Genomic DNA, 72,089 nt, shown 5'->3' with positions numbered 1-72,089 from the left:
GGGCTTAAGCTCATGCCAGCTCTATGTGTGAAGCCAGCTGAGGACAAGGCCACCAAACCCAATGCAGGGGTGGGGACCCCGAGGTAGTGCAGATGGTTTGCTGTCAACTCTAGCTGGATTGAGGTGATATTTACAATGGCAATGGTACAGTAGTTAGATGTGAAATTCCAGAACTTGCCTACCATAAGCTGGCTATTTTTGAACCAGTCTTTATTCTTGAGCCCAAGCCCCGGCTATTTCTCCTCCCTTAGATGGCACGCCCAGTAATATCAGCATCCATGACTGGTTTCCTTATCTCCCAAGCAGGTATTGGTGACATCGCCACTAGCACTAGCATCCAAACTCTGATTCAAACAGGTAAGTCCTGAGTCACTAAGCCAGAGCAGAAGCTGTGCCTGGCCGTCAGGACTAACTTTTGAGAACCACATGAGCCACATTTATGTAGCTAAAACCTGTCTACAACAGGCAGATGAGAAGTTAAGAAAGGATGGGATCATTAAACGGCCTCATTGGAAACACGATTCCACTTTTTCAGGCAGAAAACCTAGGATGCCTAGCGGGGGGACCTCCACCAAAGTCCTTCAGGACCTGACGCACAGGCTCAGCACCTTAACACCAAAGTCTTGAGTCAAAAATCTAGGAGGAAGACAAGAAAGATCTAGTCTGGGACCCAACAGCCGACAATTCTTCCCGATTATCAGAACTGGTTATGAAGTGTCTCTTGAGAATAGTAAGACTACTCCCTACACCATCAACAGTATTAACCTGGGCAAGATTCTCTAGATGTTCACTTGAAGGTCTCCTCCAAAGGGAAACTAGAGCAGTGCCTCTGTGGGAACAAAACCCTAAGGACCGTGCTAACACTCTAGGCAATAAAAGAGCCCAAGATCCTGGGCCCCCGAAAGGCACTGCCAACAAGGAAGAGCCAGAGACCCACCTCTGCTTGACGGGGAAGCAGTGTGCAGACCACCCTGGTCTGGAGACAGAAACGCGAGCATCTCAAACAGATGGAAAATCACAGGCTGGGGTTTTAAAACGGAAACTGGCTCCACAGAACACACCAAGGAGGACCTGCAGAACCGCTTCGATTTCAGTAGAAATAATCACGTGCCAATAGGAGAACGAACCCTCTCTCACTCACAGTATGAACTCACCTCTGCAGACACTTGGTAAGTGGCTGAAGCCTGCTCTTATAATTTCACTGTATTGCACAAGTATGCCTTTATCATCTTTGGTCCTTAGGTGTGATATCAGTTTCTTCCATTTTTCTATGTGTTACATAAAAATCTTTTTCCCGCTTGATATCAATAACCACCAAAGTGCAGTATAAATATTGGGTTATACATATAAAATACCAACATCTCCCATACACTTTCTATTAGGCAACAAAAGAGCTTATAACAATTATCTTAAAATGTTAACAATATAATTTTAAGGCCAAGGAAGATACAGTAAAGCCTAAGTATTATATTTTAAGGGAAAAACCTAGACCAATATTTAAAATTTAAATATACATTAAATTTTATCTAATCATCAAAAAACAACCTCATAGCTAAGTAAATTAACTTAAAAATGAAACAATATCTAAATGGATTAACTTAATCATGCTGTTTATGTAGCTATAAAGAATCATTTGAAAGCTAAGCCTAGTAACAATGACAGAATAATTTATCAGTGAGCTGTGATTTAAAGAAACTGCCCTCCCCACCCCACCCCCCCAAAATAATAGACTTCATAATACAAGTTTCAAATGTTATAAAAAAAAAAAAAACCCTCTGGCCTGACTTGTGGTGACTGACATACTGTCCAATATTGACAACATTGCCTTCTGACGCTTCCCCTTGCTCTTCAAAAGTGGTTTAGCAATTACACAGATAGTACACGTGCTTCTGCCCGGGCTCGGGTACCACGCAGTCGCCGCCTTCCGCAACACCTGCTCCCTAGAGTCTTTAAGCATTAAGTGGTTCGGTGAGGGCCTCTGCCCTAACAGTGGCCTCAGGTTTTCTCTTCTGGGACTCCTGTCGTTTCTCATACGCCATAATGCCAAAGTCAGCCAGGAACATAAAACTTGCTAGAAATCCAAACACCTGAGGAGGAAAAAGTGGCAAAAATTAGATGAGGAATTTTATAATATACTCTCACATTGCCTACTTGGCTTTGAGAGAGTTTCATACGAGCAAGATGACTTCATCAACTTTATCTTAACTTCAGTGGTAAAGAAATGTTTAAGGTCACCAAAAAATGGAAAGAAGTTACCAAAAAAATAAAATAAAATTCCAGAATAATAGCTATTAGTCAAAACCTCACAAATGCCCTGTCTTATAAAGTACATGTTCACTTGTGGGGTGCCAATCTATGAAACTAAGGTTAATAGATGAAAAACAAAATCCTATAAAATGATACAAACACAGGATTATCAGTAATAGTTAAATGGACCCACAGATGAGATAAGGGACATAAGTGAGTAGGCAGCTGAGACAGTAAAAATGGAAAAAATTATTAATGACAAAAAAACCCAGAAATTCTATTTTGAAGAAATAGAATTATCTACAAAATCTATTTTCCAGTTAATTGTCACACTCTAATGACACAGCAACATGACGCCACTATTTACTTCCTCTTCCTTAAACCACTTCCTCATTATTGTACTTCTCGGATCGACATTCCGAGAATTCTGTCAAGAGACAGAAGACCTGGTTCAAATTTAGCTCTTCACTAGCAAAACGACGAGGGAAATGGGAGCCAAGTGCTCTATGAGAACGAGAAATTGGCATAGGTAATGGCTAACGTCCCTTCCAACCCTAGCACCCCGTCTCCATGTGCTCTTCTCGCCTGATGGCATCTGCCCCCTCACTGGACTGGCTGATGCAGGACTAAAGGTAGACAGATGTCACTTTGTCTGTGAGGCCATCCCTGATCCCGGAGAGCTCCCGTCCATGCAGGGCCCTCTATGCCATAGCATCCAGGTAGGTGACCTTCCAGCTCTTTTGCTGACATAATTCACACACACAAAATTTTTAATGGATTCCCTCACTCATTTAATTCTACAAAATGTTTCAGAATTTAAATAGTGCAAAAGGTAATTTTCAGCACATTATAAATAATAAGCTTTTAAACTGCCAGTCACTCTTAATCCAATGAAATCTAAATAATGTAACAATCTGACATATCATCTAATTTAAATAAATAAGCTCATTTTTAATAGCTGGGAATTTTATGCCATGCTTTCTCCCCCTAAACTCAACTTTTCCTCAACTTCCATTTCATTTCCTCCACAGGATTTTTAGTAACACTAGAGGCCTGTTGCACGAACAGATTCGTGCAATAGGCCTTCCCTTCCCTTGGCTGCTGGCACCAGTTTTCCTCTGGCACCCGGGACCCAGGCCTTCACTCTGGCTGGGCTCCGGCCAGAGCCTCCCCCCCACTGCCAGCCGTCAGGCCTCGCAACTCCACTTGGCGCCAGGGCCATGAGGCCTCGCGGCTCCACTGATCCCGGGGCCATGAGGCCTCGCGGCTCCACTGATCCCGGGGCCGTGAGGCCTCGCTGCTCAGCTGGCTTCGGGCTGTTTGGTTTCGCTCCACTGCTTGGAGCCTATGTATGCAAATTAACCGCCATCTTTGTTGGTGGTTAATTTGCATATAGCCCTGATTAGCCAATGGGAAGCGTAGCAAAGGTACGGTCAATTACCCTTTTTGTCTTTTATTAGATAGGATAGGATATTTCTGTCCTTGAAAATATTTTCTTGACCATCCTATCATCTTCCTCCCCTAAAAAAATATGTATATAAACTGAAATTGGCCATAAGGTTCTATTAAAACGTTTGGTTTTCTCTTTAATTGGTTCATGTCTTCATGGATAAATATTATTACTGCTAGAATGAGTCACAATGCTGCAAGAATTTTGTTTTGTTTTTACCCATGTAAAGTGCTAAGAAACCGTGAATAGGTAGATATAGCCATGCAATTCTTGAACTCCTTTTAGTTATTCTATCATAAAAAGTAGTTTTAATTATCTATTAGCTGACTACTCAATTACAATTTCAGTTTTTTCATGAACGAAGTATTAATTGGAAACTGTTCACATTCAGAGCTCTGGTACCAATTCAGGTCCATGATTCTTGAGCTGCAATTCTGAAATTCAAAAACAAAGCTCAACGTTTTCATGATTTGCTCGGCTCAAGATTAACACGGTGTAGAACTATTTATGATCTTTACCTGTTCCTTTTACTGTGAATATTCACATGCTTCAGAAATATTAACATGCTGGATTACAGGATATGTCTCAGGTCCTCTGAAGGTATTGTGGAATAAAGTTTATGTACAGCAATCTCTTTCTAAAGTCCAAAATATTCTGAATTCTAAAAAAAAAAATCTGCTTCCCCCTGCCAAGGATTTCATATAAAAATCTTATCTCTTTTATTAGACTCAACTTTTGGATCATTTCTCCTGTGCAGTCTCTACACCTGGCATGCAGTGTTTTTGTTGAACCAAAAAGTGGAGAATAAGATAATAAAGTCGATTCTACCACTTGCATTAGCAGTAACATACATATGTGGAGTAAATGGGTTTTTTATTAACAAAACTCAAGTTCTAAAGACAGGTTCTAGGGCTCTTCAGGCTGTCATAGTTAAAGTTATCATTATTTACTGTTAGGTCTCCTATTCAAAATTACAATAAAAAATAAGTTAAAAGACAAACTACTCTCCCATATTGTATAACTTGTCAAGTACCTTCCAGATCCCATATTTCTAATGAAATGAAAATAAGCAAAGATATAAATACAAGGTACTTACAATTGCAGCAATTTCAGCTGAGGTTTGGTCATGCGTGGAAACGAAAATGATGGACGCCAACAAAAACACACATCCTATCCCCAAAGTAATGTAAAAATCCTGTACATATAATAAAACACATAAGGAATACAGTAAGGTTAGGTGGATAGAATCAAGTATTTTAGTTTTTTACTCTCAAAAAAATTTAGAGATTTATTTTCCTTCACACAACCCAAATTTACATACTTTGAGATTTCTAACTATTCAATAAACACCCTGTAAAGGAACATCATGTATGCTTTGGACAGGGCATATTCAGAGAATAATTACAAAATAATCTTTTTATGAAACAGTTCCCCAAAGGAGGGGTGTGTGTGTGTGTGTGTGTCCCTGAGTTTTACCTTGACGCCCCCGTAGGGATCGTGCAGGAGGCAGCCAATGGATGTTTCTCTCTCATCCATGGTTCTCTCTATTCCTTCCCTTCCTCTCTCTTTAAAATCAATTTTAAAAATTTATCAAAACCAAAGGACTTATTAAATCCTATATCTTACTTCCAGCAAAAGAAAGCATTTTTCTTTCCTTTCAACGTATTATGTGCTAGGACGGCCTGAGAGGACTTTGGTGCTTTGAAAGCACTTTGGAAAAGAGAGACTCAAAAGAACTACCCATCGTTAACTAAAATCATGTCAATAGTAGGTTTTTTAGCCACTTAAACTTTCTGTAATAACATATTGTTTTCCATTATTCCAAGTGGGTAGGTAATCCAAAAGGAGCTTGTATGATGGACTACCCACTACCTTAAAAGCTTCCATATCTCATCACAATGAAGCTTACAACAATGGGGTTCTTCATGGATTTCCAAGTGCTCTCTCAGCATCACCTCATAAGGCTCTCTCTCTCTCATATGCCAACGGAAAACTGCTTGACATACATACTTGATTCAGAGAAGAAATATAAATGATAACCACTCCAAAGTGCTTAAGTCTGATACTTTGATTTTTCGAAAAGGCAATCTCCACTAAACCTAATATCGATAAAACTATTCAACAAAGAATTCCGATACCACTGTCAATTTGTTCACTTAACATTTATAAAAAATTAAAGAGGTTTTCTCTTCTAAAAGAGGTGTTTTTCTGGGGCAGGGGGTAGAGGTGGGAACTAAGGGGTCAATGGGAGAAAAAGGGGGACATATGTAATACTTTAAACAATAAAGTACTTTTAAAATACTTTTAAAAATAAGAGGTGTTTTTCTGCAGTTCTTTGTTATTTCTATCCCCTTGAATATTATTTCAAATCTACAAACATATATAAAACCCTATTCACTAATATTTGAATTACACTCAAGGAGGTATTTAAACAAGACAGTCATTTTGAGACAGAATAATGAACTATTCAATAAGCATGGGTTCTAGAGCCAGACTATCTAAGGTCAAATCCCAGTTACACTGCTTCTCAGCTATATGGCTTTGAATTAGTTACTTAACATCTGTGTGCCTTTGTTTTTTCATCTGCAAATGGAGGAAGTGACAGTATCTTCTTCAGTAGATGATTCTAAAGATTAGTGTTAATTCACTGGAAGTGCTTAGATCAGTGCCAGGCACAGAGTCAATGTCCCATAGAAGCTGGCTATTGTTATTCTCCATAGAATCTGACCCACAATAGCATGGGACACAAAAAATTCTTTCTTGGTAAAAGATTACCCTTCCGCCCTAGACACCACCACCACCCACTCAAAACGTTTTCTCTAGAACAGAAAACCTCCCTTACATAAAAATATATTTAAAGCCCTGACCGGTTTGGCTCAGTGGCTAGAGCGTCGGCCTGTGGACTGAAGGGTCCCAGGTTCGATTCCGGTCGGGGGCATGTGCCTTGGTTGCGGGCATGTCCCCAGTGGGGGGTGTACAGGGGGCAGTTGATGGATGTTTCTAACTCTCTATCCCTCTCCCTTCCTCTCTGTAAAAAATCAATAAAATATATTTTTAAAAATAAAAAATATATATTTAAAATTTAAGTACATTAGTATGCATACAGTAAAAGTGATTTTTAAACCATCGAAGCAAACATGAAATCCTTACATAGTTAGGTAAAAATCAGAATGTAACTTAATGATTACCTATTAAATTTTGGAAAAGAGAGAATCAAAAGAACTACCCATCATTAACTAAATAATCATGTCAAGAGTAAGTTTTTTAGCCACTTAAACTTTCTGTAATAACGTATTTTAAATTTTAAAAATCACCTATTAAAAGAAACAAAAGACCCAAAAGATAGTAAAATATTTACAAAAGCTGTTTTAAGATAAAACAATTGAATTTTTTATTCCCTAGTATTAAGTCAGTATTTACTAGAAAATAATTTTTATAATCAAGTTTGATGTAATAAATATTTTACATTTAGTTTAGTTAGATCATTACACTAAATGGAAAACATACTATTGTTTCTTGTCAAAAAGATTAATGTTCTTAAATACTACTGATACAGCACTAAAGTAAAAACTGACATTTCTAAAAAGATTCTCATGGATAGTGATACTGTTTTGCTGTTGAGAGATAAGAAATGAAAAAGATGTGGGGTGTGTGTTTATGTTTTTATTGATTATAGAGAGGAAGGGAAAGGGAGAGAGATAAAAACATCAATAATGAGAGAGAATCATTGATCAGCTGCCTCCTGCACGCCCCCTACTGGGGATCGAGCTTGCAATGGGTCAGGGCACTTGACCGGGAATTGAACAGTGACCTCCTGGTTCATAGGTTGACACTCAACCACTGGGCTACACTGGTTGGGTGATGTTTTAATCTTTAATGTTTAAAATATAGATTTATACAAACAGCAAACCAATCAGCTAAGATATTAGTGAACTTTTCTCTTGTCCAACTCTCATATCTGTACTAAACATATCATAAACAAAAATTCTAAGGTATTCTCTGCATCCTCTTTTTAATATGTATTTCATGAAATGAATGGTGCCATTGTCATTGTTATATAGAAACTCCTGTGGTGATATCTGCCCTGACAGCATCTAAAGTTCCTAGAGCCACCCTGGACGGATAGTTCAGCTGGTTAGAGCACCTTCCCAATCCACCAAGGTGTGGGTTCTATCCCTAGTCAGAGTACACACAAGAATTAACCAATGAATTCATGAATAAGAGGAGCAAAAAATCAACATTTCTCTCTCTCCCTCAAAAAAAGTCAAAAGAAAAGTCTCATTAAAAAAAAAAGTTGCTATGCTAGGTAGGGCCTTGGTTCTAGTAAAATTCTGCTTAGGCCACATAATGGAATGCAGAGTGTGAGAGCTTTACTGGGGTCAAATCTCAATTTATTTCTACTGTATCTATGTAATTTTGGTCAAGTTACTAAACCACCTGCACCTACTACTAAGTTTCTTCAAAGCAAAATGGAGCATTAAGGTGTGAGGACTCTAAACCACATAGCATAGAAAGTGCCTGGCACTGACAGCAGCTACTATCAGGTAAGATGACAAAACAATCATAGACTGGCCATACCAAGAACTTTGTGTAGGCGCTCATCAAAGACTTGCTGGATTTGACTCAGACTCTACCTGTAGTTTTTCAAAGTTATTTTTTAACTGTTTGGTACAACTTTCTAAAATAAATTAAATCTAAAATAATTATTTGAAAAAAAGGTAATAGACTCCTACGGTACAAAATATGAGGTACAAAAAGGTATATAGAAAAAGACTAAATATCGTAGGTGTATAATCAACATATGACCCAATGCTTGCTTCTCATTAATTTAAATAAAAACATAATCATACTGCTTTGTATTTATTCTGTTATCTCTTATCTTTAATAGTTACAAATTTATCCTAATTTTTATTTCTCTCAGAGATGTGAATTCTTTCATATGTACAATTAATTCTCAACGAACCACTACTGATGATTCAAATGCTACTGCAGAAGTAAATTACTCAATTCTTTCTTTCTTTAATGCAGTACCTATGAGAATTAGCTCATCTGTCATCTCACAAATCCTTATATTATACCCAAATAAAAACACAGAGGTACATGCCCTTGACAGGAATCGAACCTGGGACCTTTCAGTCCGCAGGCCGACGCTCTATCCACTGAGCCAAACCAGTCAGGGCACAATTAATTCTTAATGAATCACTACTGATGATTCAAATGCTACTGCAGAAGTAAATTACTCAATTCTTTCTTTCTTTAATGCAGTACCTATGAGAATTAGCTCATCTGTCATTTCACAAATCCTTATATTATACCCAAATAAAAACACAGGGTCAGCAGACTAAGTCTTTAGAAAGTTCTGCATCTCTAATAAAAACCTTCTTAATTCACTTACAGACTTTTCCCCATAATAAAATCAAAAGAGCCCGGCGAGTGTGTCTCAGTGGTTGAGCGTTGACCCATGAACCAGGAGGTCACAGTTTGATTCTCAGTCAAGGCACATGCCCAGGTTGTGGGCTCGATCCCGAGTAAGGAGCGTGCAAGAGGCAGCTGATCAATTCTCCAATTCTCTTTCATCATTGTTATTTCTTTCTCTTTCTCTTTCTCTTTCTCTTTCTCTTTCTCTTCTCTCTCTCTCCCTGAAATCAATAAAAATATTAATTATATATATATGTGTGTGTGTGTGTGTGTGTGTGTGTGTGTGTGTGTGTGTGTGTGTGTGTATATAATGTGAATTAGGTTAAACCACCAGTCATTGTAAACTATGGGTAGTGTTTGTCACTTTCATTCTAATTTCACTTTCCCCTCCTATCATCCCATTTGGCAGGAAAACTGAGTTCTCATGTTACTGAGTTTTGGAAGCGTTACTACTTTGTAAAATAAAACTATACCAAGATTCCAAAACAGCTATGTTGTTAGTACAGAGATTATATGTTTCATGCTTACCGAGGACTTGACTTTTCCAGCATCGACTCTGTCATAAACTGGAGTGCAGTACACTATCAGCATAAGGAGACAAAGGAGAAAGGCACTGCTGCTTACAAATTCAAAAAAGTAAAGTCCTCCGCACAAAGTGCACTGTGATACAACTTCTTCACAGATAAAGGCCAGCAAAGACAGCAACTGCAAAAGAAACACATTTCACTTTAGGCAGTGGTTCTCAACCTTCCTAATGCCGCGACCCTTTAATACAGTTCCTCATGTTGTGGTGACCCCCAACCATAAAATTATTTTCGTTGCTACTTCATAACTGTAATTTTGCTACTGTTATGAATCGTCATGTAAATATCTGATATGCAGGATGTATTTTCATTGTTCACGACCCACAGGTTGAGAACCGCTGCTAGTCTTTTCAGAGAAACCTTCAGTGTTCAGAAAACACCATCTGTTCACTCAAATATTTATCAAGTGGAGACCATGGCAAACAAGCTTACTGAATGGATGATCTACACAGAACTTAGTCTGGTTGCTTTGAAGGGAAGATAGGTACACAAATGATTAATCAATTACCACGTGCTACAGAATATGGGAAATATAGGGTGTTGCTATAAAAACACACAGAAGTCCAGCCCAGGTGGCTGAGTGTCACCCTGTGCACCGAAAGGTTGCTGGTTCAATTCCCAGTCAGGGCACATACCTGGGATTGATCCCTAGTCAGGGCACCTACGCCAAGACAATGGATCAATGTTTCTTTCTCACATGGATGTTTCTCTCTCCCTTCCTCTCCCTTCCATGTCCTCCAGTGAGGATTTAAAAAAAAAAATTAAAGCACACAGAAGAGCCATTAAACTTGGGAGGCCAGCAAAGGCTTCCTGAAGGAAAGCTGAGACCTGAAGGGCAGTTGAGTCCATTTGAGGGGTTAAAGATAGCAGAGAAGTTCCAGGCAGAGAAGCAAGACATACAAAGACTTAAGAGGTGAGAGAGCATGGCACCCTCCTTCCCCAATGCACACACACATATCCCACCAACCACAACTCCACTGTGAAAGCGAGTTGAGTCACCATGACTAAAGTGTCCAGTTTGAAGGAAGAAGATAGCAGCACAAAAATGATTACATGAGACAAGAGGTAAGCAGAGGCCAGATCTAAATGTCCTCTTTAGTTTAAGGGATTTAAAGCAACGGATAACATGATCAGATTCTTGCTTTTAGTAGTTCTCACTAGCTGCAATATGGAGATGGGACTGGAGACAGGACAAAATTTGGGCAGACATCTAGTCAGGAAACTCATGTGTGACATTCAGGAAAAGAGAGCACCCAGGGTAGCTAGCAGTAGTAATGGAGAAGAAGAATGGCTAATTACTGGAAAATGCAGTAGAAGCCCTTATTAAACAGGATGAATAACAAGAGAGTAGGAAACAAGATCATACTGAAACATATGTACTGAAACATTTGAACTTAATACAAAACAGCACATTTATTCACCGATCATTTGAAGTGGGCCTTGTCTCTGAGCATGAGCCTACAAAATTGGAATTCCACATCATGTTTTTTGCATTAATCCCTTTCATCATTTATGACTACCACTCCCAGACTGATGGTATTTGAAGTGGAGCAAGATCTTGGACATTGATAATCAGAGTATAGAATCTTTCCAGAGTTGGACCAGCCTTTCACAGTTGTCTTGCTCTTAATTCCACAGCAAATATTTTAGTAACTTATTTTTCTGTCTTTCCAAAACATACTTTAAAATATACTTTTATTGATTTCAGAGAGAAAGGGAGAGAGAGAGAGAGAGAAACATCAGTGATGAGAATCATTGATCAGCTGTCTCCTACTGGGGATCGAGACCGCAACCTGGGCATGTGCCCCTGACCAGAATTGAACCCAGGACACTTCAGTCTGACCATAAAAATTATAAGCAGTACAAACCATTATGGGAATAACATTAAGTCAACTGATGGCAGAGGTTAAGAGTAAAGAGAGCCCCAGCCAATGTGGCTCAGCTGGTTGGGCATCGTCCGTGCACTGAAAGGTTGCCAGTTTGATTCCATCAGGCCGCATGCCGGGGTTGCGGGCTCCATACTCAGTTGGGGTGCATACAGGAGGCAGGTGATCAATGTTTCTCTCTCCCTCTCTCTTCCTCTCCCTAAACAAAATTTTTTAAAAATAATTAACACAGAGTGAAGAGTGATCCAGATGGGCTTACTGGCCATGGCTGTCCAGGATAGACAGGCATGGGTCATAATGATTTCTTGCACTGAATGACGAATGGTTAACTCTGGTTGATTTGGCAACTCAATTAAATGGCAGTGGGTTTTAACAGTGCTCCCACTGTTGTACATTAGTATTAACATACTGATGCTTTCACTGCAGGAAGAAGAGTTTTGTTTTTCTTTTTAAGAGGCAAGGCTGTTGGGAAGAGAATAAATTCCATTTTAATTATGCTGTGTATGAGGGCTCTGTACAAGAGCTAGGATATATAGCTCAGAGGAGAGGTGTGAGGTGGAGATAAAGATGTGGGGCCTTGGCCAGTAGCTGAGTTGGTTAGAGTATCGTCCCAATACGCCAATGTTAAGGGCTCCATCCCTAGTCAGGGTACACATAAGAAGCAACCAATAATACCTAAATAAGGGAAACAACAAATTGATCTCTCTCTCTTTTTCTCACTCTCAAAAAAAAAGTAAGATGTGGGAGTCAGCCAGTGAGATCACCTAGAATTAGGAGAACTCTGAAGAACCCAAAGATTTAAGGGATATGCAGAGGGGGAGACACCAATAAAGCAGGAGGAGTCCAAGAGGTAGTAGACCAAGAAAAAAGTATTTCTTTGAAGAGAAAGGAATCCAGAGGGCTGAATGCTACTTAGGAGTCAGGTAAGAACAAAACTGAAACACTTACATTAGACTGAGCTGCAAGAAGGTTGCTGATGACATCAGCAAGACAACTTCAGTGTAGTCATACGGGAAGCTTAGACTGCAGTACTGCATAGTGGGAGTAAGGGGAAGTCAAGGCTGGAATACAGACAGCACAGGCAAGATGTGTGGTTTCAAGAGTGGCCAGATAGGGCAGTAGTAGATGAGGTCAAAGGGAAGGGAATTACAAGATGGGAGAGAACTGGGTGTGTTTAAATGCTTCTTCAGAAGAAATCAGTAAGATTGGTGTGTCTAAAGACAAGAAGAAAAGAGGCTCTTCAAAGGTAGGATTCAGAGCTCAGGTGTGGGACTAGCTCCTCTCCAGAAATAAGAGGGAAGAAAGTGAAGGGAGTTTTACTTGGGCTGTTTGTGTGGGTTTTGAGGAAGCTGAGGGAGTTTCCTCCTGAGCGTTAAAACTATCAAAATAACTGATGACCCAAGTAGATGCCTATTGGGAAATGCCATCTCACCCAAGTCAGGCCAATAGAAGCAACCAGATGTATTAAGGGCAACAAAACTGCTACCAGAGTCAACAGATACATTTCATAGTGTATAATAAAAATTTTACCCTATAAAACATTTCCATACAAAAGAAGTCAATGGTACAGCTACTCTGGAAAACAGTTTAGCAGTTTCTTTAAAAAACGAAGCATGCAACTGCCATGAACCCAGCAACTGTATTTCTGCATTCTGCATCCAACCAAGAGAAATGAAAACTTATGTTCGTGCAAAAATTGATACATGAAGGTTCATAACAATTTTATTCACAATAGCTCCAAACTAGAAACAATCCAGATGTCCTTCAATGGTTAAGCAAACTGTGGTAGGTACATCCACACTACAGAATACTACTTAGCAACAAAAAGGAACAAGTTTGACATATGCCACAACCTAGATCAGTGGTCAGCAAACTCATTAGTCAACAGAGCCAAATATCAATAGTAAAACGATTGAAATTTCTTTTGAGAGTCAAATATTTTAAACTTAAACTATATAGGTAGGTACACTGTTATTAACTTATTTAGGGTACTCCTAAGGTTTAGGAAGAGCCACACTCAAGGGGCCAAAGAGCCGCATGTGGCTCACGAGCCGCAGTTTGCCGACCATGGACCTAGATGAATCTCCAGAGAATTATGCAAAGTGAAAAAAAATCCAATTTCAAAAGGTTATAGACTGCATGATTCTGTTTATAGCATTCCTCAAAAAACAAAGATTATAGAGATGGAGAACAAATTAGTGGTGCCCAGGGAAGAGAAGGGTGGTGTGGCTAAAGCAGAAGCATGAGGGAACCCCGTGGTGACGGGCAGTTCTGGATCTTGATTGCAGCAGTGCTTACAGGAAGCTACACACGAGATAAAACTGCATGAGAGTAACGCGCGCACACACACGCACAAATACAGGAACTCCCTGTACATTTTTGGCAAGTTCCTGTGAATCTATAGTTACTTCAAAATAAAAGTTTTTTTAAAAAAGGTCAAATCTAAATTGGTATCTAAGCATCTAAGGCAGCGGTTCTCAACCTGTGGGTCGCGACCCCTTTGGCGGTCGAACGACCCTTTCACAGGGGTCGCCTAAGACCATCCTGCATATCAGATATTTACATTACGATTCATAACAGTAGCAACATTACAGTTATGAAGTAGCAACGAAAATAATTTTATGGTTGGGTCACAACATGAGGAACTGTATTTAAAGGGCCAGAAGGTTGAGAACCACTGGTCTAAGGGATTTCCCCCTTCTACTGAGCAATACAAAATTCATCTATCCCCACAACTTCAAAGAATCTATAGAAAGACAAAAATAGATCCTACTGCTATATTTCCTGTTGTGAAGCATAAAACCATCCAGTATATCCCAAACAACTTCCTTCGTACAGACGTTAAGTAAGGTATTTCCAATCACTAAACCACAGGATATAAAGGCCACACCAAGACAAACACCAGAAGGTCATTGTGTAAAGGTACTTCCTTAGTCTACTGTAATTAGTTACAGGATGAGTCTTTACATGTCTAGAGTATAATAAAATACTAATATTTTATGCCCTACTCTTGCCTCTATCTTAGGAGTTTTAGGAGTTTCTCTATGAGGAGTTTGCAAAATACACCTCAGTTGTATAAAAGCCAATTAATTATGAGAAGATAGCCTAAAACTCTAATTGGGGTTTTAGAATAGTTGAAGCATGTTTATTACAATAACTAGATTATCAGGAACACTCATCTGTGCAGGCTGACCAAAAAAGAAATCTTTTCTGTAGTATCAATACAGACTGCTGATCTAAGTCTTAGGAAGGAAAGAGCAGGATCCAGCTTGGCCAGAAGCAATCAGTGTCGAGTAATTACAAGTCCTGTTCCAAACTTATTATCAGAAGTCTTTCTTATTAACCTCAGAGCAGTATTAAGAGGCGGGTTCTGCATGGGTGTCCTAAGAGACTGAAGGGGTACAATATCAAGTTTGAGCGTTTACTAGTGCCGGTTCCCATGTGAAGGCCAAGGAATTAGCACTATGAGCTATATTCAGTTTGAAATTTACTCCTGACTCCCCATCTCTAATGCTATTAAGCTTCCTTGATATCCCCCACAGCACTATACAGTCTGTAGCACAAAATAAAATTATCATTTCACAATATGTACAAATAATGAATCATTATGTTGGACACCTGAAGCAAATATAATGTTACATTTCAATTATAGCTCAATAAAAATATTAAAAAAATAAAGTATATTTGAGTATTATGTATGCAGCACTATAATATGCATAGGAACATGTGATGACAGAGCAATCAGACCAATGTACAAGACAGTAAGAACACAATATATTTTGTATCTCACAACTGAGTGTTCATTATATCTAAGTTCAGGAAATATCAGGAAAATGTTCACCTGGACTAAGAGTAGTTCAAGAAGGTTGGGTAGAAAAGCAAGACTCAGACCAGAGCCAAGAGACACACAGGGTCCAGGAGGGGGATAAACAAGAACAGATTCAGGAAAGCAAGAATTTGCCCAGCCGGTGTGGCTCAGTGCTTGAGCATCGACCTAGGAACCAGGAGGTCATGGCTGATTCCCAGTCAGGGCACATGCCTGGGTTGTGGGCTCGATCCCCAGTAGGGGGAGTGCAGGAGGCAGCCAGCCGATCAATGATTCTCTCTCATCACCGATGTTTCTGTGTCTCACTCCCTCTCCCTTCCTCTCTGATATCAATAAAAAAAAAAAAATATATATATATATATATATATATATATATATATATATATATAAAAGAATTATCATGGCAAGCCCCAAAGGATAATAAGGCAACTGACCTAACTGGATGGGGAGTGTTGAGAAAAAAGGTTAAGGTGTTGGGTGTGGTTATGTGAAAATCATACCAGGGAGCATGAACTTCTAGATAAAGACAACTGGGGCTGCCTGCCTGGTTTAGCTGGATAGAAAACAAAAGGAACAGAGACTGGGTGGGGGCCTGAAGGAACACCAGACAAGCAAGTCAACAGGACATTTTGCACTTCTTAGGAAAACTCCTTTGAAAAGCAGTGATGCTGGGTGTTGTGAGAGTGTGAGGGGTGTAGTGTGGCTTGTTTTATTTTAGTCATATTTTTAGTTGGTGTTTTTTGTAAGCAGACAATTATTTTAATTTTTTTTAAAAAGTGAGAGTTAAGGGAAGGAAGAATTTCTAAAAGTGGGTCGTCACCAACACTAAATACCAAAGTGGTTAAGGACAGTAAAAAGAAATAAGGTCACTGAATTGGACAAGGAAATAGTGGTGAATGCAACCCATAAGTTAAAAGGCTCGATTAGTATTGTCTGGTGAATAGTTTTGCTCTGAACAAAGTATTGCTTACTACATAGGAAGCTAACCCCCTAATGACAGGACACTAATGCTGCTCCTTCTAATGACATAAAATTTTACCCAAATGTATTTAAGGGAATTATCAAGCTTTGGGAGTTGGGAGGGCCTTTGCAGAGCATGTAGTCTCCCACCCTCATGTTTACAAATGATGGAATTAATCTCTGACAGGTTAAGTTCCAAGTTAGCCAGGCACAGACCAGAACCCAGGTCTCCTGACTCCTACTCTGTGCTTGTTCCCCCCATAAAACACTATTAAGTTCATTTAACGACTAAGTATGTTTGTGTAGGTTTTCCCTGTAAGGTTGGTTTTTTGAGGTTACATAGTCTTATGTATTTCCCCTTTTGCTGTTAAATCACACATTAAAACCAACTTCCCAGGGTCAGCACATCTGGGAAGTCTTCGTGACTAAAATATGGCCTTACAGTTCTAGTGATTTAAACATTCAGATAATTACTACCCTGTGCCTCTCTCCATTTCAATTTCACTACCTTTCCTGAAACTTTAAGTCTTCCTTAAAATTAACAGTCATTGCATTAAGTATTCATTCTCCAGCACTTTGTTTAAAGTGGGTTACGAAAAAATTTCTTATAAAAAGAGCTTTTTAATGTTTGCCACTAATTATAAAACTCCCATGTACAAAATTATGTTAATTTGTGAATTAATGAACTTGTAGTCACATGGAAGGTTCAAGTAAACAAATCTGTCAGCCTGAAGTTAAGCTAGGCTTCCCTTGCCTTCGGCCAGGTGGGGAACCAGCCCGGGGCCACATTGGCTCTCGAAATCATTAGGTCTGGCCCTGCCAAGGCAACAGACAGTGGGACTCGAAATTCAATAAATCTAGGAGTTTTATGCATAGCAACATAAATTTGTATTACGTGAATTATATTAAGTGAATGATGTTAGAAATATCCAAATGGGCCCCAACTGGTTTGGCTCCGTGGATAGAGTGTCAGCCTGCGACTGAAAGGTCCCAGGTTCGATTCAGGTCAAGGGCATTTACCTTGGTTGCGGGCACATCCCCAGTAGGGAGTGTGCAGGAGGCAGCTGAATTGGTGTTTCTCTCTCATCAATGTTTCTAACTCTCTATCCCTCTCCCTTCCTCTCTGTAAAAAATCAATAAAATATATTTAAAAAAAAAGAAAAGAAAAGAAATATCCAAATGGCCCTTGGCAGAAAAAAGGTTCCCCACCCCTGCCTTACGCAAACATTTACTCTGACAAAGGTTCAAAGATAAAATTTGTTGACATTATGGATCTTCCTCAGGTAAAAATGGAGCATTTTAATTGAGTACATACCATTTTCACATTTAAATAATGAAAAAAGCACCAATATAAGATAAATTGCTTCTATTTAATAAGTTTAAATCACTGGTGAATTCCCAAACTGCTTGCTTGAAGAGTCATTATAATCACAGTACTGTACAGCCCTCAGGACATTCAACTGGTACCATAAACACAATGTCAGCTTGTTGCAGAGAGAATATTACACATATTTAGATCACTGCACCAGCTAGATAGACAGGAATTAGGTTGTCAAAGGCCAATTCACCCCTTAAAACAAAAACAAACTCCTTCAAAAGTAACAACAACCAAAAACCTCACAAAAAAATACTAGTACATGGGCATAAGGATCAATCTAAGGGTAGAATAAACTGGTAATAAACTGAATGCATAAATTTATGTCTGCAATGAGACCTTATATTGAATTCCTAGCTGAACCTTTATTCTTCCTTCAGCTCTGGAGGATGCTTATGTTTTGAACAAGCCTTTGAAAAAATTAAGGTCATACCTGAATGATAGACAAAGCTGTACAACTCCAACTCAGAGTTACATGCATATAACTCAAGAGCTGGTCACACTCTTCTGTCTCTGAACTCCCCTTTTGTGTTTGCAGGCTCCACTCTCTACCCCTTTGGGGTTCAGTTCTGTACCAGCATGCCCCACAGAGCCTCAGAAATTTGTAAAAAAAATCTTAAGGAGTGGAAAGAATCTCAAAGGAAATCCATTTCAATCTCCTAGGACTCTAATCTAGGATTCCTAAGTAAACAGGCTCTGGCTTTTAAGTTTTAAGCAAGGTTCCTTTCTCTTTGAGGTCTTTGAGAATCTGATAAGAAGTATGTTTCAGAATCACATGCCCAAACACAAAAATGCTCTACATTTTGACTAAAATGTCATGGGGCATGCAGGTCCCTTGTTAAAGTACCTCCTCTTCTGATTATGAATTTCTCCATTACAGTGCTTGGTTATTGGAACTCTGAAATTCTATTTCAATTTTTTTTTTTAAATCCTCACCCGAGGATATTTTTCCATTGATTTTTAGAGAGAGTGGAAGAGAGAGGGAGACAGAGAGAAACATCTATGTGAGAGAAACACATAGATTGGTTGCCTCCTGCACGTGTCCCCCCACCCCACTCCCAGCAGGGAAAGAGCCTGCAACTGAGGTACATGCCCTTGACTGGAATCGAACCTGGGACCCTTGGGTCCGTAGCCCGACGCTCTATCCACTGAGCCAAACTGGCTAGGGCATGAAATTCTATTTAATTTTTTAAAATAAATCATCCTATATAATAAAAGGCTCATATGCAAATTGTCCCCACGGGCGGGAGTTCCACCGACTGGGAGTTAGACCACCAGGGGGCGGCACGGAACATGGTGGGCGTCGGTGCAGCCCTGGCAGCGGGTGGCAGTGGAGGCGCTGCCAGCCCCGATGGGCGCCGACGAGAGTGGGACCACAGTGGGATGGTGGAGCAGGTGAGCGAGCAGCGCCGGGCCAAGGCAGGTGCGAGCGGGGGAGCTGATCGCCCTGTCCCACAGATTGGCCCTGATTGCCGGCCAGGCCTAGGGACCATACCTGTGCATGAATTCCATGCACTGGACCTCTAGTCTAAAATAAAACAACCTAAACACAGAATTTGAGTTAAGGCAAATAAGACTTTGCCTGCTGCCCCAGGCTGGATGACAGTTTTAATTTACTTGGGACTTTCTGTGTGACTCCTATAATATACTGTTGGGAAGAGATAAGACATTATTAAAACAAACAAAGCAGGAACAAAAAGACAACCATAAGAATGAAATTAAGAAATACTGTTTAAAATGTATATTAAAGAAAGCATTCTTACAATATTACAAGTTCCCCATAAACAGACTAATAGAGTTCTAAAGAGACCTTAGTTTTTATTCTTTTCCTCTTTCTCCTTATGGATAATGGAGAACACGCAGGAATAGTCTAACAACCTGGCAAGGCAAATTCATCTTCCCCTCTTCTGTTAAATCCAGGTTAAATCTATCACCAAAATTTCTAGCTGTATTCTATTCCGAAGATACACAACTATAGTTTGTTACACTATAAATACGGTAATGAAAAACTTTACTTGAGCTTTGTTATTTCTGATTAGGAAGGAAAAAAAAATAAAGGCAACTGAAAATAGATTTAATAATGGGCAACAGATGAGTATCGATGATGTCTTTTAAGCAGGAAGAATGCTTCAGATTATTATTAATTCTTTTCTGCTCTAAAGAGTTCTACTCAAGTAACTCTACTGCACAGAAACAGCTGAAATCTGAAAGTCATGTGAGAGCTGACAAGAGGAAAGCAGAAGGAAGCACTTCTGGGTAGGACTGAATAGCTGATGCAAGAAATAGGGAGCCCTGGGGCTTGAAGAACCTAAAAGGCCTACGAAGGAGGCTGGAGAGACAGCGCCAGAACTCTAGGGATCCATAGGCCAAGCTACCACTTGCCTCTAAGTCTACGTGATTTCCCAATTACTGTAGTGCCCATTTCCTGCTATTCTATTCAATAAAAATAGGTCACCTGACTTCTAAGAACATAAGCTCTGGTTATCTGCGTTCTAAGAATTTAAGTTCCTCCCAAAGAAACTAATGGCTATTTTTACTTCGGATGGTTTTAGGAAAAACAACCACACACAAACCAACCTGTAAACATTCTAAGCAGCCTGATGTTCTGTCCTGCAGAAAATGTTGCTCATCGTTGGTTAAAACAAGACACAGGAGCTCAAAGTATGTAAACGGAATTAAAATTTAAATCGCAAAGGTGTTTTGATATTTTCGCTAATAGGTTTAAGGTACCTTCGCTGCCTACAGTAAACTAAAATGCGATGAAATGGAAAACACGGTGCCCTAGTCCTGCTACCCGCCCTCAAACACAAAAAGCTGTCCTTTTGACTTTGTACTTCGTTCACACATGTCGCCCATGCAGAAGTCGTTCTTTCCCAATCAATACAAAACTTTTGGCAGGCAGCTTACGGAACACACACATCTCAGTGCCAGTGCGTGGCCACCACATTAAACTGACCCCATGGGCTCGCCCCAGGAAAACCGCAAGCACCAGGGAAAGATAAAAAAAGCACTTCGTAGTCTAAATACAGGTCCTTTGGGAGATAACGCAGAGGAACAACAGCGGGGAGGAGAGACGAAGGTGGCTACAGAGTAAATGAGATACGTCCAAGTCACGTCTATCACCAAAATTTCCAGCTGTATTCTATTCTGAACATTCACAACTATAGTTTGTTAAACTATAAGCAAGGTAATGAAAACTTTTACTTGAACTTTGTTATTTCTGATTAGGAAGAAAAAAAAAGGCAACTGAAAACAGATTTAATGGGCAGCAGATGAATATCGATGACGCCTTGTAAGCAGTGAGAACGCTTCCGATTAATATTAATTCTTCCCTGGATCCACCTAACTCGTTCAGCGGCCCTGCATCGCCGTCGGGGACCCACCTAGGGACCAGGGGCCGCCCAGCGGGGGGTGGGGGGGTGGCGGCCGAAGGAACCGGGGTGTGGAAACGGCCGCTTCCTGAACCACCAGGATGAGAGGCGGCCGGGCCTCCCCAGCCCACAGGCCGAGGGCCCCGGGCCGAGCCCCTCCCCGCCCGGCTCGCCCACCCCGGCCGGGACTTACCAGCTGCAAGCCCTTGAGCACGCGCCGCGGCAGCCGGAGCCGGCCCAGGTTGCAGCAGGCGGCGAGGCCGCTCCGGGCGCCCCTGGCCGGGCCCGGGTCCTCCTCGGTGGTGGGGCGGTACACGGCTCCGTTCTCCATCGCCCAAGCCGCGGAACACAGCGATCACAGCGGTGGCGGTGCGGACTTCACCGACTCCAGGCGGCCCCGGGCGGAACCGTCACTTCCTGGGCCTCCGCACATCCGGCGGGCTCCGCCCCGCCCCGCCCCGCCCCGGCCCCTTTCCCGAGCCCCGCCCCCGTCGCCGCTGGGCCTTTCCCACCGCATCAAGCGCCCGGTAAAGATCTGGGGATCCCCGGCTGGGTTGCTCAGCTGAGAGCATCGGCTCCACAGGCCAAGGTTGTGGGTTCGATCCCCAGCTGGGAATGTACAAGAATCAACCAATGAATGCATAAATAAGTGGAACAAATCAATGTTTCTTTCTGTCTCTCTCTAAAATCAATTTAAAAATACAAATAAAAGATCGGGGGAGAGAAATAAAAAGATCTTGGGAGAGGCTTTCACAGGAATAGCAGGTACACAGGTCCTAAGAACCAAATGAGCTTGGCTCATTCTGAAACCAAAGACTAAGCCAGGGAGAAGAGGAGATGAAATTGGAGATGTGGGCAAAGGCCAGATAATGTAGGGGCTATCGGGGAACCTAAAGGGCAAGTGAAGAAATTAAATTTGAGTTTAAGTGAAATGGGTTGTCTGGAAGGACTTTGAGGCATGTTACCTTCTGCATCTCTTAATTTATTTTAGGTTTATTCATCAACATCATTTAGTTTAATTTTTCTTGTTCAGCTGCTGCAGTCACATGTTAATTTTCTGTGAACTTATGGAAACTCATCAAGGAATGTAATTATATTTTAGCACCTGAAAGTGATTAAATTACATGAGAGGGACACATATTTTCTCCATGTTAATATAATGTAGGTACTATCATTACTTCCATTTTACGGATGAAACAAGTGAAGCCAAAAATCTGAGGATCACATCCCAGATCAAACATCCAGGGGCAGTGGGGATGAAAGCCTAGGTACTTGGAATCTTGTGGTTAACAATTAAGCCAGCAAACCTCAACTTCGAACCCATCCTTCCATTAGGGACTCGAAATCCATGGAAGAGGGGAGGGGTAACTGCTGCCACCTGCCTCCACATTTATCTTCTCTCCCAAACCTCCCTTTCTTCTTCCAGAAACAAAACAAAAGCTCTCATTCAAATGAAGAGAGACAAGTAGACATTACTTTGCAGGGGTTGTCTACAGCCAGCCAAAACTATCCTTCTGTCTTTGATTAAATGCATTCTAAATGTGCTGTGAGGCCAAGCAGTCACTGACTCTGTCCAATAAAATGAGGCCACTGTGTTTTCACCAAGGCTACAAGGATTCAGTCCTGTTGTTCTTCAAGTCATCACCATCCCGAATGAGACCCTACTGATATCTGAAATTTACAAAAAAAAATCAGATGGGTTGATGAATAGAGATAGATAAAAGGATAGACTTGTGGTAAAGCAATAGCTTTTCTGTGTGTTTGAACACTGTCAAAATAAAACATCGAAAGAAAGTTATAAAAAAAAGAACACTTTGAGACAGAAGAGAAGATAAGCAAAGTCTCTCAACCCTCTTGGTTTGTTTAAGGTACACTAGGGCAATTCTTATAGGGGTCTCTGCTTTTGTTTGAATTTAGAAGAGGATAAAAATTTAGCCTGTGATTCACAAACTTCAGGGTGTATAAGAATCATCGGGGAGTTTAAAAAGATTCTTAGAAATCCAGCCTGGCCATTGTGGTTCAGTGGTTGAGCGTTGACCTATGAACCAGGAGGTCACGGTTCGATACCCGGTCAGGGCACATGCCCAAGTTGCTGGCTCATTCCCCAGTGTGAGATGCAAAGGAGACAGCCAATCCATTATTTTCTCTCTCTCTCTCTCTCTCTCTCTCTCTCTCTCTCATCATTGATGCTTCTATCTCTCCCTCTTCCTTCCTCTCTGAAATGAGTAAAAATATATTTTAAAAAAGATAGAAAGAAACCCAATTCCAAAGGGTCTGAATTTGGGTAGGGCTTGAAACTCTTTTGTAACAAGCTCTCCAGATGATATTCGTGAGAAATCCATTCATATGGAGGAACACTCTATTTTAATGTGATCGGAATGAAAGCCAGTAGGTAGGAGACAGCAGATGTGCCATAACTTCCTTTGCCTTGATTGATTTGGGGTACCCAAAATTTAGACACTAATATCCCTCCCAGTTTAAAAAAAAAGTATGCATCACTTATTTTTTTTAATAAAATAAAAGGCCAAATAAAGAATGTAGGGCTTCACGAACAAACACTTGTATCAAGGAGCCCTTTTGATGGATGTGTCCATGCAGAAAACTAACATCTTCACTAATTAATAAACAACAATGAATAATTAAATGCTGGGACTTGCCACAGTGAAATGAGAAATCTTGTTTATAGAGAAAAGGTATATCAAATAGAAGAAAGATTCACTTAAGTTTTGAAGAACATTCATTTTTCTCCTTTAATATTAAATAACTAATAATGTTAAATGCGAGAAAGAAAAGTCACAAAAAGCTTAGGAAAATATATTATGGTGAGATTTTATACATTCAAAAAATAATTTGGTACTACTTTTTCAGTTGAGACTTTAATTTTTCAATAGCTCATACTCAAAAATTTCACTGGCTCTTAGCAATATTAGCACAGATAGGTAACAATGTGGATACAAAATTGGGTCCTAAAGACTGTCGTACAATGAGACCATAGAAACTTCCATAAAGGACTATGTCTCAAAATAGAAAGTGATAGGTACCATAAGAGAGATACCAACTAAATGTTTTGGGAATTCACTGCAGAGAGGAATGACTTAGGATAAGAGGATCAGCATGAGGGGGGAAGAGCTTCAAACTGGGAGTTAAGGAATGCTTTGGACATGCAGAAACAGGAAGGGGTATTACAGGCAGAGGGACAACATGAAGGAAGGTACTGAAAGTGCATATAGGCACAGATTATGGAGATTATTATTAAGGACAAGTAGGGAAGATCTGCTTAGGGTCAAACTTTGGAAGGCTTTCCTTTGCAGTTGAACAGGGAGATTTTTGTGTAGGAAAGTGAAATGGCCCAAGATCTTCCTTGGGGATATTTTCCAGCAGACTTGTGTAGACTGATTACAAAGAGCCAGGGTTGTAAAAATTCAGGAAAGGGGGCATAGGGGTTTAATTTAGGCTTTAGTCATGGAAACAGAGGGGATGGTTCCAAAAAAAGCTGTGGGTGATAAAATTAGTGAGATTAGACTAGTTTGTTTGATCTGAATCACATGGCAGGCCTGTGAAACCATAGATTTCTGGACCTCACCCCCCGAGTTTCTGACTCAATAGATCTCTGATGGAACCTGGAAAATTGCATTTCTAACAAGTTCCCAAGTGCTGCTGGGTTTGAGAACCACTGCTCTGGTATGACATAGGACATCGAAATAGCACTCAGTAATCCTTCACCTTAATCCCAGGTTTGAATCATGTCTTAATAAAAGGAAGATGCAGAACTAAGATTAGGACTCACTAAGGTTGCAGTGCCAGAGGGCTTCAAGGGGAGTCCTCGGTAAATAATTTGAAATATGCACCCGGAGCATTGGAGGAGATGAAGCATGTGGGCCATACAAACGTGAAAGGGATGAACTTACAGAAAGAGGACTTAGGCTAGAACTTTGTGGGTGTGGGTCAGAAGGTGAAGAGGGGACAGAGAAATAAGAGTGTTTAGAGGGCTGGAGAAGCAGCACACAAGGTAGTAGGCTTTTCAGTAGTCTACTAGTAATTACACTAATACATTTAGAGTAGATAACTGAGTATGTGGGGGGGGCGGGGGGGGGGAGTTCCATGGAAAGTAATCTCACAGGTAGATCTGATCATGAATTCCTAACTGGACAGGTCATGGTGGGTAGTCATGCCACAGGCATATAACCTTTTAGTAAAAGGTTTATCTTTGTCTTACCCAAACCATGCCCGTTGTATCTGTGCACCTGGGTTAACACATCTTTGAAACAACCACCCTCAAGAGAGCATATCATCTTAACTAACCTGTAATCCAATCCCCACCTTACTTTCTCCCACTTTCATGTCATCTTCGTTGTCCCCTCAATTTCAAATGCGTAACAGAAGCTGCAAAGTTGTTATTCTCCAGAGCATTTGAGATCTTGCTCCTGCCTATTTGGCCCAAATAAACTCATTTTCTCCACACTGGTTTGGATGTTGTTTTTTGTTTTTTAAAGGTTTTTTTAAAATTGATTTTTGAGAGAGAGAGGAAGGGAGAGGGAGAGAAACATCAATGGGCTGCCTCTTACAGGCCCCCTTATGGGGATAGGGAGAAGTAAGCCCAAAACCTGTGCATGTGCCCTGACCAGGAATCAAACCAGCAATCTTTCAAGTGCATGGGACTACACCAAACCACAGAAAACTAACTGAGCTACACCAGCCAGGGCAGGTTTGGACATTTTTTACATCGACAGAATGCCTGCCTCAATAATTTACTCATGGGACTAGTATTTAAATACTGGTATTGAAATTACCTGTATGTAAATTAAAATTCCTCCCCTGGCGGCAATAAACACATTTTTGTAACACTTTTCCATTTAGAAAGCACCCCCCATCCTCCATCTCATTTATGTTCACTTATAACTTCAGAGAGCTGAAGGAGAACACGGGATGTGTGATGTAAGGCAAAGAAAAAGTCTTGGTTTCTTTATCAACATTTCCAAACAACTCAGAGTGGACAAGGGTGCCAGAGAAACAAAGAGAACTTTGGATCAGAATTTTTCCAGGGGTTACAGTTTACCAAGGCTCCTCTCCTAACTAAATTAGCCTTGAGGATAAGCAAACAAAATTATCCATCTCATTTCATTTATACCACCAGAGGGCCACAATGGCAAAGGAATGTTCATAAGGCCTTTTGTTCTAGGGTTTCTGCACTCGAGGCGCGATCATTCCTGAGTAGTATTTGGGAGTAGGGAAAGACTATGAATCACTTAGTCTCCTTGCTTCTATGTTAGTTGTCCTTTAGTCCAGTCTCATTATGTGTGAGAGATGTAATGAAGAAAGGTGGGATCTTCTGATTTCTTGGGGAAGTGAGGGTGGGGCCCAGTTTGGTATCTGGATGACAGGGAATCCTGTCACCAGGCAACCCTAACACAAAGCCTTGTCATTTCTATATATAGAAAACAGTCTTCAATTTTCCCTCAGTTGATTAAATATTATTTTTTGAAATGTGAAACACTGACAAAAGTTCCAAAAGTGAAAAAACATACAAAGAGGTACACACAAAGAAAACTTAACTTACCTACGGCTTTGGACAGTGGTTGGTTGGTGGGTGAGAGTTCTGATGAGGCACAAAGGGAACAACGGGGGTGCCAGTAATGCTGTTTTTCTTGATCATGGTGTTGGTTATATGTGATCACTGTGTGGTATTTCAAGCTATACTCCTGTAACTTCTACTTCTCTGTAATGTATACTTCAAAAAAAAAGCTTAAATTTCCTTGCAAAATTGGGACATAGGTTTTAGGCTTAAATATGGTAAACACAAGGTTTTACATTAGTTAAAATGGAATCTCATATAAGGAACAATTACAGTTATTTCAAGTAACAACTCAATTATTAATTTCAAGGATTTTCTAATACAACTCCAATGTCATACAGAAAAAATGAGTTGGTCTAAACATGCAAACACAGCAGCCATAGCAAAGCAGAGCTCGATACACAGTCTACAATTTTCTTTCCTTCATTAGTTTCACTTAATCAAGTACTAGTTTAGAAATATTGGTCTTTACAACACCATGATTGTACAACCCTTTCTGGACTAAAGATTTTCTCAATGGCATTTTTCATCTCATGCTTATCATGCATATGTTTTCCCATGCCCTGAACAAACTAAATTTTTTCCATATTGAAACAAATTATTACCCTCATATATTTTTAGCATTTATACTCAACTATTAGGAGCCAAATACTATTATAAAACTAAAAAGATTTTAAGGTTCTAATGAAAAGTATTATGTAAGCTGGTAGACGTTTTATCCTTCAACATTTTGTTGGAAAAAAAATCTTTGGAATATGTATTTTAAAATACTAACAAAGCCCAATTTAAAGTATAGTAACCACATTTTCCAATTATCTGAAATGACTCAATAGGTCAAATGTACAAGTGTTCTTTAGGTGAACTTCAATAAAATGAAATTGAAGGTTCTAAAACAAGCACTGAAAACTAAATATTGAATAGAACTACTAACAGGTGTTCTGACCTCTAAGAGAGTAGCTATGTGTCAGTGCATTGGCCAAGCTTTTAAAAACAGCTTCTGTGCATTAATTAATGATAAAAGGCTGTATTTTTATCTACTAGGAATGCTGACACAGGATTCTGCAGATCAAGACATGTGGGGAAGATGTGTTGATCAAAGTAAACTCCCAATTTAAGCAAACTTACCAGGATACTGAATCTCATGTATTCAGTCTCTTAGAAACAGGTAGAAAAATCAGAATGCTTAATAATCCTATTTAGTCAAACACTTTAAAAAAACAAATTTAAATATAAGAGAATGCAACAAGGTATTTGAACCTGAATGCAGAGAATAAATACTTTATTAACTGATTACAATTGAAAGTCACAAACAAAAAAGGGGTGTATTAAGGCAGAGCCATATATATATACATATATATATGACATACATATATATGACATATATATATAGACAAATCCAAAGACTGTTACCGCTTTACATTAATAACCTCTGCATTTTTCTTTTACACATTTAGGCAGTGTGCTTTCTTTTCTTCTCACAGAAATGAATCTTGACCAATATTTTAAATTGTATTTTGATAACAACTTATAGGATCATTGATTTAGACAATGACTAGTGTATCAAATGCTATCTGATAGTTTTCTCAGCATATTCCATTTGTGGTGGTATATTTATGTTGGTGTGGAAAATTTGATAATCATCCTCTTTTTTTCCAGTAAAACTAACACATAATTTTAAAAAATGATTTTGGATAGTCTTAACTAAAATAAGCTTGGACTTCCAAGTCAGTCAAATGCCCAAAGCATATTGTTTTCTGCCCTTCCCTAAACCTTCCTGTATGTTTTAAGTAGCCTTTAGAATATGATCACATGGTTTAATTTCAGATCTATAAATTTTGAGGTTTTCAAAATCCAAACTTACTTCCTTATGCAAAGTGGCAATGCAAATAGCAATCCTACATAGTGAAGAATCATTTTTCTTCTGTATAGCTTCCTTTTATAAAAATGGGCAACCACAAAAAAAAAAAAAAAAAGTTAAGTTTAGTCCATCTGACAAAGCACTGCAGCTCCCTAATTCCACTCTTGAAGGAAAAGGCAGAGGCAAGTTTACATTATCCCAGAAAACTGAATAAATGGCTTTATTTGGTATCTTCAAGAAGCTTCTCCTTCCGTAGGAGATGTTGGTGATGTAGGAGAAACTGTGACTGGTTTTCGTGTAATTCTGTCCAGTTCCACATGAACATCTGATAGGACAGGCTTCTGGCCTACATTGAAGAAAAAGAAATGCGATTTAGATATAAGTAATAGTATCTTTTATAGCAATGTCTCTTCATTCAAGAAACTGCCAAAGGTTTCATTAATTTTATCTAGCATACTAAAGTAAAAAATATATATAAACGAAGCCACTTTAAAATGGAGTCAGAGCTGTGGTCCCAGAGGATGCCTCCAACCTTTGAAATATTAAAATAGGGCAAAATAACCTTTGACTGGGCCTAAAGCAGCACTGTATCCCAAACAACTGTGTGCAAAGACAACAAGAAATCAGATTGTTATAGCTACAGACTGAAAATTAAAAACATTCTTTAGAATTAGCATCCCTATGTTAGCTTATCTGTACTTATAGAATTGCCTTCTTCTAGAAGCTGACATAATTGAGCAGTTGATGGAATTGTTCCCCTTCCCTTTCTCATAAATATTCCTGATCCCCCTGGCCTTTGTCTCCTAAAACTATTTAGGTTCCTGCCTGAATTAGTGCTTCCTGAATAGCTATTCTATGTGACACGGCACCAGAGTTAAGTGAGGGTTTTTCAAAATGCTGACACGCTGAGCTCAAAAGGTTCGCCATTACTGTCCTAGACCCTGGAATCTTCAGAAACACTGGGACTGTTCTAATAAAAAAGATGGACAATAACAAATATTGAAGAGAATGTGGAGAAATTGGGACCCTCATACCTTGCTTTGGGCAATGTACGTTCATAGCAGTATTATTCATAACTAGAGGCCCAATGCACGAAATTCGTGCATGGGTTGGGTGCCTAGGCCTGGTCGATGATTAGGGCGGATTTGTGGGGGGATCAGCAGGGTGCTCAGGGGGGCCCCCCCGCTGGCACCCGCCTTGGCTGGCCTGGGGCCTGCAGGCTGGGAACAGCTCCTACGTTGAGCATCTGCCCCTGGTGGTCAGTGCACGTCATAGGGACCGGTCGTTCCACTGTTTGGTTGATTTGTATATTAGGCTTTTATTATATAGATAGCCCCAAAGTGGAAATAATATAAATGTCCATCAACTGATGAATGGATAAATAAAGTGTGACATATCCATACAATGGAATTTTATTCAGTAGTAAAAAAGAAATAAAATATTGAAATATTGAAATATAAAAGAACCTTGAAAACATTATGTTAAAGAAGCCATATTCATATGAAATCTCCTGATCAGCAAGTCCACAGAAGCAGAAATCAGATTAGTGTTACCTAGGACTTGGGGCTCCAGGGGAGGGAAGGAGTAACTGCTAATAGGTTGGAGGTTTCTTTCTGGGGAGATGAAAATATTCTAAAATCAGATTATAGTGATGGTTTGCATAACTCTAACTATACGAACACTACTGAACTGTACACTTTAAATGAGTGAGCTTCACTTCACAGTATGTAAATTATATCTCCATAAAACTGTTTTATAAAAAAAAAAAAAAAAAGCTCCAGTAACTATACCTGACTTTTTGGCAGATGGTGGTAAACCACTGCTTCCACCTCCAGCCCCAGTTCCAGGGCTGCCACCACCAACACTGGGGCCTCCTGGAGAACCAGTCTTTTTACTCAGCAAACTATTGAAGAAATTGGCCAGGACACCTTCACTTGTAGCTCCAGCTATAGAACAAAAAACAAAAACATCAGGTTTTTCTACAAATTATTATTTTAGTAATCACACATAGAAAATGAATAATAGGCTTGAAATTTAAGAGCTGTATGTTCCAAATTCAGGTCTAGTTTGATCTTAGAGGCTGGGTAACTTCTCTGATCTACTCATATAGAACAAAATATAAATAACCTTTAAAAATGCAAGATAATTATTTAAAAATTAGAATGTTATTTTAAAAAGGCCAAAGGCATATTAAACAGATATTAGTTGCTATATATCTCTGCTTTGAAAGGGGTTCTTAAAAATATAACGTTGAAAAATATCTGCCTCAAGTACTATAAAAAGTTATCTAATTCTCCTATATGATTATGCATATAGTTTTTCATGTTATTTGCAGGTAACCTATTATAAAAATATTAATTTCTTCAATGACCTACCATAGGAGAATGATTAAATAAACACAAAGCTATCATAAAGCTTCCATCATAGAAATAACATATTAAGACTATACTGTAAAATGGTTTTCAGTCTAACTATGAGATTATATCTATAGAGACAAAGATTAGAAGCTATTGCACAAAAACCACTATGGTAAAAGGGGATTTTAGGTAGATTTCTTTCTACTGAAAACATATTGTGTTGTTTTCTCCAAGAAAAAAAGAAATGTACCTTTCATGTTTGGATCAATTTTTTTTGACCCAGCAGGGATGGGTGACACGCTGGCAACATTGGATGACACTGATCTGTTTGGTGTTCGAGGGGAGCCTCCTGGGACTCTTGGTGAAGCATCCTATGTAATAGGAAAGCCATAATTATAAAAACGAGAAACTTTCAACTTCACAAAAGTTCTTATTATAAACTAGGGGCCCGATGCACGAAATTCGTGCAAGGGCCTTGGCCCCAGTCCGCGCCCACCACCGCTGCTGCCGAAGCTGGGGGCCTCTCCCGTGGCTCCCGCCCACTGCGGCTTTGTCCAGATGGAAGAACATCCAGAAAGACGTGTGGTCTAATTAGCAAATTACGCTTTTATTATTATAGAAGATAGAAATTATTTTGCAACTGTACCCCATCTGTTCTTTTACACTGCAAACCACTGACAAAAACGTTTAGCAATCGTGTCCTCTGTTAAGGACAGAAAAAATGCCTGTCTTTTTCTTTGCTGTGGCCTTCCACAATTTATGAAAAGCACCTGGTAATTAAATCCCAATGTTTTTAGCTCCTCTGATTCAAACAGCCCCTCTGTTCAAACTGCAAGACAAGATAAGCTACTCTCAAGGCTACATTCTTGCATTCCCCCTTCTCCATGCTGTTTTTACAATTCAGGTATAATTCACACCAAGGAGTCTCTAGTTAGTAGACAGTTCCCTCGCTCTCCTCCTCTTCAAACAAGCCTCTTTTGAACTCTTCATAACTTTTGTTCTAAGCATGCTTTACAGCAGTAGTTCCCAACGTGGGGCACATGCTCTACAGGGGGACAATTTGATTGTTAAGGGGGGCAATTTGAGAATGAATTATTAACAGTGAATTTTTTGCATATCTTATGGTTCTAGGGGCCTCGTATACAGTATATAAATATATATTGTGACATATTTATGCATTTCAGTTCTCTATGTTTTGAAACTTTATTTGCTATTTTTTCATATCACTTCATATTATTATTTGTTTTTAACAATTTCTTAGTGATTTCTTCCTCGGTACTTCAACTGTCCTTTCATTCTTTTATTTTTTTCTTTCATGGGTGCCATGTTCTTTGGAAGCTTGTTTAGACCAAGTTAATGGCCTTTTAGGCTTCCTCCACATGAACAGGAGTTCACTTTTTGAATAATAAGAATTATATGTCACGGGGGGGGGGGGGCGGGGGGGCAGCAGGAGTTTAGAGATGCTTAGGTGGGGCATGGCCAAAAAGGTTGAGAACCACCGTTTTACAGGCTTGGGGAAAAATCTGATAAGACACCTCCCTAAAACATCTGTCCCCATCTCCTAAAAAACAAACTATATTTTCAAGATAACCTCCTTGATGTCTGCTCAACTTCAACCCAAAATCCTCCTCCCTTTCTTGACACCTAGCAACAGCAGCCATTACTCTTTAAAAGGGAAGGTGCTTTTTGTTTCTTGCCCTGTATTGATTAGCAATGCACCAGGCCTTTCCCTTCTGGGAAAGTAAAATAAATTTCCTCTCTGCATCTCTTCTTTTGGTTGTAAATTCCTTCACTGGCCAAACCCTAACATCTTCATTATTAGAAAATACCAGAGACCCATCACATTTTAGAATACTAATTTTCCCTTTAATGGAAAAAGAAAACGTATTGAGTACTGAAGGGTGGTTATTGACATAAGTTTGAGAGTCAGATCTGGGTTCCAATGTGGACTTACAGCCTACCAGCTGCATAATGTTAGGGAAGCCAATGTCCTTCAAAGCTTCCATTTCCCCCAGTACAAAATGGGGCTAGTAATAGTTCCTGCTTCATAGGGCTGTTGTGAGGATTTATAAAATAACACATATAAATGATTCAAAACTGATGCATGACAAACACTGCAAAATAGATCTTTACCATTTAAGTCATCTAAAAGGGAGCAAAATTTATCTTTAAAAAATCTCACAAATTCCAGAAGAATTCTTAATTCATGTTTATATTAAAGCACACCCATATGAGACATGTATATGCTTTAAAAAATAAAGAACTAAAGCAGTATGCACTGCATTTTAATAGTTTTGTCAAAATCTGTAATACTGACCACAGGCCGCCCAGCTGCAGTTGGTGGTTGCTTTGCTAAAAGGGTCTGAAAAACACAAAAGAATTCTAGGTTAGATACTCATATAACATGTACTAGTATGATTGTATTTTCTTCTACTTCTTTTTTTAATCCTCACCCGAGGATATTTTTTCATTGATTTTAGAGAGAGTGGAAGAGAGAGGGAAAGACAGAGAGAAGCATTGATGTGAGAGAAGCACATCTATTGGTTGCCTCCTGCACACCCCCTGACCAGGGCCCGGGCCGGGGAGGAGCCTGCAACCCAGTTACGTGCCCTTGACCAGAATCGAACCTGGGACCCTTCAGTCCGCAGGCCAACGCTAATCCACTGAGCCAAACCGGCTAGGGCTGTATTGTATTTTTAAAGAAACTACATAGAATAACAGTTTATCCAATAACCACACTAAGTCTGTTTATGATGTAATTTCGTACCTGTAGCTTCATAAGAAATACTTGGTCATCTTCTGCCATAATTTCCTTCTCATGCACAAACTGAAATGAGCAATGAGCAATGCATAAATGAGCAAGTCTAGAAGCAGTAGAAGCAGGGATATTTGCAACTTATTTTTCCTAATTATACAGCAGACAGAAGAGCCATCACATTCTTATTTCAGGGAAACCAGGAGCAAGTTTTCATGCACACATGGTCTATTTTCCACCAGTTGCCAGAGTGATCCTTTTAAAAGGTTAGATCAGATTACATCACTCCTCTACTCAAACACCCCCTCCAAGCACTTTCCATCCCACTAAGAATGAAATCCAAAGTCCTTTCTGCAGCCCCAGTGAGGCCCCAAAGACCTTAACTCTGCCTTTCATCTCCTAACCCCTTGGGCATTCCTGCCTCAGGCATGTGCACTTCCAGTTCCCTTTGCCTTCACCACTCTCCCCTCTTAACCATTTTAACAACAGCATGCCTCTGGTCCCTGTCCTCTGTTTCTCCCCTCTGCTTCACTTGCATAGCACTTCTGACCACTTGAGAGATGGCCCATGTATTGATTTACTGTTACATCACATCCTCCTAGTTAACACCTAGTGCCTAAACAATGGCTCAATAAAAACAACTAAAATAAATCCCAATTTGTTGGTAAAAGAAAAACTGGGGAAAACCATTGCTTTTTGGTGTGTGCATTTCTTTAATAGACAGCCAAACCAAATACCACATCAACTGATTTTTCATTTGACATTACTTTTCTTTTTTTTTGATTACCCACAAACAGAAGACAGCTGCCGAATGTAAATGGAGTCTTAAGTAAGACTCTTAATGTATGTTAGATCAAAATTACTTTTTCTTGAAACATACAAATTCAAAGTTAGTGAGAAGTACTATATACAACTTTTCAGAAATGTCTATAATACCTAACTATAGAACACCATGAACTGCTTAACATGAAATTAAGATATATGAAGAAAAAGTACCTTCTGGAACCCAATTTAACGGTCATAAGAGTGATATGTAATAGTCAAGACTAAATCAGAGCTCTAGGTTAGAAAGTTCACAGCTTCTACCTATTCAAACTATTCAAGATCTACATCTCACTCATACTAATCTGTGATTTCCATTAAAATATGAACTCTGAACTAATATTTTCTAATATAAACATGCCAAAGGCTGTCATGACTCAGTAACTGAATAGCTGATTTATGTTCTGATAAAACAGATCTTTATTTTGAATGATACATTACCAACACCCAAATTACACTTGACAACCCAAATTACACTTTTATCTTTCTACCTTACAATCTTAAAATTATGAACTTGCCCCTCAGTTTAAATGCATAAGTATTGAGATTATGTGTGTATATACTAAAACTGTTACCTTTCGAACAGGTGGTTTAGTTATAATGTCTTCAAAATTATCTTCTGCTTTTAATGTTTGAAAATTTTCGTGTAATATTCCTATTTTCTTATCATTATCCCACCCCGCTGGACTGGAAAGAAACACACATGAGAAATTTTCAAGCATTTATATAGTTATTCTTTTCATTTAAGCCATGATCAGATTAAAAGGAACATTTTATGAAAATAAATTTGACCAATTATGGAAAACCAATCAGCTTTTTAAATTATAGGGCTCAAGTTACAGTTTACTAAATCACCTCCCAATTTTATTCAGATAACTTTTTAAAATCATGCCTCAATTATATATTGGATGCTTTATGTTATATCATAACCAATTAAAGAGTAAGTAGATATACTGATATATACACTCAATAGATAGCAATAACATGGCCTTTCGAAGAGGGCTCAGGCCAGCAGTAAATCTAAAAGACAATGATAAATAGGTCAGGGCAGGTTATAAATAAAACAGTCTAGGGACAGATTCTCACCTACTCATCATGGAAAGGTCTCTACTGGTCTCACCTCAAAACTGAAAATGATGACTCACCATCAAACTGTAGCAACAATACGTGATAAAATAATATATTTAAGAGCATACTTACATAAATACTGCATCTTTTTCCACCACAACAGCAGGAATCTTATACGGAAATCCATATAGTTTCTGAACGATGTATTTATATACTAAATCTGTATTTTTGTTTTCTTTTACTGAAGTGTAAATAAGTGCTGCACCATCTGAATAGAACCATTAAAGAAATTTCTGGACAAATTCCACAAACAGGTCATAAAGTTCTTGTTCTCAGCCTAACATTCACAGCTACATGATTTATTCGTTTCAAAAATAATTTCTAAAGGTGTATTATATATGGTCATCGAAGATTTCAAAAGTATAAAATACTTAAATGTAGGCAAAAAGGCAAATAAAACATTTTATAATAAGCTATAATAAAATAAAACCAAGTCTCATTAAGCCAAAAAAGAAAAGGTAAATTTAGTAATACTGACACTACTACTACCTATATTTAAAGCACATGAAGAGGCAATTTCTTTTTTAAACTTCATGGAGGGGTATTATTTATCAACAACCGTTTTGTTTGCCTTTTCAACAAAAATGGTTTGCACAAGTACCTCTTACGATTTTTACTAGTTCCAAGGAATGAGGACTTTGGGGACACAGCTCCAGAGACCCACAAAAAAGAGATGAATCAATAGGTATTACCAGGAAGCTTTCAGAAATGATCCAAGGTAAAGTAGATTTCATGGCTAAAACTTGAGCTAAGACAATCTCACATGATACATTAATTAAAGCAGATCATAACTTTTACCCAAACAACATAAATCAAAAGAGGCCTGTGAAAAAAAGGGTCAGTGTGACTACTGACAATGTGGTCAGAGAGGCTATCAGAAATTCTATGACCACTGGCCATGATGTCCTGAAAGAGATGGTAACTTATGCCTGAGGAAATGCTGGGAATGGGCTGACTTCTGATCTGAGACATTCATATTTGCTAGGACAGAGAGGAAGGGAGAGAGATAGAGAGTTAGGAACATCGTTGAGAGAGAAACATCGATCATCTGTCTCCTGCACATCTCCTACTGGGGATGTGCCCGCAACCCAGGTACGTGCCCTTGACCGGAATCGAACCCGGGACCTTTCAGTCCGCAGGCCAACGCTCTATCCACTGAGCCAAACCGGTTTCAGCTGGGCTGACTTCTGATCTGAGACATTCATATTTGCTAGGACATGAACCTGAAAGTGGTATTGCTAAATACTACTTAACATAAATCTTGGTAGAAATAAATATCATAGTCTTAAGTAAAAGCTTAATTGTGTAAATTTTTCATTAATGATCTTCCTCATGTGAACCCATTTATAATTTGAAAGATGTCTACAGCTGAAAAATTTGCATTGCAATTAAAATTTTAAAAATAAAGATGATTTTGAACTGTTGCCCTCACTCACAGACACACACACACCTCACTATTAAGTCAACTAGCTCTACTAAAAGGTCTGTAATTATCTCGGTGGACAGCTTACTTCCTGATCACATTTCTGTATGTACATTTTCAAATAGAGCATTAATACATCTTAAAAGAGACTGTTCTCAAATTTTGTAATCTTCAAAGATAAAAAGGGCTTTATATACCTACTTCAATTACTTTCACTTTTTGTTCTCTTTTTAAAGACTCTTTATATAGACTAGTGCCCTTTAATTCAACCTGACTCAACCATTATGTGACATGAGAAAGGGCCACGGAGAAAACAAAGTACTGAAGGAAAAAGGAAAGGGAAACTACCAGGGTTGAGTGATCTTATTCATTATTCAGCTAGGCTTTCTATTGAGTGGTCCTTAAATTAAATGTCCATTAATGAAAATGAAAAACTACTGATACTATAAATACATGTATATTATTTATTATTCTTACCTACTCCTAATATCATTTCTTCACTTTTCAGACCCAAAAGCTTTGGTTGCGGAATGAAACCACAAACTATCTGGTGCACAACTCTCTCCCTTTGGTGCACTCAAGCTGTGGTCAAGTTTTTGACAGTAAATTCTCTTAAAAACATTCACTCCTAACCCTCACTTTATCCTCCTTTTAGTTGTACATGTTATTAATTGGCTCATCTAATCCTTGTAACCTAGACTAGACAAGATTCCTTATGATAGGTTTTCTAACCTTGTGATCATCAAAATCACCAGAAAGCTTTTCAAAAGTATAGATTCTCGCCCTAACCAGTTTGGCTCAGTGGACAGAGCGCTGGCCTGCGAACTGAAGGGTCCCAGGTTCGATTCCGTTCAAGGGCATGTACCTTGGTTGCAGGCACATCCCCAGTAGGAGGTGTGCAGGAGGCAGCTCATTGATGTTTCTCTCTCATCGATGTTTCTAACTCTCTATCCCTCTCTCTTCCTCTCTGTAAAAAATCAATAAAATATATTTTTTTAAAAAGTACAGATTCTCTAGCTGACCTTGTAATGTTCCCAATTAGTAAGTCTTAGATGGCACAGCCAGATTTTTGAAACCACTACATTATATGTGGAGATAACATACCAAACATATTAAAAATAAGAACAAACGAACCTAAATGTTGATCTTGCCCCACCACCCACCCAATAAATGAATACCACTTGGGGGGGTGGAGGTGGAGGGGCAACTGGTTTCATTTATTCAGACTCTAAAACAGAATGATATAAACACATTGGTGGTATAAATACAACTTTTTAATCAGAATAATTACAGTGCATACTCATTAAAACTTTCCAAATAAGACTAATATTTATTTTTCTTTAGTACTTTAAACACAGCAAATCAAATTTATATTCTTTAATATTTGATTTTATATCTCAAAATACCCAGATATAAATGATTTGAGAACTAAAATGATATTTCCAGCCAGAGGCAGAAGGAACAAAGCTTATGGAATTTCTAAAGTCCCATCAATTTAATTCCTTTCCTTAAAAACAAACAAACAGGTAAGGTACATTAAGGTACATTGCACTAATCAATGTATTAAAAGGATACACTGTAAACAAAACTTCCGGATATGTGACTGAATAAAATCAAAATGTTCATCTTTGTAGTCATGTTCTTTCTCCAATACACTAATGGCATCACACTGTTGGGTTAAAATAATTTAAAAAAACAATACGTTAACTTTCAGTAGGACCTAGAATAGCAATTGCTCCTATTTGTCTAGAGACATTTAGTAGGAATCTTAAGACTAATAAATAATTTTATTTCTTTTAAAAAAAGCACTGAGGGCGGGGAAAAAAAGGACACATATGTAATACCCCTAAAATAGCAATTACTCCTATTTGTCTAGAGACATTTAGTTGGAATCTTAAGACTAATAAATAATTTTATTTCTTTAAAAAAAGCGCTGAATTCAAAGCTATACTGAATGTGGCGAAAACACTATAGAGAAAGTTTTAGTACAGAACAAGACAAGTTTATAATACTTGTTAATTCAACTACTTATGTCCTAGAACAAAGTTTTTAAGATCTAAAATCTATTCTAGTTCTATAAAACACTATGTTCCCAGGGAGTCTGCATCTCTCACTATTTCCTCTTTGTTCCTCTGTTTATCTGATAACTCTGTTGACCTTCATTTCTCCTCTGGTGCCTTTTCACTCTCACTACAATTTCACCAATAGCAAAAAAGGGGGAGATTACAGGCTATTTCTTAAATGTCACCTGTACAATCAATGAAACAAATTCTAAATTCTACTTGCTACAGAAAAATGTTACAGAAAAAAAGGTATGTTCAAATATTTCACCAAAACCTTTCTGTATTGAAGGTATAAAATCTAAAAATAAATACTCAATAATGCTCATTATACCTAATATTAGTTTGGGGTCAAATTTGACATGTAAAGAAATCTTTAAATGAAATAAGAGGGTCTGGACCTAAGGCAAGAAGCTTAGTCTCTCTGAATCTCAATGTCTAGTTTTTAAGCCCAGTGGAACTACCATTCTTCATCCACTCCAGCACACACATTCTCCCATCCCCCTACATATTTTAAAAGCTCTTAAACTGAAGAACATCTGATGGTGCTTTAGATTCTGTGAAATATAGTAGATGCTCTCTTCTGGCTTGAAAGTTTTATGCATCTATGACATTATTTAATGATTTAGGTTCCTTTAAGCTTAACAGTTTTCTCCTTTGGAAATTTATGAAGCAAGTTGTGTAATTGGCAGGAAAATATCTGCCAATAAACAACTCTTTGCCAAACAAAACAAAAACAAACCACACATAAGAGGATCCTAGTGTGACAGTTTAAAAATAGTTTTAAAGAAAAGGTGTAACTAAAGCAGGATCATCATTTGAAAAGTAGATAACAGACGTGATTTAAATGCTACCCTTCCCCAATTGTTATTGATAAATTTTGTAAATTTTGTAGTTTTTAAAGTAAAATATAAGGTAGATTATCATTTTTACCCCAAAGCTGAATAAATTCCATACCCTCCTTCAATTATATTTGCAAATTTTATGTATTACAAAAAATATTAATAATTTTAGATCTCGAAAGGGTTTATTTGTTCTGTCATTTTCTTAACTATTCCATGACTTACAGACAATAAAGGCATACTACTTAGGACCAAAGGGTGAGAAGATAAACTTTATATATAAATAATTTTTAAAGGAAATTTGACTTTATTATAAAGTGTATATAATGACAGATTAAATGAACAGAATTTTGATTTTAGCAATCCTCTCAGAACCTCTTTAATAAATAAGTAAAAAGCCCCTGATAACTGCATATTAACTTTACATAATGAGTGCTTAAAAGCCTATTTTATTTTAGGTGTTAAAAGTAGATGTTTAAAAGTCTATTTTATTTTAAGGATATAATCTTCTGATATTAGGATATTAGTATTCCAATATTTAATGTGCAAATTTATAAAAATTAATAATTAACTTATCATCTTACCTGTGTTTATTTCTTTAAACTGACTGTATAATAAAGTCTAATTGGAATTTGGAAAATGATATTCAATCACAAAGAGAATATCCAAAGTAACGTTTTCTTTCAAAGAAACTATGATCAAGATCATAAAACCAACATGTAAATATCATTCAATTATTTTAAACTATTATTTATATTTAAGAAAAATTATCTAGGAAAAATAATGTGTCAACTCCAAAAGGGGTCTGGGAAACAGAACAGTTGTTCATCCTGGGTTAATATCAGTAACAGAATCTCTAGGAAGCAAACTAACCTTTGTGCAAACTACTAGTACTGGAATGCCCAAGTTGTGTGTAAGTGTATCCGCACCCAGGGGTAAAACCACACTGTCGTCTTTGTCTTCCTGTGACATGGTATTTCTTCTCTGAGGAGAAGCTGGGAAATCTTCTCCTGGCTCTACATATTCTTGAAAGTCTCTAATCACTGAAAATCAAAGTAAATAATTTAATGCATAGTTTAGAAATTGCTTTATTTCAGCAGGTAGCCTTTTCTACCATAATCTAAATATATATTTTACTAGAGTTTATACTTGGTCTTGTGTAAAAGAAACAAAAAGGGTTTGTGAAAACTATTTCAAGGACAGTACAGATACACTGATCCCACATTAATTATTAGGAGGCAGAGTACAAGACTGACTGGCTCCAAAGAGTGGGATTCAACATAGGCTTGGTTTAGTTTGTGCAAATTACTTTAGGCAAGTCACAATCTAGCTTTGTCTATCTTCTCTAATTCACAAGTACTGAAAAAGGATAAAAGAAAAATATATGTGTGAGAAAGGGGGAATTCCACAATTTAAATGACAATCCTAGATGATTTTCTAAATATTAGCTTCCTTCTCTAAACCCTTTTATCAGATCTTCTCCTTTTTACATAGGTGCAATCTTGGGCCACATTCATTCTTTAACCCTGGTGAGAATTAATGAGGTATTATCAGCACTGATAAATTTTTACAACTCATTTGCAAGGTTGTCAAAATCTTCACTTAAAACAAGGTGAATGTATGAAGAGCCTAAACAATATATACTTTGGCTCAGTAATTATTCTTTGAGGAATTCTCAAAGAAACAACCAGTGATTCCTATATAAGACTGGGATTCCCATATAAGACTGCTTCTCATGTTTAAAAGCAAAACAAATCTGGAAACAAATTATCCACAACATAGGATTAAAACAGCATATGAGGGAATATTATACAGAGATATAAAGGAAGAAAATATCTTAAACTTACATGGTGTCAAGGAAGAGGGAATCCTGAACACTTGAGTGCAGTTCCTCCAAGAACAAAGGGACATGCATTTACCCTTAGCAACTTTGGTAGCTACTACCCTTCAAATCAAAGGCTGAAATCTAACAGTGCTTCTCAAGTTTTTAGCATGCACTCGAGTTTCTGATTTAGTAGTCTGGGGTGCGGCCTAAGAATGTGTATTTTCTGACTAGCTCCTGGCTGTACTGATACTGATGCTGGTAGTCCTGGGACCACTGCTGTAGTATAAATTTGGAGAGGGGGGACGAAAACCCAAGGCAATGGCCAACAGGAAAGAAAGGTATAGATTAAGAACAGCTGGACATCTTTTTCAATGATTTAGGACATATATTCTCTTAAGTTTTCTGTTTCCTTGCATATAAATTACAGTAAGTGTCAATTCTCCCCAAAAAGTTATTATGAACTAACAATAACAAAGAAAAGCAGTATTCCATCTGTATATTTTCTTAAGCAAAGTACAACATTGACAAATGAAGCGCTATTGGTGAAATTCAGAACTGTGGCAACTGGTTTACAGTTGGAAATGACCCACATCATTTTCATAATTTCCACGAAAACTTCCAATTTACATGGGCATGTACAAAATATATTATGTACTTTGTGAATAAAACCAGCTTAACATCTTTATACAGGGTATCCCCCCCAAAAATATATATTCACTTTGAATAATTGTAAAGGCAGTGTTTATTAAAATACATTTCATTTTCAAGATGTAATAGAATCTACAGATACTGTGTATATACTTTTTTTGGGACACCCTATATTTAGGTTAACATCTTTTTGGACATATTTCATTTTGACAAGGTTGATAAGATTGTTCTGCTTATCAAGAAGTGAACTGCTGAAAATGAGCAGCTGAAGAAAGATTCAAATTTTTTAAATCTTGAAAACAACTTTTCAAAATGAACACATATGGCCTTTTGGCAAAGGAGCTAAGGCACCTCTAAGAAAGAGTCTGCCATTATGTAGATGTTTTGAACTTAAAATTATATTAAAATCTAGCATAGCATTTAAACTGAATTTCAAAAACAGAACTCACATTGTATTTCTTTCATTAAACTTTATTCAAAGTAAAAAATTCCCAACAATTATGATTGCCAGTTAGGAAATTTGTTTTTGAAATCTATATTAATATTTATAGACTACTCACACTTTTGTTCCATTTCTTTCATTTCTTCAGGAGGAATTTTCAATTTGTCAATATGTTCTCTAACAACACTTGCCCATTTCTGTAAAGAATCCAAAGCAGTCCAAGGCTTTGACATATCAACAACCAGCATAATTAGAGTGTCCTTCAGAGAAATGGCATCCAGTGAAAATTTAAGGAGGCCCTTGTGATACAGATCTCCATCTAAGATCCACACATTACATCTTGTTTGATCTACAAGACAAAGGAAAGTTACCAAGGCAACAGGATTAAGTTATTTCATCATCCAACTAACAATACTTTGTATTTTAGATCATCTAAACAGGAGATGCCTCTTTTGACAAAGTTCAACTACTTAGGTCATATCTACCAATTTAGTAAAAGCCTATCAAATATTCAGGGAAATGATTTTACTGCCAACATGGCACACCAGCATCCTCTACTTCATATTTCTTAATCCCAAACCACAGACTGAATAACATGTTGCTATTCTTACCATCAGCAGATAGAGCCATGCATATTCAAGATATTATATATAAAAATGAGAAGGCAAGTGATCTATAGAAGAAAAAAATGGTTGATCAGATAAGAAAAGCAGGGAGATGACATCTTTATGTCAAAAAATGAAAAGGAGATAAAGGGGAGTCAGCAAACAATCATGGGATACTATTATTCATCATGTGAGGGAAAATGAACTGAAAATTGATATTCTTCAATGAGAGCAAGAAAGCTGGTCTGCACACCAGAATACATTAAGATGTTTAAAAGTATCACTATATCAATCCCAATCCCAAACCAATACACATATGCCTAAACATAACTACTGATTGGCATGACATAGTAGGACTCTTAGTGAAAAACGGTACACTCAAGACTAATATGAGCAGCAGTGCACCTTGGAAAGACTTCAGAAAACTTAGGTTACAAATAGATGATATTCACCATCCCTGTCTTCATCATGAACATTTAAGTACAAATATTCCAATCCTCTTCCTTTCTTGTACTCCTCTATTCCCTGAATTTTTCTTATTAAGCTTGTTTTCCCAGCTCCATCTTCACCTGTAAAAAAAGAACAAATCCTTTAAATTATAATATGGAACACACACACACACACACACACACAAGCTCTAGTGCTAAGTGAAAAACCTAATTGGAACTAGCTTCAACCAGAAGAGTAATTTGATGAAAAATAATCAGGAAACCATAGAGTTGAAGAGGCAGACGTTGCCTCCAGGATTTTCTCTCCCAGTGTCTCTGTTCCTCTTGTTAAGTCTCTGGTTCTATTATAAATGGCTTCCTCTGTGGGTATTTTTCAGGAAGCTCAACTCTTATGTCATCACAGTTTAATCTACAAGGAACAAAATACTCTCTTTCAGCTTTCAGTTTGAAGAATCTCAGGTGAACGCTCTTAAAAGTATTAATAGCAGCCCTGACCGGTTTGGCTCAGTGGATAGAGCATCAGCCTGCGGACTGAAGGGTCCCAGGTTCAATTCTGGTTAAGGGCATGTACCTTGGTTGCAGGCACATCCCCAGTAGGGAGTGTGCAGGAGGCAGCTGAGTGATGTTTCTCTCTCATCTATGTTTCTAACTGTCTATCCTTCTCCCTTCCTCTCTGTAAAAAGTCAATAAAATATATTTTAAAAAATACTCAAAAAATATTAATAACAAAACACTATGATTTAAAGTTGGCACAAGTTTTAAAAGTTTAAAACTAGGCTAGCTATCCAATGTTTTGGTGAGGATTTTTTTTAATTGTGACTTTATTTAAATACTACATGTTACTGTTTCATAAACTTATTTAGTTATTAGCAATATTATGTTAATAGTAGGTTCTTGGATCTAAGGACTTATTCCTGGAGATTCATGAGTTCTCTGAGAATTTAAAAATTGTTTTCATTTTCATGTTAAGTTTTTTAAAAATTATATATATTTTAGATCTTCTGAATGACCATCTTTATATCTAAATGCTGCAACAAGACTGCAGTACCCACCTCTGCACTGGTATTTATAACCCTACTGTGCCAAGCTGAGACAGAACAAGCATGCCAAACTAAAAAAAAGTGTCACAGAGCTGTCAGTTCTATATTCAGTTGTACTGGCCAGACTGGTTCTTTTTATGAACCATTTTCCAACACTTCATAGCAATAAATAGCTTTAAATAGACCATAAAGAACTTTTCATTAAATGAGTTCTTATTTTTTAGTACTATTATTGTAGTGTACTATTAAAACGGCCCATCAAAATAACAGATTGGGTTGAAAACAGTAATATACATGATAATGACAATGATTCCTATGATGATCCATAATGCTTAAAAATGGAAATAATAAAGTAAATCAAGGAAAAGTAAAATACATAAATATTTATGTCTACTATTATACCCAAATGGCATTTAATTTCAGTAAAACATTTATTTTACATATATTTCTTTTTTTTTTTTTAATCCTCACCCAAGAAGTGAGGATATTTTTTCTGTCGATTTTTAGAGAGTGGAAGAGAACAGGGAGGGGACGAGAGAAACAATGATGTGGGATTGGTTGCCTCCAGGTCTAGGGGCAGGGATAGAACCTGCAACCCAGGTACATGCCCTTGACTGAGAATCAAACCTGTGACCATCCAGTGTGCAGGCTGACGCTCTAACCACTTAGCACACCGGCCAGGACAGTTCTATAGTTTTAATGGAATTTAATTTATAATTCATTTTAGTTTTGTAATTGTTCAAGAACTATAAACAAAAAGAATTTAAAGAATTTATATCTATTCACCTCAATAGGCATGAAAATTAGACATAAAAATAACTTAAATCACTGGGTAAGGAGGTCTATGAAAACCTTTTACAGGGAGTCTGACTAGGCAGAGTAGAAGCTCCTTATGGCAGTGAAACTATTCTGTATAAACTATAATGTTAACTACATGTCATTATACAGTTGTGAAAACCCATATGATGTACACCACCATGAGAGAACCCTCTTGTAAACTATGGACTGCAGGTGATAACTGAAAGGTTAAAGTGGATAGGGTCTGTCTAACAATAACAAGTCAAAGTCAGTTCATTGATTGTAATAAATGTGACACTGTGTGGGATGTCGATAATGGGGGAAGTTTTGCAAATGTGGGGACAGGGAATATTCAAAAACTCTCTGTGCTTCCCACTCAATTTTGCTGTGAACCTAAACCTGCTCTAAAAAATAAAGTTTATTAACTTACAATGTTCAACAAGAATTTTCTAAAGTATATATAGATCCATAAAAATAGGCAGTAATTACATGAAACTTCATTTAATTTGACACAAGAATAAAAACCATAATATCAGCTAGAAATAATCACTGATAATTTGGTTATCTCTATTGGTGATACCATGAGTGATTCTTTAAGTAACAAGTTTGCATCTTCCTTCTAGTTGATCTAATTCCAATTTTAAAGGTTTAATAGGCTCAGAACAGATTCTGAGCCCAATTCACGACGTCAAAAATATTGTCAATCTTAACCACATATGCTCACTATTTTAAGTTCTTGCAACCAGCACTAGAGCATAGATATTTCCTTTTTCTAAGGACTGAATATAAGATACTCTTGAGACCAGAGTACTTGTTTTTCATCATTCATTTTACTAGACTTATGGTTCTCAAAAATGTATCAGACTCACCCGGGGGGGCTGGTTAAAACACACACACTGGGGGCCTCACCTCCTGAGGTTCTGATTCAGTAAGCCTGGGGTGGGGCCTGAGAATCTCCATTTCTAACAACTTCCCAGTGTCGAGAACCAGTGCACTAGACATTTACTACACTAAGCCAAGCACCAGGAATACAAATATCCTTATGTCAAAGTCACTGTCCTCTAGGACAGTGATGGCGAACCTATGACACGCGTGTCAGAGGTGACACGCGAACTCATTTTTTTGGTTGATTTTTCTTTGTTAAATGGCATTTAAATATATAAAATAAATATCAAAAATATAAGCCTTTGTTTTACTATGGTTGCAAATATCAAAAAATTTCTATATGTGACACGGCACCAGAGTTAAGTTAGGGTTTTTCAAAATGCTGACACGCTGAGCTCAAAAGGTTCGCCATCACTGCTCTAGGAGCTCATAAATTTGAGAGAGAAAACAAACAGGAGATGATTTCAAGATACTGTCATTAGGATCACACTAGAGATTAGTGACAAACTAGGAAGCCAGCCCTAAGGGAGTATTCTGGTTTTGCTTGGAACTCAGAAAGGGCTTTGAAGAGGAGGTAACACTTTAGCCAAATCTTGTACTGCAGTGTTAATGAGCCATGGAAGAGTTAGTCTAAGTAAGGAAAGCATATACAGAGGCTGGAGGCAAATAAGTGTCCTTCTAGAAAGGACAAATAATTTGCATGCATGAAATTTAAAATGTAAGGGGAAAAGAAGCCAGAAAGTGAGAATAGGGGATACAGATCATCAAGGGCATGTTATGACAAGCTGAGATGGTTAAACTTTATCCTGAAGATAATGGGAAGCCACTGGCAGTGTTTCGGTATTTTAGAAAGACCACTATGGCAAAAGTGTGAAAAACTGACTGACAAGGGTAGGTTTAGGAGTAAGGAGACTAGATAAGAGACTATTATTGGAGTCCTCCACGAAATGAGGTAGGTCTGAACTAAGCTATTAGCCTGGGAGTGGGGACAACTGCACTTGAAGGCTGACTTGATTGGGAGTTAGCAGAGATGAGAAAGGCATAGAAGTCAGACAAGACTCTCCATTTTTACAGCTTCAGTAACACTGCCCTCTCCTATTCTACCACCTACTCTGATGAGGTTGGACCTAAGTCTTCCCTGCACATTGCTCTTTCATCCCCACCCCACATTTGTGTTCCCCAGGGTTCCTTCTTCAGTCCTCTACTCTTCTCGCTGCACATGGAACTCCAGGAGGATCTCCACGCATGACTTCAATACCACCTAGTGACCCACAGATTTCCTTCCAGCCCCAGCCTCTTCTGAACTGCTTGCCAGCTGTAACTACTTGGGTGTCCCATAAATACCTCAAATCTCAACATGCACAAAAGCAGTATCGTTATCTTGCCACCTTTCCCCAACACACTCACTTATACAATTATTAACATAAGACTCCAACCTCAAGGCCTTTCTAGCCACTGTTTCCTCTACCTAGAACATGCTCTCTTCAGAAATTTGTATGTTGCTTAACCTTCTTCCTACCTTCCACCAACCATTACTTCCTCAGGCAGGCTGTCCCTAACCACCTGATTTAAAATCCCAACTGCCCAACATTCCTATATGCCTTCCTATATGTTTTACTTTTTTTTTCCATTGAACTTACGAACATAATATGTATTTTACTTACGTATTTCCCCTACCCCCCAAAGCTCCAGAGGAACAGGCATTTTGTGTTTTCTTTGCTGCTGCAGCCCCAGTGCCCAGAGAGTGCCTGTGACTAAATCAGCTTTAGTGGCCAAACCATTTAAGAAAAAAGTCACTGAATTCCAAGTTATTTATAAAACAGCACATAGTGCCTAATAGTTTGAAGGGTTAAAAAAAAAACTACATACGTATTTCATTGTATGCAATTAATATACCTTTCAAGTGGCAAGTAGGGCAATGGAGCCTGAGTGATTTCAAACACTGATGAAAGAATTCATCAGCCGATTGTCAATCAACTGTAAGAAAGCTTTATCTTCAGTTCCTTGGCCTTCAGCTGGCAGTGAAACAGACATACCAGCTTTACATGTGCCAGCCAAATAGTTAATGATCTGTAAACATACACTTCCACAAATAGAGAGTTCCTACTTAAACAAGCTAATACAAAAGTCCTTCTATAAAGCAAATAACCCTTTAGTGATGATGTTAAAATTATTCTCTAAATATCTTTAAATGTTTTTATCTAAATTTGCACTTATATTAAATTTTCTTAAAGAAGGATATCTTTAAAAAAAATCAAAACATTTCATTAGATCAAATTCTATTCTAATAAAGCCATTTTCACGCCCTCATCCCAGTATTGGGAAACTTTTCCTATAAAGAACTAGGTAGCAAATATTTTCGGCTTTGCAGGTTACATAAGGTCTCTGTCACATATTCATCTTTGTGTTCTTCCTCCACCCCCCCCACCCCCACCCCCCCGCAACTCTTAAAAATGTGAATAAACAAATCGCATTCTTAGCTTGCTGGCCACATAAAAATAGCATACAGGCCAAAGCCTGTCCCAGTAGATAGACCAAAGGAGGAAAAGCTTGTTAATCAGATTACAGTGAAATTCTCCACAGCAAATAAACCTGTATTCCAAATTATTTGTCTGAACCCAGTCCAAATTAGTCACTCTCTGTGAGCCAAGTATAAGATCCAAGTACTTCAGTTTTATCATAAAGCAATAACAGCCATCAAGTCTCACTTCTTCCCTCAAATTTGAAAGCCAAATTGATTACAAAAGAAAATCTCCTTAGTCACCAAAACAGTGTAGGAGTAAAGGTGTGCTCATAATACTGTTTTATCTCCCCAACAGATCTAATTCAACAACAAGATATAATGTCCATAAACTTTACAATGATAGTTATCAAACAGATTAAAAACAAGAAGATTAAGAAGATATAATTTCTAACTACAACATTGTACCATTATTTGAAGAACCTGGACAAGTCAGGTATTTCCATTTGTTCCCCCCACCATCCTATGGTGATGGCTTTAAAGTTCTATAACTATTATTATTCATTGCTTCTTGATCAATGATACATTAGAAATAAAATTCCTTTACAAGTCAATGGTGTTTTAAAAAGACGTAAAAACATTAGCCATGTAAAAATGAGCAGTCAAAGCAAAACACTTCAGTATACAATACATTAATAATAGTTTCTTGAACACTTCAATGTATGCCACTGTTTGAAGTGTTTTACAAACATCTCATATAATCCTCATGATAATCCTAAAAGGTAAATATTATAGTCTGAAAGATTAAGCAACTTGCTAAAGAAAGGTTATGATCTGAATCCAGTAATGCTCCTAAACCCTATGACACTACCATTGTTCCTAGAGCAGCTTCTAGTCTTGACCAGCTCAAGATTAGCAGGGATGACAAAAGGTAAAATTAAGCAGTATTCTGCCTTCCTTTTCTCCGTTTCCTCCCGTTATCCTGAAGGCTCAAGTACTATACTCTTCTTGCTCCGCACAGGTTTGTGTGCCTGATGCCTGCATTCTACACCGAGCTTTTCACATTTCTTTACCTCTGTTGGATACATTATGATTCATAGCATCTTGATAATCATAATCAGAACAGAGAGAATTCTAGCCCGCCATATTCCTTCTTTATCCAAGTGAGATATCAACATTGTAAAGTTGACATTTTTGATTTGGCCTTGCATGATGTAAAGTAAATTATCCTATTTTATCTGAAAGCTCTGATGACAAAAGCTATGAGGAGTCTTCACTGGAACTACTTTTGAGCTCAGACCTTCTGCATGGCCTCCCATAGGTTATCTGGATGACCCAGGCAACATGGGGGCTTTGGTCTGCTCCCCATTTCACAAAGAATGTCCCCTCCCTTGTCTCAGTCAGCAAGACTGGGAGAGGCTGTTGTTAACTAGCTGCAGCATCTGCACCCAGTGGTTGCAGATAAACATTTATGCATGGCTATTCAAGACTACATCCTTCCAATACGTTAAGGAGTGCCTATATAATGGAAAGTTAGACCAGTGGTTGGCAAACTGTGGCTCGCGAGCCACATGCGGCTCTTTGGCCCCTTGAGTGTGGCTCTTCCACAAAATACCACGTGCGGGTGCGTACGTACAGTGCGATTGAAATTTCGTGGCCCATGTGCAGAAGTCGGTATTTTGTGGAAGAGCCACACTCAAGGGGCCAAAGAGCGACATGTGGCTCGCGAGCCGCAGTTTGCCCACCACTGAGTTAGACGAACCCAATTTTGAATCCTAGCTCAGCTAGGGCTCAAAATCCTCTTCTGTAAAACAGTGAACATGCTACATAATAAAACACTTATCAGAACACCCAAGTAACAGGAATACCAGTAATACATGTTTTCATCCCATTGGCTGGCCAAGGCCCTACCTTTGAATACTATCATTCAGCAATCCACATTACATAAAAAAATAAGAACTTGTACTTTACCATTTTCCTCACGCTCACAGACTGACTAGACATGAACTGGAAACTACTGTTTAATTCAACAAACATTTACGAAGGCCAATAAATGCTAATCCCAATGGTTATTAACAGTTCCTATGCTCCCAAAGGTCAAAGTCACACTAAAGCAATAATGCTTAATCAACAAATTTGATACATATTCTACAATTAAATTGACTTTAAATTAAGTTGGCAATTTTTAACCTACCTACCAGATAGGCAAAGATTAAAATGAATAATGCTCAGCATTGCCAATTATGCTAGACAAACACTCTCAAATACTGATGGTGGGAATGTAAATGGTACAATGTTCCCAGAAGACTGTTTGGTAATATATACTAGTATAACGGCTTAAAAGATATATACTTTTGACCTAGCAATTCAACTTACAGGAATTTATCCCAAAGAATACTGAGCAAATAGAAAACAAAGTATAACAATAAATAATCTACCAATCAATTATTATTATGGTATAGCCATAGATGTTATTCAGTCACTGGAAGGGAGAAATCCTATCTACTGCCATTTAAAAACAACCCTGATTCATAAAATAAATTTTAAAAATCTGATTTCAAAACAGTATATAAGGTATCAATGAGCCTGTTTTGTTTAAATACACACATAGAAAAAATGAAGTGATTATCTCTAGATGATGGGATCATACATTATTTTTATTTCTTTGTCAAATTTTTCTCTCTCTAGCAAAAAATATGTAACACTTATATAATTTAAAATAATGAGTCCTAATTTTGAGATGAAGATGTTTTAGACATACTTTCTTTTAATGCTTTTAATCCCATGAAGTCTGAAAGAACCTCAATGAGCATGTCAAGAGGTTATTATTTGCCCACAATCCCCCAGCTTCAAATGGTAGGAAAGTTGACTGCCAGACCTGGTAAGTCTAGGTAAGGACTCCACCAAACTTGAGCTGCCATAGTCCTTTTCATCAAGTTTTTACTGCATCACGTTCCTTTGTCCACAGCCACCAGTGTTTTCTCCTCCCTACTCTACTTAGCAAAATTTTATTCAGATACCACCATTTCATCAAAATAATATGTGACCCTTTTACCAATTATTTCATGCTGATATATTTGATTTTTACTATTTTGAATCTTTTCCCACAGGAGTTTATAAGCTCCTGGAGGGTAGGGACCAAGTCCTAGCCCTAGTTTTCCCCATATGACTCAGCAAAGTATTTTATGCACAGCACGTTCTGATGAATGTTTGATGAATAAATGAATAAAGAGGTAACCTGTGAGGTCTTTCCAACAGCCACTGTTCTGGTTTTACAAATAAAGCCCAAAAAGGTTAGTTCATGGTCACTCACTAATTAATAAAAGATAGAGTCCCATGCTGAATTTGGGTCCTTTCTTTTTCCTAACTCAAAGCTCTTCTCAGTTTTGCATTTTCAAAGTTCTTTTGCTGACATTCTCTCATGTGGATTTCACACCAGCTGAATTACCACTCTACCTTGATGGTCTTTAATCCCAGCTTCTCACAAGATTAACAGTTTCAGACTGAACAATCTCATCTTTAGAGCCAGACCTCACAAAGAAAACCAACCACTTCTCCCCCTAGCTTATGTGGCTCAGTGGATAGAGTGTGGGCCTTGGGACTGAAGGGTCCTGGGTTCAATTCTGGTCAAGGGCATATGCCTGGGTTGTGGGCTCAGTCCCCAGTAGGGGGCGTGCAGGAGGCAGCCAATCAATGCTTCTCTCTCATCATTGTTTCTATTTCTCCCTCTCCTTTACTCTCTAAAATCAATAAAAAATATATATTTTTTTAAAAAAAGAAAACCATCCACTTCTCCACAAAGTCATTTCTCTAAACAGATCTCTAGTTCCACCATGTATGTATATGTTGAGGTTTCCTACTTACAATACTTCAAGCATAATAGAAGCTAGTTTTATTCCTAAATAAGTTTACTCTCTAAAATCAATAAAAAATATATATATTTTTTTATGTGGGATTTTTTGGCTGCACACTATCCTGAACTAGTGCCTTCAGGGAAAAATCTAGAGACTCTAGATTTCTTCCCGGTGTGGAATCAAACAGCCCACAACTACAAGGAAATACTTTATTAATATGATAATTCTTCAAAATGTTTCTTTAAATATATTTAATAACTCAAAAGCTTTAGAATTTAAAAATATTTGACTGTCAGATCAGACGTTAGAGATCACTAAATCCAAATATCTTTTTAAAGTCTTTATTGTTGAAAGTTTTACAGATTTAAATCCAAATATCTTAATTTACAGATGATAAAGATAAAACATACATGATTTACCAAAGGGCCAGCTAGTTTTCATTAATCCATGCTATCTCAAATCAGAAAGTGATATTGATGACCTATCTATAAGCCAGGGGTCCAGGTCTCCATAAGTGATCTTAGTAGACAATGAATTCAATTAATCTAAAGCAAAGAGATTTTTTGCAATGAAACTGATACAACAGAAGAATCAGATTAAATTCCTTAATAAGTGCTAAACACCTTCTTACGTTTCCTACACAGAAAGCTCTCTTTTCCTCTAGAGAGCTAGTCCAGCGTATAGGTTAAGAATGCTGACTCTGGGTCCAGGCAGCACAATTTAGAATTCTTACGTTGCCTCTTTCTGGCTGTGTAACCCTATGGCAATTTACTTAACAGCTCTGTGTCTACTTCCTGATGTTTAAAGGAATAATCAGAGTATGTAAACAATCATACATGGCTAGTACATGTAAGTATTCTATTAATATTAGTCATTATTATAATTATTATTTCACTTAGGGAGTTTTCTTATCAAAACATGGGAAAGTAACCAAGATATGAAGAAAGTACTCTTAAAAGCAGCTATTAAAATGTAATTACGATCACTGTAGTAAAATACTGATGAAACATGAAGGGTAAAATTGAAAGAATAGTTCCTAAAAGGACAATTTATGAGTCAAATCCTACTTAATAAACATGCACAAACACACAAACAACATGCAGAAGAAGTTTTGCCTTTAATGTTCAAAAACAAACTTTGCTGAAGCTCTTTCTCAATGGTTAAACACTAATGTCAGTGTTTGGGGGTTTCGATAGGGGTCAGGCCTCAGTAGTTAAATGACTGCTTAACCACAAGTGCCACAGCCAGAGTGATGTCTCTTACTAAGCTACATCCTAGAATTCCACAAATATTTGGATTTCAATTTCACTCAAAGATAGCCCTTTTTTAAAATCCTCACCTGAGGATATTTTTTCCACTGATTTTTAGAGAAAGTGGAAGGGAGGGAGAAAGCGGGGGAGAGAAACATCGATGTTAGAGAGACACATCAGTTGGTTGTCTCCTGTACACAACCTTACTGGGGGCCTGGGATCAAACCTGTAACCCAGGTACTACCCTTGACCAGAATCGAACCCAACACCCTTTGGTTCAAGGGCCAATGCTCTAACCACTGAGCAACTGGCCAGGGCCAAAGACAGCCTTTTAAAGTTATGCAGTAGGAAGAGTACATAGCACTCTCACAGAGAGGAAAGGAGGGGGATAGAGAGTTAGAAACATCAATGAGAGAGAAACATTGATCAGCTGCCTCCTACACACTCCCTACTGGGGATGTGCCCGCAACCAAGGTACATGCCCTTGACCAGAATCGAACCTGGGACCCTTGAGTCCGCAGGCCGATGCTCTATCCACTGAGCCAAACCAGTTAGGGCAAAGACAGCCTTTTAAAGTTATGCAGTAGGAAGAGTACATAGCACTCTCCCTTGCAGGAACTTCTATCAAGTTGGAAAGTCATGCCAGAGTCACAGAACACAGGATCTCTATAGCTATGTGACCTTGGCTCACTTAAAAGGTCTCTAAAATTCATCACCTCTGCCAAAACCGGTTTGGCTCAGTGGATAGAGCGTCGTCCTGCGGACTGGAGGGTCCCAGGTTCGATTCCGGTCAGGGGCATGTGCCTGGGTTGAGGGCACATTCCCAGTGGGGGATGTGCAGGAGGCGGCTGATCGATGTTTCTCTCTCATCGATGTTTCTGGCTCTCTGTCTCTCTCCCTTCCTCTCTGTAAAAAATCAATCAAATATATTAAAAAAAAAAAAAAAAGAAAAAAAAAAATTCATCACCTCATCCAAAAACTGGCGCTAACGTCTATCTCCCAGATTTGGGGGGGAGGGAGGGGGATGTAGGGGGAACAAGGAGAATGAGGAGGTAAACTAAGATTTATATGAAAATGCTTCGAGAATAGCTCACACATTGCCAATCCTGACCCTTTTCTCCCATAGGCAATGAATGGGAGAGGAGGACAAATAGCAAGCTAAGGTTAAACTGCAATTTGTGTCTAGGATACATTAAGCTTTGATCATCATTCCTATTCTAGGTTGTTTCTGGAAATGTAAAACCTTGTTATAGTCTCAGATTTGTTTTTTAAATGTGGGATTCCAGATATCCCCATAATTCATGAAAGGCATATTAGGGTCAATCATCCTCCTGCCTAGCAGCTTCAAACTCATAACAAAGAAAAAACCACAATCCCTATTGATATATTTTTTCCCTCAACCAGCACAGACTGAATGCTGCCATAGTAAAATGTCTTTTAAGAAATCTTTAGGGGTATTTTAGGAAATTAATCCTATTTCTACAATCAGTATAAAAATCTATTAGCTTCTTCCAAAGCTAAAAAGACTTTGAGGAAAATCCCAATGGTACTCAAATAAAAATTTTGCATTTCAAGCTCGTATAACTTGATATTAAATGGAGCTTTATAAACTATTAAGCTCATAAAAAAGGAAATTTAATCTATCCTAAGTATGGAGGAATGGAAGAGTCTGGGGCCTCTAAATACACTCAGTCCCATGCACTGACCCAGAGTCAAAAGCAGGGTTTTTTTTTTTTAAAGCATGCTAAAAAAAAAAAAAACACGGTGCAACTTCAGTGCAAATCAGAAACATCAAGAAATGAACAAAACTGTCACTTTTGTTTCATGACAAACAGAACCATCCAAGTAATATCTAATGCACAGGAATAACTGGGAGGAACTTATAAAATAAAAACAAAATTCAGGAATCTTTACAATGGCAATATTTGAAAAGAAGTCTTATTTAACTTTAATTAAATATAATTCACTTCAATGAAGTCATTGTCTTAAGTCCACTCTAATATACTAATCAACAGTAATTTAAATTAGTAAATTTCAAAATATTTTCTGGATTTTTTATTTATTTTTGCTTTTGGATCCTAATCTATCTTGCCATATAAATATCACTGATGCAGGCACTAATTCAATTTTTTTAAAAAAGAGTTCTGAGAAAATATTTTCTAATCCAGTTAAAACAAATCCACCATAAAAAGTCACTGTGCTGTTATAACTTGACCTGACCCTAGGAGGTAGGCATTTTTATTTCTACAACATCCATTTTAAAGATGAAGAAACTGAGGTTTATAGATGTAAAATCATGCTTAAGATCACTCAGCTAGTAAGGTGAAAACTAATTTTCCAACTAGCTACGTGTAACCTTTAAAGAACAGAACTTCAATAATCGCATTCTAGGGTGGCAGCAGTTCATGTGAAAGAAGTAATCTGCTTCTATCTAAATACACCTATTAAAAGCAGACCCTGTCAAATAGGTTTGACTTGTTTCCTATTTTTAGATGTGCATAGCAGAAATGTCTGGCGACATCAACGCCAAACTTTTAAAATTTAACCATCATCTTCTAAGCCAGTACCTCACATGTGAAAATAGGGAAGAAATATCGCACATAAATGACTCAGGAGCCACGCCTGTGAAAAATGAAGCTGAATTGTTGTCCCTCGCTGTCCTCTACCCCACCCCCAGAATCAATCAAGAAACAAAATACACAACTTCCAGAGAACAGGAGAGACAGAACAAGCAGGAGAATTGAGCCATTAGACCAGGCTCCTCGGTCCATCCCTTTGGCCCGAGGGGCTGAGCTCTAAAGGTGCTCTACTGCCATTTATAAATTTAACAATTGTGACGGTTAGAAAGGCGGCTGCAACATGAGCCCACATTGTCCGCGAAAAAGCTGAAGGAGAACATTTTATCCCGACGACCAGGTCCCATTTCTAGCTTCTCTGTCAATTATACAAAGAGGCGGCTATTAAAGATTAATGGCATGCATGCCATTTGCACTGGAGCTCTCTCCAGAACGAGCCTCCTGCTACCGATTTTTGTGATGAGAGGGAAAAGGTCCTTATTTTCTAGATAAACCCCAAGCCACTGGAACCGCTCCGATAGGCTGCCGGCTTCTGTCCTTGCCAGAGGTGGCTGCTCGGGCCTCCCCACAGGCAGAGGAGGTGGAAGAGCTCGGGAAGGGCGGGTCCCCGCAGGTCCCGGGGCAGGGGTCCGGGTTCTCCGCTCCCCCCAGCTGTCAGCCACAGGTCGGCGGCGGGGCGGGGCGGGGCCAGGGTCCACAGTCCGCACAAAGCGAGCCGGCGGGCGGCGGGCGGACCGGACCCGGCGGGATGGGGGCCGGCGGGGCGGGGTGGAGCGAGGCGAGGAGGTGCAGGGGGGGGACACTTACCCAGCAGCAGGACGTTCTTTCCCCGCGGGGAGCTTGGATCGCGAGCGGGTGGAGACCTCGCTGAGGATGCAGGACCTAACGGGGAGCAAGGCGCACGCTGAGGCCGGGGGCTGAGGCCACCGCGCGGGAGGGAGGGATGGACACGGCCTCGGCGCGCCTGGGCGGGGGCTGCGGGGGACGCGGTGGCCTGGGCCCGGCGCCGAGCTCGGGCGGGCACGGATCCCCAGGCGCCCGCAGGGCCGGGAGTGCTAGCGGGGACCCAGGGAGGGGTGGGGTCGTTACCAAAGGTTCTGCCCGTCCTCGTCGTCGCCTGCTGCGGCGCCGCCGTTGCCCGAGGTTAGCTCGTTGGCCAAGGAGCCGCCCGTGTAAGTCGAGGCTAATCCCGGCGGAGAAGAGCCGAAGGAGCTGACTCGCCCCACAGCCGCCATTTTGGTCGGGAATCACACCACTCCCGGCAAAGCTGAATGAGCGAGGCGGCCGCGGCGGCGGCGGCGGGAACCCGGATATGGAGCGTTCGGCGCACGGGAGCGGGGCGTGGCCTGTGGGGGCGGAGTCCGGGCTCTGCAGGGACTGAAGGGAGGGTGCGAGCACGGACTGCGCGTGCGCCACAGGCTGGCGGGCGCAGAGGGGGATGTGCGTGCGCGTGCGCGTGTGCCGCGTACGGCCGAGGAGCCCGATCGGTGCTGCAGCCCCGGCTCCGCTGAGCTCAGCACGTTGAACTGCTTCGCGCCTCCCCGCTCGCAGCCCTGGGCTGCATCAGGGCGGAGTGGGGGGTGTCAGGTGAACAGTGCTCCCTCCCATTCTTCAGTTGGGTCCACCAACCCCGCAGCCGGCGTGGGATTCCTGCGCTGCCATTGCCGTTCCACCGTTCAGGCTCAGCGCCTGGTTCCCAGCCTACACCCAGGGCTTCACCATCGCCTACGGGGAAATGGGCCGCTCCGCTGCAAAAGAGGCCGCCGTGGTGTAGCCCGGGGTCTGCAGGGTTGTTTTGGCCCCCGGTTTCTGGGCTCTCCGCCTTCTCAGGTGGCAACGTGTTCCTCAAACCTTTGTTCCCCCATCAGGAGCAGATTCCCCCAGCTCCTAAGCAGCTGCATGACAAAAAAAAAAAGTGTGTTGGCGAGACTTGTTTTAATGGCCAGGATTTTTGCAGGAGACGCTCCTGATGAGATTCGAAAAGATCCACTAGGTGAGTTATTCATCCATCCATCCATCCAGTCAACAGACGTTTTATTCAACACTTACAATGGCAGGCGCAGTTGGTACCGGGAATACACAGATGGGAAAAAAAAAGTAACCGAAAATAGCTGTAAAATAACCCCCTTTTCGATCGAAACTTTACTGGTTAAAATATTTGAATGTCGAGCCCCATGTCCAGAAAGAGTTGTCGGTCAAAGGCTCTATTCTAGGACACCTTGTCAGAGCAGTTGCTTAAAATAATCTGGCCTTTGTACATTTGCACCGTCAACTTGCATTTGAAGATCACCTGGTAATGTATGACCTCATCAGTTCCGTTAGGCTAGTGAGAAAATCCACAGCTAGACTAGACTGCTTGCTGTACATTAACATTGCGGTTAGCCTGAAAGGCTTTGGAAGCTGGCAAATCAGAGTTCAGTCTTAGCTCAATCAGTTACTGGCCATGTAACCTTAGACAAGTCTCTTAACCTCGCTGAGTCTCAGTTTCCTTAGCTGTACGATGGGGATAAAAGGACCTAGAATTGTTAGGAAGATTAAGATGATTCCGGTAAAATGGCTTAGACCAGTGACTGACACATTTTAAGTGCTCAATACATGTTTATGATTAATAACTGATGTTTACCTTTCAAACCAGTAATATCTGACCAAACCCTGGAACTGAAGGGTCCAATGAACTCCTGCAGCTAAAACTCTTCATTTTTTTGTTTGTTTGTTTGTATGATTAGGAAAGGAACCAGAACCCTGTCTTGGAATCCCAGGCTTTCTATGGTGACAAGCAGGATGGGGACTCCCAGGGGGGACCTGGGACTTGAAGTCACTGTTGTAAAGAACTGTATACTGCACTTGGCCCCTCAAAGTCGATGCACTGTCTATACTTTATTCCCTCAGTCATCTTTTTTCCTAAGCATTTCCCCCTCAATTTTGTTTATATACAGAGTTGTCAGTTCCATATCATACTTACTTATTCTGGGAAGTATTAATTTTATAACAGTGTCAGGCCGCTAATGCCCCATGACTTCTAGATGCCCAGCTACCTACTTATATTGAGGTCAAAGTTGTATTCCTTGTGGTTTTATAATATCCCTATCCAGCATTATTCCATTAAGATAGCTGGCAAGAGCCCAGCCAGCGTGGTTCAGTGGTCAGCGTGGTTCAGTGGTTGAGCATCATCCTATGAACCAGGAGGTCACAGTTCAATTCCCGGGTACATGCCCGGGGTTATGGGCTCAATCCCCAGTGTGGGGCGTGCAGGAAGCAGCTGATCAATGATTCTCTCTCATCATTGATGTTTCTCTCTCTCTCTCTCTCTCTTCCTCTCTGAAATCAATAAAAATAATAATAAATAAAAGAATAATCCATACTTTTACACTGAAAGCAATCCCTCCATTTTTGCACTAAATTCCGTCTCCTGTCCTCAACTCAAGGACATTGCTCCAACAATTCTTCCCCTTCTTTCTCTATATAATCATTTATTGATCTCCACTGGATCATTTCCATTAGCATACAAATATGCTATTAATTCTCCCATCTTAAAAAAAATTTTTTTCTCTTAACCCTACTCCTTAACTGCTACATTTCCCCCACTTCCTTTAACAGCAGAACTTTTTAAAATAGTTGTCTTTATTGACTATTTTCAGTTTTCTCCCCCCTTGCCCTTATAACCCACTTCAATCAGACTTTTGCCCTATGATGATGTCACAGAAACTGCCCTTATTCTTGTTGTCAATGACCTCCTTGTTGCTAAATCTAATGGTAAATTCTCCATCCTTGTCTTTCTTGGGGTCTCAGCAGCACAAGATACTGTTGATCACCCCTTCTGAGTATCCTTCTTCACTTGGCTTTCAGGTCACCATATTCTCTTGAAGTTCTCTTCCTGCCTCACTAGCTGCTCCTTCCCAGTCTCCTTCACCATTTCCTCATTTTCCTGATCAATTAAAGTTAAAGGACTCCAGGGCTCACTCAGCCTTTGTTCCTCTTCTGTATCTACATTTACTCCTTTGGGGACCTCATCTAGTCTTTTTTTTTAAATATATTTTATTGATTTTATTTTTTTACAGAGAGGAAGGGAGAGGGATAGAGAGTTAGAAACATTGATCAGCTACCTCCTGCACAACCCCCACTGGGGATGTGCCCGCAACCAAGGTACATGTCCTTGACCAGAATCGAATCTGGGACCCTTGAGTCTGCAGGCCAACGCTCTATCCACTGAGCCAAACCGATTAGGGCTCAGCTAGTCTTATTACTTTAAATTTCATCTCTGTGATAAAACTCCCAAATTTATTTTATTTTTTATTAAATTTTATAGGGGTGACACTAGTTAACAAAATTATAAGATTTCATGTGCACAGTTCTACAACACATCATCTGTACACTGTATTGTATGTTCACCACCCCAAGTCAAGTCTCCGTCAAAACTCCCAAATTTATCTCTCCAGCCCAGAGCTCCATCTGGAACTCCAGATTAATACATCCAGCTGCTTATTCCACATCTCCACTTGGATGTCTAATAGTGTCTCAAACTCGGCATGCTCCGAACTGAACTTCTTCTTATCCCCGCAAAAGCTCCTTTACCCACTGCCTTTCCCACTAGGTAGCAATGCTTTGTTGCCTGAGCATGTCTCTCACCTCCCACATAGAATCCATTTGGAATCCTATAGTCTCTACCTTCAAAATATACCCACAATCCAATTTTTTATCATTCATCCACTGATACCACCCTGGTCTGAGCTATCATTTCTTGCCTATATTACTGTAAAAGGCTCCTCAACATGGCAGCTAGAGGAATCTTTAAAAATATAATCCAGATCATGTAACTCCTCTATCCAGAACCTACAGTGGCTCCTCATTTTAATCAGAGTAAAAGCTAAAGTGACCCATAGGCTGTACAGGATCTGGACCCAATGGCTCTCTGAATTTTTCTGCTCCACTTTCTCCCTCAATTTCTCCTATCCAGCCATATTGGCCCCACTGTTGTTCTTTAAACATACAAATAGAGATTTTCTTTCTAGTGTTTTCTATGAAGGGAAACACTAGTTTATTTCCTTTTCTTTTGGTTTTGGCTTTTCAGTTGGCATTTATATAAACTGCCATCGCCAGCATTTGGTGAAGCAAGTCTTATCTGAAAATCTGTTTAGCTAACTCCCTCTCCTCCTGCAATGTTTTTGCTCAGTTCTCAGCTTCTTGATGAGGTCTAACCTGAACACTCCATTTAACACTCCAACTTGAACCTTTATCCCTGGAATTACAGATTCTTCATATCTTGCTTGCCTTTTTTTTTTTGTTTTCCATAACATTTATTGCCTTCTAACATGGTATAGAATTTACTTGTTTATTAGAATTTAAGCTCTGTGAGGGCTTCATTAATATACCCCAAGCACTTTGTGCCTGGAACATAAGCAGACATTTAGTAATGTTTTGTCGAAGGTATGAATGAATGAACAGATTTACTCCTTGTCACCAGGGTTCTAAACTTTCATAATGATAATGATGAGTATGATGATTATGATGCATGTGCTTCTGTGTGTGTGTGTGTGTGTGTGTGTGTGTTTTAAAAGTGGGTACAAAAAAATTCTTCAACACCTGAAAGCTCTCATTTACAATATTTTAACCATTTTTTAATATAAATCCTTCTATGCCCTAGCCGGTTTAGCTCACTGGATGGAGCATCGGCCTGCAGACTGAAGGGTCCCGGGTTCGATTCCAGCCAAGGGCATGTACCTTGGTTGTGGGCACATCCCCCGTGGGGGGTGTGCAGGAGGCAGCTGATCGATGCTTCTCTCTCATCGATGTTTCTAACTCTCTATCCCTCTCCCTTCCTCTCTGTAAAAAATCAATAAAATATATTTAAAAAAAAATATATAAATCCTTCTAAAATATACATTCTCTTGATACGTTAACAGGTGATATGAACACAGATTTTTTATTGGAGGCTCTGGGTTTCCTTAGGTTTATTAATAATAGTATCTTGCTTTCATAAAGAAGTGCTTAGATCCTGCTGAGATGCCCAGCGGTGTACCCCAGATGTCTTTTTCAGTTTTGTGTCTGATTTAGCTGAGCCTCAGGGCCTGGAAGTGGGAAATGGAATGCTAGCCAGAAAAGAAACAGCTCCTCCTCTCTGCAGCTTTCTATCTGCTGGGAGTTACCTCTCTCTCTCTCTCTCTCTCTCTCTCTCTCTCTCTCTCTCTCTCTCTCTCCCTCTCTCCCTCTCTCCTCCATCATCCCCATCTTATGCATCAGCTTCCTGAAGGCCACACTTAGCCATTTCTTTATCTCAAGAAAAGTGATCATTTGACAGGCACAGAGCTCTGTAGAAAACTGGCGTGGGAGGGGAACTTTCTGGGGGATTGAAATGGGGGGTAGAGACCACTTCCTCTTTCCATTGGGGATGTTTCCTTCTGTGTTTGAGAACTAGGACAAGGCAGCCACCCCTCGAGCTGCTTCCTGTTGTACCAGCTCCCACAGGCTGCCTCCAGCAGATTTTCAGATAAGATTTGCTTCACCCACTGTGCCAAATGCTGGCAATCACAGTGGATATAAATGCCAGCTGAAAAGCCAAAACCAAAAGAAAAGGAAATAAGCAAGGAGTGTTTTCCCTTCATAGAAAACACTAGAAAGAAAATCTCCTCTATTTGTAGGTCTAAGATGAAATTCACCCTCCCTCCTTCTTAAAAAATCAATACCTGTGTATGCATATGTGTGTGTTTGTGTGCAAGCATACTTTAGGATTAAATTTTACAAAGAAAAAAATTTCTATTTGCTTAAATATACATCATTGAAAAATACACCCTGAATATTTTTTTAACTTTCTAGATAAAGTAATACTTTGAGTTGTCTTTTTATTTCAGGCTGAACCCACCACCATACTATAAATAATTCATTCCTAGGAAATAAGTGATGATTGGAAGGGTAACAACCTATAAATCAATTTACATTCACAGAAGCTTTAATAGACAACCAGTAAAATGCACAGGGAAAACAAAGAGACTATTTTATAGGCTAGAAGAATATTTATTCTTCATCAATGTGTTTTAATTATCTACTTATACATTTTAAAATACAGAATAGATAGGATTTTTAGAATACTTGGTGTCATTGTTTTAATCTGTTCTTTACCACTAAAAAGAAGAAAGATAAAGGTTCGCTGATTAATGTATTGTTAGCTGGGTATGTATTTTTGGAGGATCTCATTTCCTTGTAATCAAATACTCTGAAGTTCAAATCCATTACCTTTTAAGAAAACTGTGACTTTAGTGCAGCTTACTTCTTAGATTTCCAGTGTTATACTCTGCCAACCTCCTTACTTCCTAAAGGAGAAGATATCTAATAATTGATTTTATAAATTGAGATATGCCAACACTCGGTCATAAAAGTCATCCAGTTTTTCTGCTTTGGCAGCCCTATATGAGGCAAAGTAGAAAAAATATGAAATTCCCTGGTATTTTTAGAAATGTGCTTTCTTTTGTAGCTGCAGGTGATTTCATATTTATAATAATTCAATCTACTGTTAGTCTAGAGTTAATTATAGTTTCTTACTGCTTTTACTAAAAGTAAGCCTAGAATTATGAACTGCAGGAAATTATGAACTACTATATTCTGCACCAACAAAAACATTATGTTTTGTTTTTTTCTTCACATGGGAAAGAGTACAAAAGAGTTGCCCAGTGGGAAATTTCTTATAAGCAAAACGAATCAGTTATTTTTACACCATATAAAATAAAAGAGTTGTTTATTTGAAGGTGTTTGAGTAGATTCTAATGATCTTAAACATTTTACTTCTAGGAAACAAAAAGTTAGAGTTGCCTTGGAATGTAAAAATGAAATGGAAAAGCAGAGCATCCTTTCTAATCCTTCCTCAGTAAATCCCAGGGTTGTTTTGAGGAGTCAAGCTCGTCTTATATTTCACTTCACCCTTTGGTAAATGCGGAATAGCCAGAAAACCTACTAGAATTTTCACCATGATATATTTGGATACACTGGCTCCGGTCTAAGAAGTATATTGGCTATATGATCTCATGGTTTTGAAATGTGTTTTAAATAGCAGCACTATTATATGGAATGTGACATTTGAGACCCTGTCCACACTATCAGACCTAAGTATTAGATTAAACAATATTAATGAAAAATTGAGTGATATAGGCAGCAAATTTGCATCATTTAGAGTAAATAAAATGTTTGGATTCAATGTTTGAAGTGAGGTACATGGGGTAATGGGTCCAGGCTCTAGAATCAGACCAATCTGAGTTCAAATCTAAATTCTGCCACTTAGTAACTTTGTGACCTTGGAGTTATTTAAATTCTGTAGGCTGACTATCTTTCAACGCTACTAGAGTTGTGAGGACTAAACAAAATCTGACATATAGTAAGGATCATATAAATGTTAGCAGAAATGTCTATTATTATTTGAGATAATCTTATACGGTGTTTTGTAGAGAAGGGTTTCTCAATTTTAAATGGTTTAAATGTACATATGAATTCCATGGGAACTTTGTTAAAATGCTGATTCTAATTTAGTAGGACTGGGGGTGGGGCTTGAGAGTCTGCACCTCTAAAAGCTTCCAGGTGGGTTTTCATACTGCTGAGCGACAAACCAAGGTTATGCAGCAGAAAGAGCACAGGCTTTGGATTTATCCACCCATCGACTAGCATCCTGGCCCCAAACATGTTAGCAATGTGATTTCAGGAAGGTCAAGCTTCCTCATCTCTAAGATGGACATAATATGATATATTTCTAATTAAATCAATTTTGTTAAATAAAAAATAGTGTACTCAAGCAGTACCTGACATATTGTTGGTGCTTTACAAATCTAAGTCCCATTTTTCTAAAAGAAATGGTTCACTGGTCCATCCAATATGGGAGACCCTGATAGTATCCTTTCCTGAAAAAGATGAAAATTCTAATTTTCTTTAAAATTTTTTTACAATCCTATCATTATGAAAGCAACTTCAACATTGACTTAAAAGATTATTATAGCATGGCAAGCATTGTAGGCACATATTGGAGAGATGCCCCAAGCAAGTGGTAGGCCTAAGTCAAAGGGGGTAGAATTTCTGCAAGTATAGATAATTGAGAAAAGAAATTAGCCCATGAAGCATTTTATTTTACTATTATTTTTGCCTTTTTTTAGTATGGAAAATTTCAAACATGCAGTACCGTAGGGAGATGGTATAATGAACCCCACGTACCCGTCACTCAGCTTCAGTAGTTAACAGCACATGGCCGATCTTATTTTAGTTTGACTTCCACTATCACCCTCCTTCTCTGAATTATCTTAAAGCAAGTTCTAGGCATGGTATCATTTCATCCATAAACATTTCAATGCATATATTTTAAAAATAAAGACTTTTTCTTTAAAAATATAACTATAATACCATTATACTAGTCATTTCAAACACATATGCAACTGTTGAATTGATAGTATATATTTTAATTACCATCAACTTTTACTACAGGTAAAGAGATACACATATAACATAGAATTCAAAATATCCCAATACTTAAGAACAAAGTAGATATACTTGTTCCCTAAACATTGCTGTTGTCCAAGAGAGCAGAACAATGATCTCATCTGCAGGACTCACATTCTCAGCATCCCTCCTCTCACTGCTCCTACTGGTTCCTAATTGGCCTGCCAAGTCTAGGTGTCAGTTTCCTTTCCACATTGTCCTCTGTATCCTGAGCATTCCCTGCTTAATTCTCTCCAGCTGATAGGAGACTGCTTTTAACTTTTGCCAGGAGCAGGTCACTCCTGGCAAGCTGATCAGAGTTCTAAACTCTCACAAAGAGCTTAGAGTTCTAGGATCTCGTAAAACATTAGAGTTGGAAGGAACTTTATAGTTGAGCCCCTAGATATGAACACAGAGGCAGGAATGTAAAATGATTTGTCCTGTCTCATGATTACCTAAAAACCTCTCAAAATAAGAACAAAGTATTTCACATCTAACCTGACCTTTCTATCATCATTAAATTGCAATCAAGGAGTTTTGTCTCTTATTTTACTATATTTGGTTAGTCTCTCTGACTACCTACTAAGGGTTAAAGTATTTTTTGTGTGTGTCTTAGACATTTTAAAATGAACGTGTTTAGAGCACACACAAAAAAGTTATTAAGAATATGAAAGGTGCCCAGCTGGCATGGCTCAGAGGTTGAGCGTGGACCCATGAACCAAGGGGTCACGTCTTGATTCCCGGTCAGGGCAAATGCCTGGGTTGTGAGCTCAATCCCCAGTGTGGGGCATGCAGGAGGCAGCCGATCAGTGATTCTCTCTCATCACTGATGTTTCTATCTCTCTCTCCCTCTCCCTTCCTCTTTGAAATAAAAAAATGTATATTTTAAAAAATAAAACATACAAAACAATTGTATGTATAAACATACATCTGCAAAGAATGAAATTCACCTTTCAATAAAATTATATTTTTAAAAAAGAAAAGCCTTTCATATTCTTTTTTAAAATATATTTTTTTATTGATTTCAGAGAGGAAAGGATGGGGTGGTGCTGCATTACAGTTATGAAGTAGCAACGAAAATAATTTATTGTTGGGTCACAACATGAGGAACTATATTTAAAGGGCCAGAAGGTTGAAAACCACTGTCTTAGCTCATCATTTTCTTTAATATTTCTTACTGTAACAAATTTTAAAATTTGTATTTATCAGAATTCTAGGGGAAAGGTTGGCTAAAAGCTAGAGAAACAGGTGGCTTTGTAGGATTGTTCCTCTGGAGAGAAGCAGCCAGAGCTGGGGGACTGCCCACCCAGTACTCCATGTGTAGAGAGTGTAAGGATTTTTGAAAGAGGTGTGACCTGAGGAACGGATTGGGGCCTCAGGAGATGGAAGTGGCTGCATAATCTGTGATGTGATCCTTTCCTCTGTGTCTTAAAATCTTTAGTAAAAACAGAAAAGATCACATGCTTGGTCTCGTTGATATTTTTGCAGGAACCACTAAGGAGGTGGAGTTTTGTATCTAGACATGACACGGAGACAATAGAACTGCTTGTTTGGGACCAGAATCCAAACAAGCACCAGGAAGTGGAGTCTAAAATCCTGGGCAGGTACTGGAGCTGCCCAGCCTCATGAAGGAGAATTTAAGCCAAGTTTCTTAAAACCTTTAAGGGTAAGAAAGTCCTAACGTGATATTTGTGTTTTCATTGATTGCCATCCAATATGCGTGCTCCCTATATGGAGTACACATGGTCAAAAGAGTATTTTTTTTCCCCAAAAAAATTCTCTTTATAAGTTTTCAGTTTGCTGAACCTTTGGCCTTCCTTGAAGTTAGAGTGTGATCTGATGGGCATGAGAAAAAATATCACTTTCAAATTATATCTGCAGTGGCTTGTAGTAAGGGCAAAATTTCTTCATTAGATTCATTTCTTCAGGGCCCTCTAAACATATAATGAATTATGGTCTTATGTTTCCTGAAGAAATAATAAACTAATATTAGATAACAAATTAATGTTGGTATAGATTAGTTTATCCATTTAACCTATCGCTCTCAAGGAGAAGACAGTGGTGGATAGCTTGGAGTTTAGGGTCAAACTATCTGGGTTGAATCCTCACTCCTCCACTTACTATCTGTGTAATTTGGGACCACTACTTAACGTTGATTTGTTGTTCCACTTATTTATGCATTTATTGGTTGATTCTTGTATGCGCAAAGTTGGCATATTGTGATGATACTCTAACCAACTGAGCTAAACCCCATTTTTTCAGGGAATAAGTTTTTCAGCAGGCCTTTTTTTTATATATATTTTTTATTGATTTTTTTACAGAGAGGAAGGGAGAGGGATAGAGAGTTAGAAACATCGATGAGAGAGAAACATCGATCAGCTGCCTCCTGCACACCTCCTACTGGGGATGTGCCCGCAACCAAGGTACATGCCCTTGACCGGAATCGAACCTGGGACCTTTCAGTCCGCAGGCCGACGCTCTATCCACTGAGCCAAACCGGTTAGGGCTCAGCAGGCCTTTTTGCTCTATACCCATGGTAACTCTTCCTATGGACCACTTCAGAATAACATGTTACATTCTCATCTTTTGATATACATATACTGTGCACATTAAACATTTAGAAGTATTCTTCCACAAAGAACACTGCTCTCATAATTTTCTTTCAATACATAGCCATTGTGATCTGTATTTAATTTTCCCATTTTTTGTTAGGGGTATGCATACAGAGATATTTCTTTGTCGTCTTGATTATAAGAAAACTACCAAGAGTGATGTCACGTGGCAACTGACATTCAGCTATATTGACAGGGTTTACTGCAGCATGTTACTTGACCTCTCTGAGCCTTAGTTTCCTCATCTATACATGGATGGGTTAAATACTTACAGGGCTGTTATGGATTGAGTAAGGCTAAGTCCATGGAAGGGCTTTGTAAGGTAGAAAGCATAATACAAATATTAATTATCAATCATCCCTGTTGTTTGGAAAATAGTCTTAGGTCTCACAAAGCCCTAGTTTCATCCAGTCTTTTTTTTTTTTTCAATTCAAATGAACATGTATTGATCCCATATTAAATGGGAAATAGTTAAGAAATGCCTTTCCTCTGTCTATGTACAATTCCCTTTACTCTGCACTTTCTCCTCAACTGAGTAGGTGTATTCCATGTTCTCTATAGTTTTCTACAATTACACAATCTCCTATATTGTAATGATAGGCTTGTTCAGAAGCTCAGACTATTAGAAAGTGGTGGGCTGCAGAGTAATGATCACAGCTCATGGAGAATTTGCTTCATTTTAAACAAGCATTGAGAACGTGTGGCTTCCTGTGGAGGTGCTGGGCTGGTTTGGTGCTCTAGTCATGATAAACAGCAGTGGCATCTGCAATAATCTTCACTCAAAAAACTCTGTGTGAATTGAATTGCAATCGACTGTGGCCTCCGTGGCTGCTTCTACAAAGCTGGGGGTGCTTGACTCCACATCAGAAGACAGTTCAAAAGCCTGTGTATTCTCCAGACACCTGTCAGCGAATTCTTGTGGTCAGTGGTCAACCCTAGGTCAGTGGTTGACAGTATGAAGTCAGTGGTTAACTCTAGGTCAGTGGTCTGTCCTAGAGGTAGAATAGGAAATCACAGACAGGGAGAACAGGGCAGAGAGGATCAGGGCCTTCCTGAGCATGGTGGGCCGGAGGCTCCCGAAGGTGAGCAGGAAGGTAGATAGGCCCTGCGTGTAATGCAGACATCTAGTCCTCTCTTCATCTGTCCCAGTCTTCATCCCTTTTCTCCCCTTCCTGCATAGAACCTCAAATGTCCTATTGCATTACCTTGAAAGCCCATCACAGAACAATGATTTGCTTTGCCAAGTCGAAGACAGCACCAAGTCATTGCATAATTCCTTCCAGCATTCAGAGTTCCTGAGCAGCTGCTCTGGAGGTGGATGAAAATAACCCACCATTTCAGGGTTTTTTTCTTCTTCAAGTTTCAGTTATTTTTAGTTAAAGAAAAACAGCCTTTTCCAAGGGCAACAAAGTGAACTGAAGGTCAGGAGGAAGCAGGGTATAGGCTTCTCACAAGCTCTTGCTCCAAAACCTGGACTTGAGGAAAGAAGGCCCTCCTAGGATCTCAGGGGCAACTGGCCAGCAGAGGGGTGACTAGAGGGATGGGTTGGTGCTGCATCCCACCTTGGTCACTGAATTGGTCTGCATGGACTCTAACGTGATTTCCACCTGCCAGTTGGTTGACATGATTAACACTATTATTCTTGGGGGACATTAAATTAAGGAATGACGTGTGGAGCCAAGAGAGTGGCTTATTCAGTTGGATTCTTTTCTTCTTCTTTTTTAAAATCTTTATTGTTGAAAGTATTACATATGTTCCCCTTTTTCCCCCATTGACCCCTTCTAGCCCTCCCCGCCCCTCCCCCATCAGGTCTTCATCACCCTATTGTCTGTGTCCATGGGTTATGCATATATGTATACAAGTTCTTTGGTTGATATTCAGTTGGATTCTGAATCACAATCAGGAAATAGTCTTTATCTGGTGCAACTATAATTTCATTTTTCTTGGAGTGAATTCAAAGGAAGGTGAGGTCATTCTGGGGGTCAACTTCTCACACGGTACTCTGGGCCTTCAAGATGAAGTTGTGCATGAGGTTGTTGTACTGTCTGGTGGTGGGATTGTCCATGGGGCTCTTAATGGGAATGCCTTCTGTGTTCACCACAATGATTCCCTGCATTCCTTCCGGCTCTGACGTCGCTTCAGTGTCTCCTCCACTTCTGCCATTGCAGACCAATTGGCAAGCTCCCTGAGGCCAGCATAGCCGCTACCATTTCAATTTCTATAACCCACTCGGGGATGAGAATGTTATTTTTAGGGTACAATAATTTATTTATTGATTTTTAAATATATTTTATTGATTTTTTACAGAGAGGAAGGGAGAGGGATAGAGAGTTAGAAACATCGATGAAAGAGAAACATCGATCAGCTGCCTGCTGCACACCTCCTACTGGGGATGTGTCCACAACCAAGGTACATGCCCTTGACCGGAATCGAACCTGGGACCCTTCAGTCCGCAGGCCTACGCTCTATCCACTGAGCCAAACCGGTTAGGGCAGGGTACAATAATTTAAAAGCTCACTTGCCTGGGGGGCAACGTCTTCATAGTTTTAGGGAAATAAAATGGGTTCTGTCTTTTTTTTTTTTTTGCAACCAGTGACCAGAATGTGTTCTTTCTTTGTAGTAACAGGAAACAATTCACTGCTTACTGGCACCAAGGGTTTTAACTGGTGCTAAGCATATCCAACTTGGATAGTTTCAAACCACTGGAATGTAGGGCATTTTCATGCTTTATGACCGATACAGTAGATGAACTCAACATCCCTAATACCACCTTAGTTTGGAGGGGATAAAGGTGATGTCTTTTGTTCCAAATGGCCCAAGAACATTGTCAGATTCACAAGGAGTGAGGTTCTTTTAGTTGGATTCTCTCAAATGCAGAAGCAGACTCTGAGGCAAGGATTTTGGTGCCAGTAATTTATTCAGGACCACATGAGGGAGTGGGTAAGGGGGAAGGGGAGAGTGGAGAGCCAGTAAAGCAGATGTTAAATAGCAAGTTTCAGTTGTGGGCAATTGGTGCTTAATCCTGCTGAGGACTCTCTGAGAGTCTGCAGGTACATGCCTCAAAACAGTCCCTCTGAGGGATGAGTTGTGGTACTGATACACCAACTCCCACTCCTCAGTGATTGAAGGTTGCTCCTGGGACATTAACTGACACTTCTGGCCTGCCCTAAAGGGGACTGAACAGCCCCACCCTCCAAGGTCAGAGAATGTCCTCAAACAGAGGCATAGGAAGTCCTCCAGGTAGGCAAAGGACATGGGTGGGGCCC

At 39.0% G+C, this 72,089-nt stretch overlaps 3 protein-coding genes and 1 pseudogene across 3 annotated transcripts in view; 1 reads left to right on the top strand and 3 right to left on the bottom strand.

Annotated features, from left to right (window-relative positions):
- The window catches only part of CMTM6 (CKLF like MARVEL transmembrane domain containing 6), a 22,075-nt gene extending 549 nt beyond the window's left edge, over positions 1 to 21,526 (bottom strand). The window contains exons 1-4 of the mRNA XM_006087576.3: positions 21,311 to 21,526; positions 9,644 to 9,820; positions 4,794 to 4,892; positions 1 to 2,087 (exon numbers count right to left, since the gene is read on the bottom strand). The exon at positions 1 to 2,087 is cut by the window's left edge and continues 549 nt beyond it. Coding sequence (XP_006087638.1) covers positions 1,950 to 2,087; positions 4,794 to 4,892; positions 9,644 to 9,820; positions 21,311 to 21,448 — 552 coding nt within the window. The 5' untranslated portion in view covers positions 21,449 to 21,526 and the 3' untranslated portion in view covers positions 1 to 1,949. The remainder of the gene's footprint in view (positions 2,088 to 4,793; positions 4,893 to 9,643; positions 9,821 to 21,310) is intronic.
- A 6,413-nt stretch (positions 21,527 to 27,939) lies between these two features.
- On the bottom strand, positions 27,940 to 58,063 carry DYNC1LI1 (dynein cytoplasmic 1 light intermediate chain 1). Its single transcript, XM_006087575.3, is given in 14 exon segments — positions 27,940 to 28,893; positions 30,338 to 30,493; positions 31,155 to 31,275; positions 33,222 to 33,266; positions 33,672 to 33,731; positions 35,057 to 35,168; positions 35,682 to 35,817; positions 38,608 to 38,701; positions 40,808 to 40,977; positions 42,968 to 43,198; positions 43,907 to 44,023; positions 57,575 to 57,596; positions 57,598 to 57,649; positions 57,857 to 58,063. Coding segments are annotated over 14 exon segments (1,575 nt in total). The 5' UTR covers positions 58,003 to 58,063; the 3' UTR covers positions 27,940 to 28,780.
- Positions 58,039 to 59,891, top strand: LOC106696970. Its single transcript, XM_023752912.1, has 3 exons — positions 58,039 to 58,091; positions 58,186 to 58,760; positions 59,494 to 59,891. The coding sequence occupies exons 1-3, from the start codon at positions 58,039 to 58,041 to the stop codon at positions 59,538 to 59,540; spliced, it is 675 nt and encodes a 224-aa protein (XP_023608680.1). The 3' UTR covers positions 59,541 to 59,891.
- A 10,600-nt stretch (positions 59,892 to 70,491) lies between these two features.
- LOC102433030 lies at positions 70,492 to 70,986 on the bottom strand (annotated as a pseudogene).
- Between the last annotated feature and the right edge of the window lie 1,103 nt (positions 70,987 to 72,089).

Source organism: Myotis lucifugus, unplaced genomic scaffold (assembly GCF_000147115.1).
Source record: "Myotis lucifugus unplaced genomic scaffold, Myoluc2.0 scaffold_39, whole genome shotgun sequence".
Classification (NCBI taxonomy): Eukaryota; Metazoa; Chordata; class Mammalia; order Chiroptera; family Vespertilionidae; genus Myotis; species Myotis lucifugus.
This window is presented reverse-complemented; position numbering and strand designations above follow the sequence as displayed.

Bases quoted from the DNA above. Each gene is read 5' to 3' on its own strand.
- LOC106696970 (XM_023752912.1), top strand. From the start codon at position 58,039: ATGAGCGAGGCGGCCGCGGCGGCGGCGGCGGGAACCCGGATATGGAGC. The intron at 58,092-58,185 runs GCGCACGGGAGC...CGTGCGCCACAG, and splicing joins ACCCGGATATGGAGCGTTCG to GCTGGCGGGCGCAGAGGGGG. The intron at 58,761-59,493 runs GTGAGTTATTCA...TTGTATGATTAG, and splicing joins GATTCGAAAAGATCCACTAG to GAAAGGAACCAGAACCCTGT.